At 36.3% G+C, this 72,089-nt stretch overlaps 1 protein-coding gene across 2 annotated transcripts; it reads right to left on the bottom strand.

Annotated features, from left to right (window-relative positions):
* Positions 1-20,187: 20,187 nt before the first annotated feature.
* Positions 20,188-50,695, bottom strand: PI15 (peptidase inhibitor 15). Of its 2 annotated transcripts, none has more exons than XM_055284827.1 (6): positions 50,554-50,695; positions 49,698-50,038; positions 31,169-31,287; positions 30,019-30,151; positions 29,783-29,898; positions 20,188-26,112 (listed from the first exon to the last, which is right to left on the bottom strand). In XM_055284827.1, the coding sequence occupies exons 2-6, from the start codon at positions 49,968-49,970 to the stop codon at positions 25,977-25,979; spliced, it is 777 nt and encodes a 258-aa protein (XP_055140802.1). In that variant the 5' UTR covers positions 49,971-50,038; positions 50,554-50,695; the 3' UTR covers positions 20,188-25,976. The 2 variants fall into 2 exon arrangements, with proteins under 2 accessions (XP_055140802.1, XP_055140803.1); XM_055284828.1 differs by having other exon boundaries at positions 49,698-50,010.
* Positions 50,696-72,089: the final 21,394 nt, after the last annotated feature.

Genomic DNA, 72,089 nt, shown 5'->3' with positions numbered 1-72,089 from the left:
CAGAAATGAAATATTTACAATGAAAAGATTAAAAATGCATTTTAGTGGGTTATTCAATATGAAAGACAAGACTGTTCTTCCAGGCTTCCAACAGTTTTGTTTATCAGCAGGATTTTTACTAAGAATCTTTTTACACAGAACGAGAATGAATAATCTTCAAAGTCTCAGAGTCAGAGTCAATCAAGATCTTTGGCTCCAGAGTGAATATCATTATGCTATTCTGCCTGTTCTATGTTCTGGAGGTTTTAGAAAGCTAGTATGAAGATACCACAATCAAGCTTGCTTGGACAGTACTGGGATGGAGCAGACGGGTTTAGGAGGGGGTAAGCTAAAAGTTCACAAAAGCCTCTCTCCTACCTACTCTTCTCCCTTCCTCACCCCTCTCCAGGACTGAGGATAAAGAAAATGAGAGCATCAGGATTATTTGTCCAGTAGATGTAAATCTGAAGTTGGTCTAAAGCCAGGATATCAATTAAAAGAGAAAAACTCATGTGTACACAGAAGCTGTTAGGCATTTCACATTCTGGTACCTAGAATTTCATTTATCCAGCAGTGGTGGCTTGAGCCAAAAAAAATGCAGTCAATCAACTTTAGAGTTTCAAGTTGAACTCTATATGTGTAGTTTCACAGGAGATTTTCCATGACAACATATACACAGTTACAAGATGGCTGGAGTTCAGAGGCGGAACTTCATTCGGTGGAAGGACTAAAGGAACCAGTTAGGAGCCTGGTGAATGGAGACCTAAGGGCAAAAAGGAAAAGCCAGCAGAAAAGGCAAACTCAAGTACTGGAGGGCTAGAATACCAAGGTCCTAGACTGACTGGTTGGAATGAATTCTTGTAATTTTATGTTGCCTCATTATCCTTTTTGAATAAGAGTTGTACTGTCTCATAGCAGAAGCAGGGCTTAGTCACTTTTGAACACAGTTTCCAGTTCTTCATCTCCTCCCAATTTTCAATAGGATCAATCCGGATATGTGCCTTAGACAATCACCTCCTGGTGAAACCACCTCCCTAAGGACAGCTGGATACAATTCTCTTGACTCAACCCACTGCTCCCCACACCTTGCATGGACTGTTCAGACAGGCCACAGTAATCCACAAAACTTGTGCCTGCTTGGTGTAAGCCAGCTAATTAGAACTCCCTGCCCGTAATCTGCTTGGGTAATGCCCTCGACCCCAGTCAAGGCTTTGCCCCACAGGTCCTTCTCTCTCTGTCACTTGCTTCTCACCTGCGGGTTGAGCCGTTGTCCGGGTTCTCCTCTTCAAATTGGCCCTGCAAAGTGTGCTGCCATCTTCTCTCTGGATCTGTTAAGTAATACACCACTTGTGTTATTTCATGTGTTTTGTTGTGTGGCCTTCTTTGCGTCTCACCTGATGGGCACAACCAAGCACAACTCTCCTCCTGCTCAGGGCCCTCCTAGAGGATGGCTATCTTGGTTGGAATAAACTGAACGCAGGCCAGCCAAGAGCTTCAAGGGCACCTGCTAGTATAAACAAGTTTCCTGTGAGAGAAACACCTGATCAGGGGTTAGACACTTAGGTATTAAGCCATCCACCAGGATAAAGAAGCATCCCATGAAAGGCATTCTGTAAACATCCACGACCACCTCCCCTGGAGCCATCAGGTCAGGGCTAGAATTATAGTCACTCTCCAGAGAGAGAGACCTCAAGACCATATTAGAGGAAAATTTGACACCAGCTGTGCATCAGTCCATTATCACATTGCTATAAAGAAATACCAGAAACTGGCATCTTTATAAAATAATAAAGAAAAGCGGTTTAATTCGCTCACAGCTCTGCAGGCTGTACAGGAAGCATGGTGCTGGCATCTGCTCAGCTTCCAGGGAGGCCTCAGGAAACTTACAATCATGGCAGAAGGTGAAGGGGGGTCAGGCTTCTTAGCTGATGGGAACAGAAGCAGGAGAGAGAGAAGGGGAAGCTGCCACACACTTAAACGAACAGATCTCATGAGAACTCACTATCACAGGGACAGTACCAAGAAGGAGGGTGCTAAATTATTCATGAGAAATCTGCCCCCATGAGCTAATCACCTCTTGCCAGGCCCCACCTCCAATACGGGGGATTACAATTTGATGGAGATTTAGTGGGGACACAGATCCAAACTATATCATGTAGTGCTATGGAAGTTCACCTAGCACAATCTAAGTTCTCTTATTGTCTCCTTGCTTAAGTAGAAGGCCCCAGACCTTTAGTGTTAGCCTAAGTCTTAAGTGACAGTATCTGAGAGTTATGGGACTTAAAGACTGAAAGAGTAGTTGATATTATAGAGCAACAAAGAAGAGGCAATTCAATCCACAGGCCTATTTTGCAGCCCACCATGTGGCAGAAACTGCTCTAGGATATGGGATCCTCCGTGGCCAACTCCTCAGACAAGCCTCATTGACTGTCTTTCTTCAAGCTGAATTCTTACAAATAGGAGAAGAAGTAAGTATCATAAATACTGTAGCCAAAAATAAACGAAAACAATCCGTGTATACAACATGTACTGCCAATTAGACATTCCTGAATGAATCCATGCCAAAATATTGGGAACATAGAACAGCAAAAGACTCAAGCATGAGAGATTGCCAGGACATCACAATGGCTCATACTCCTTTGTCTTCACTCACACCAACTCACTTTCCAGAAACCTTCAGTTCATTCTTTCATCACCTTGTCCTGCCAGTGGTGTTGAACCTCTGTGGAAGAAGGGCAAAGTATAAAAGAAAACTTTTCCCATCTGTTACGAAGAAGGTCAGAGTGGCAGATTCCACTGGAAAAACATCGCTGACTCTCTTATTCTTCCACAACACCCAAAGAAGGTTATATTTTTTTGTATTGGTGTGAGCTGAGACTGCAGAAGCCTCCATAAAAATGTCCCCAATATACCCATGTGTGCAAAAGGACAGAATATGAAGACAAGGGTATTATCTGTAATGTGTGAAAAACTCATGTACTCCTTAGAAAGACTGCGCCAACACTGAGGCCAACTCCACATAAGAATGAGAGAATGGGTTTATTACAGCCATACTCCCCTCAGTGCCTTAGCAAAGCCTCCTACCTCTTGTTTAAACTCTGAAACAGAGCAAATCTTTTAGGCACTGAAACACTTTTCCAACCGCTGTTCCAATAAAGTAAATGGCTCCTTAAAGGACACAAAGAGCGAGTGGAACTTTAGAGCAAAGAAGCTGTCCAGTTTTCCATTCGATGTGGTGGAGAGAGTGCAGAAGGGGGGCTAGTTATATTAAAATCAGGTGAGCCCATAGGCATATCTGCAGTGAAGCTGGGTGGGCTTCCCTTGTTTATTAAGGGCTCAAAGTATTAATGGACTCATATGCTGAATGCACAGATATGTTATAAATAGGCCAAACAGAATGTAAGCTTTGTTTTGTTTACTTGTTTGTTTGTTTATTTTCTTTTCCCTAAGTTCTCTCTAAGCCAGAAATTGGTTTCCTACCTTTTGAAAAATTATTGTGCACAAGCAGGCACTGAGACCTCTGCCCAAGAACCAGCCCAACTGCCAGCCGTGGTTAGTGGAAATGCTTATTTGTTCTGGGAAACGAAACCATCGGGGTGGTGTGGAGGGTCAACTTTTGAACAAAATACTAAAAAGAAACAGATCTGAGAATCTGGTGAAATTGAAACTTTTAATCCAAAGAAGATAATAATGACTGAATGGAAAATAATTTCATCCTCTCATATTTTGATTTCAAGCATTGGAAGTTCTTTTATGGTCTAGAATTGCTGCCATAGCAGTGGATAATTGTGCTTGATTGGCAGTAGTTTATTGGAGATATTTCTTCTTTTAACCTCAGTTTAACTGATGGCAGCAAAACAAATTAACTGAGGAAATTGCATTAAAGACAACTATTTTAAGTACAAACTTGTCAAGTAATTCTGGGTTCCTTTGGCTTCAGATGGCAGAATAATCACATTAAAAAATAAGGACTGGAATTAATTGTAGGCATGGCCGGTTTCTAAACTGAGCTGAGCTTGGCTCAAGAGGATCCCTTCCAGGGGCTGACATGGTCTTACTAATGAACGTACTTACATTTCAGGGGAAATATTAGTGTGGATATTTGTCCATTCGTAGTCCATGCCCAAAAGTGCCCTATTGTTTCCCATTTAGCAAATACAGGTGAAAAAGACAAAACACTATGAATTAGAACTGAAAAGACAGCCTTTCCTACTTATTGCTCATATTGAATGAAGTGTGTATTACTTTTCTAGTTTCATAGGCTCTTCTTCCCATAGCAATAACAACGTCTTGGTAACATATTATTTTTTACCAGAAATGTTTATTTTTTTCTAAAGTTCTCTCAGGATTCCATGAAAATTTCTTGGAAATTATTGTTTTCTTTTTTGTTCATGTGAAAGCCTTCAGTGGAAGTGTACTGAACATTTAATCCACTTTTAAAAAATGAGTTAATGTTTTATAACATGAAATGATAGCAATAAAGGTATCTTGTGTTCTCTCCTCACATTGTTTCTCAAATCACTTCTTCTATCCAAGTTTCTGCTGAATGATTCATCAATACAAAATCCGGTGCTTGTAAGGCAAATCTCAAATTAAGCTACTTTCTTTAAATACTTGTGAACCTTAGGTAACCAGTAGACAAATTCCATCTTGTGACAAAACAACAACAAAAGTATTCTAAAGAAAAAGTTAACCTAGTTGACAAAGCAAGAGTTAACATTGGCTAATGTTTGTTGTTATGAAAATGTTACCTTGCATATTCTTTGACTTCTATTTAGTGTTTCTCAACAGTCAGTCTGCCCTTTGCTCAACTCTGAACATCCCATTAGTGTTTTGGAGTAACAAAATAGCATTTATTCAAAAATCTGTACCCACCTACATTTTACTGCATTGTGCTTACATTACATATTACTTCTATTTTTAAATTCATATTGGAATTTAGTTAACTTCAGCATCTAAAATTGTGGATTAGAAAACTATTCCTACTTGCACAAAATTCTAGAATCAAAAAAGTTATCTAGGACAACTAAAACCAAGTTGTGTGTGTGTGTGTGTGTGTGTGTGTGTGTGTGTTACATATGGTAGGTGCCAGAGGTATTTTAGCTGTACATAAAAGCAAATGTACATTCACTGTTATATTTAAAATATATATTGGAATTCTTTGTCAACCATCTATCAATGAAAACTGGAGTTACTGAAGCATAGACTGTTTTAAACTTGAGGAAGGGAATCTCTGACAAGACTGTTATAAATTTGATAAAATCTCTAAAAGAGAAAAATTTAAGTAGGAAAATAACCTGCCAATATTTCAATGGAGAAGGTGGGAAAACTCTAGTGGTTTAATACATTTTTTTACAAAATTAAAATGGCAAAAATGAAAACTTTATTCTGACGTGGAAGAATAAAACTGTAAAAAAAGTCTTATTTAAAAAAATTTAAGAGTACATCAAAAATTAAATTATCTATAGCAAAATTCCTACCTTCAAGGGAGAATCTAGAACGTTAATGCAAAAGTGTTTGATGATTTAGTATCAAATGGTAGATCCAAAACCAGATCATTTCTCCTCATGTAATTATGAGTAAACATAGCAACATATGGAGAATTCACCTAAGACACGATTCCTTAATTTTCTTTACTCCAGCTACATTCACTTGAGTTTTAGTACATCTTTATGCAGTATTTTCAAGTAATTATTCAATATTTAACTAAGGGCAATGTCATTATTCAACATTTATCAAATTTCATTAATTCACTAGTCATCATGTGAAGAAATTTAGTATTGGTTAAGAACATATTCTAGAGTTTATTTACATGGGTTCAATTTCTGGCTTACTTACTAGCCGAAGATCTAGCTGAAGATCCCCTTCCTCATATTACACAACTATTCATCCAAGCCATATTTAGATTTAAAGTTAGTGCAAAGATGCGACCTTGCTTCTAGCCATGTAATAAAATAAATACCTACAAAAACCCTCATACTTAAAATCATTAAAATTCTCTATAAAATACTTACTTGCTTTAGTGCATCACTGGACTGACATAAAATGAAGGAATCTGAAGAACAATTTAATAAAAGGGGAAGCAACTGGATATTCTTATAGGAGACTTCAGGTAAATCTGGTAAGAGCAGATGAGAAATAAACCCACCGCACAGAAGTGAACAGCAGGAAATCTTAGCTGACTTGATCTTGGCAGTAAGTGGTAAGATAATAAAATCGTCCTTGAGACTTTGTAACCACAAGCTAGCCCTTACATGACCAATGTTTCAGTCTGAATCCACTCTATGTTTGCAGTCTGAAAAATTTGAATCCAGGAACTTAATTTAAACTGGTTCCAGATTGACAATGTCCCTATGGGACTAACTGAAGCAAAGACCTCTTAGAGAAACTCAGCTTCAGCCCAGGCCTCAAATAATCTGCAGGTAAAGTTCCTGGTGTGTGTGTGTGTGTGTGTGTGTGTGTGTGTGTGTGTGTGTGTGTGTGTTTGTGTGTGTGTAGGGAAGGGAGGGCTTTATGTAAAAAATCACAACAAAAACAAACTTGCAAGTAATGCAGATATTAGAATTAGCAAATGCGGACTATAAAATAACTACCTTTCATTTATTCAAAAAATTAAAAGAAGCTTATAAAAATATAAATAGAATAAGATACTATAAATAATAACCAAGCAAATTTGAGTAAAAACCAATTAAATCTTTGAAGATACAAATTTAAATGTTTTGTCAGATTTTTTAGAATTCTAGTATCTTTTTCTTTTTGATTTATTCAACAGTTCTAGATATAAGTACTTTTTTGGAAGTGCACTATAAATTATTTCTCCTAGTTTATACTTTACCTTTTTATTCTCTTGATGCCACCTTTTGATAAGCAAAGGTCTTAATTTTAATAAAATTCACTTATATTAATAAATAATTCTATTTTTTGAGTTAATGTTTATTGTGTCATGCTTAAGGAGTGTTTGTCTATCCCGAAGTTATAAAGATATTTTCTTAGGTTTTCTTCCAGAAACTTGGTTTTAATTTTTGCTTACAGTTCTGTAAATCAAATTAATTTATGGTGTGAGGTAAGCCTCAATATTATTGGTTTGTTTGTTTTCAAATGGATAGTCAAATTATAAGGAAGAATTTATAGAAAATATCAACCTTTCCCCAGTGAATTGCAGTAGTACTTATGTCTTAAATCAGGAAACACAGACACACACACACAAACACACATATACATATGAGTTTGTTTCTGGTCACTCTATTTGAATTTGTGTATTCTTATGCCAATACTACACTGACTTACCTACTCTACTTGTTAAAATCAGTTCTGAGATCTGGTAAAGTACTTTCAATTCTGTTGGTCCAGTTCAAGACTTTTGGCTATTCTAGTAGGTCTTTGCGTTTTTCTGTAAATGTTATATTCAGGTGGTCAATTTACACACACACACACACACACACACACAGGAACTTTAATAGGGACTACATTGAATTTATAGATCAACTAGGAGGGTACTGGAGTCTTAAGAATACTGGGCTTTTCAATGCATACACATGATTTATACATTTCAATTGATTAGCTTTAAAAATTTCAGAGTAAAAGTCTTACACATATTTTACTAAATTTATAACTATTTGCTACTTTGGTACTATTATAAACTTTTTTTAATTTAATGTTTAGCTTTTGTTGCTGATAAGCAGAAAGTCAAACTTACATTTGCATATTCAATGACCTTGTCAAACATGCTTATTAATTCTAATTATTTGTATATTCTTCTAGATTTTATATGTGCACAATCATGTCTTCCATTAATAGTGGCAACTCAAATATTCCCTTTCCTTTCTATATATATATATATATACATATTATATATATATATATATACATATTATATATATATATATACATATTATATATATATATATCTTTTTTCTTTGCCATGTTACACTGGATAAGACTTCAATACAATGTTGAATAAAAGTGATGATAGTATATATAGTTGTTTTATTCTTGGCTTCCATAGAAAATTGTTCAATATTTAAACAGATTAAATATGACGGTAGCACTTAAGACATTTGTTAATATCTTTTATCAGATTAAGGAAGGTTACTTAGTTTTCCAGACAACGAGAGCTTTTTGTTATTGTTTTATGATAGTTCATTAATTTTATCAAATGATCTTTCTGCTTCTATTTAAATGACATATTAATTTTCATCTTTATTGTGATAATTATTAGAATTATATTAATTGATTTCTGGATGGCAAACCAACTTCAAATTGGTTTTGGATTTATTGGTTTCAAATTTATTCAAATTACTGGAATAAATATATTTTGGTAATAAAATACATAATAAGCTGTTCATATATATATATAAAACGAATACAGAATCTGTGTGATTTCAGTCTTTTGAAATTTGCTTAGTCTTGCTTTCTGGCCTATTATAGGGTCCAATTTGATAAGTGGTCCATGGACACACATACAGAACATTGTTATGCAGTTGTTGGATAAAGTCTTCTATATGTACAAATAAGTCATATTGGTGGGTCCAATCTTCTAGGTCTCTCTTGAATTTTTTTGACCGCTGATTTTGTCAATTATTAAGACAAGTGCTCCAACTTCCCCCAATGATTGTTGAAATGTCCATTTTTTTCTTTTAGTTCTGCCATATCTTTACATTGAAAATATATGGCTTAGTGCCTAAAACGTTATAATTTTTATATTTTTCCATAAAATCAAGATAAAATAACTTTTTAATGTAATTACTGACATGCAAGTTGAATTGTATAATCTAGCCATTGGTTCTCTATGTCTCATCTTTGTTTATTAATTCTTTCTTTTTGACTTCTTTTGAGTAATCCATTTTTCTCATTTTCCTCCTCTATTAGATTTTTATTTTTACATTTTTCTATTATTCCTTCAATAATTGTTCTAGAGATTATATGGTTTCTTAAATTATTAGTTAAATTAATACAGCTACTGTTTCCTAATCAATGCAAGACACTCTATTTTCCTCCCCATTTTATATTATTGTTCCCATATGTATTATTGTATATACATTATAAACCCATAAGACATCATTATTGCTGTCATTTTAAACAGTTAATACTCATTTATATTCCCTTTATATTCACCTTTCTGGCATTACTTATTTATTCTTATAGTTTACTTTTTTCATCTAGTATCACCTTCGTTGTGTCTGAAGAACACCCATTAGTTTATTCAAGCAATAATTCTCTCAACTTTTTTCTTTCAATCTGCTAATACGTTATTTCATCTTTATGTTTGAATAGTAAGTTCTACAGGTTTGGAATTTCAGTTTGGAGATTTTCTGCTTTTACTACTTTAAGGATATTATTCTTTTGCCTTCCATCATTCAAACTTTCTATTGAAAATCACCCTTTGGTCTACTTCTTGCACCATTAATGACAATTGTCCTTTGTTTCAGCTGCTTTAAAATCTTTCATTGTCTTTGATTTTTAGTAATTTGACTATGATGTGCTCAGGTGCAGTTTTCTTTTAATATGTTGTGATTAGAGTTTTAAAACTTTAAATATATTGCCACTCACATCACTTTGGGAAAAAAATCTCATGATCACGGACAACAGGAAAAGGAAGAGAGGATTTGTTTCAGAGATCATCTTGGTCAGAAAGTCTAAGAGTCCATAACTACCCAAAACCCCAAGTCTTCCTAAGATATACTTGATATTCTCATTTAATATTGCATTATAGGCCAGACATAGTGACTCATGCCTGTAATCCCAGCACTTTTGGGAGGCTGAGGCTGGTGGATCAACAGAGGTCAGGAGTTCGAGACCAGCCCGGCCAACATGGTGAAACCCCATCTACTAAAAATACAAAAAATAGCTGGGTGTGGTGGTGCAAGTCTGTAATAGCAGCTACTTGGGAGGCTGAGGCATGAGAATCGCTTGAACTCATGAGGTAGAGGTTGCAGTGAGCTGAGATCATGCCACTGCACTCCAGCCTGGGTGACAGAGGGAGACTCCATCTCAAAAAAAAAAATTGCATTACAGTACATTTCATGCTGGAATGTAACTAGCTAGCTTTTCCACTAGAGAAATGAGTAGAATGCAAATAATGTGAACTGTTTTTTAATATGTAAAAATATGTATGTATATGTAAAAATATGTATGTATATGAAACATATAGAAGGTGATACCATTATACTTTTTATTTAATGTTTTGCTTGTGCATTGTGCTTATTAAAAAAAAACTAGGAAATAGAATAGGTGCTTTGAAATGACCTAAATAATTTTTATTTACTAGAGGGTATTATGAATTATTTAAATAATAAAGTTATATTTTGCCATAAATATTTACTTAACAAGCGGATCAGCTATTCTATTGTAATTGGTATTTAAATTTATACTAAGTAGAAATGATCTTTGAAAATACTTTTTGTTTGTTTATTTGTTTGTTTGTTTTGAGATGGAGTCTTGCTCTGTCACCCCGGCTGGAGTGCAATGGCGCCATCTCAGCTCACAGCAACCTCCGCCTTCCAGGTTCAAGCGAGTCTCCTGCCTCAACCTCCTGAGTAGCTGGGATTACAGGCATGTGCCACCACACCTGGCTAATCTTTTGTATTTGTAGTAGAGATTGGGTTTCACCATGTTGGCCTGGCTGGTCTCGAACTCCCGACCTCAGGTGATCCACCCGTCTTGGCCTCCCAAAGTGCTAAAATTACAGGCGTTAGCCACCGTGCCCAGCCTGAAAATACTTTTAATTAAAGTAGAGCCTTGACCATTTTTGAAAAAGTTTACAACCCTTATATCAGTTTCTCACTCTTATTTAGTCAGTGTTTCTCTTCAACTTTATTCTCACATATCTTTGAAAACATCACCACACACTCACTGGTCCACTGGAAGTATGAATTACGTTACTTTGTCAAAGATTGGAAAACTAAAAATCATTCACATGTTCTCTGCATACGTTTCTTTGACAAACATTGTCTATTTCTTCTATATTTGAGTATAAGTAATAGAAAAAATATATTTGGTATACCTATGATGTAACTACTCTAAGTTCCCATAAGTTTGCAACAGAAGTATGCCACTGCAGATAGCTACAAGAGTGGCATCTGTTAGTCACTCATGTACTTGCAGGCATATGACTATGGCACAAATAATATGACAGCTTGACCACAGTCCTGAACAAAACCATCAATTCTTTCAATGGTGAATGGCTATTCTGAGGTAAGAGTTTGTAATACAAAGATGACCCTAGCACAGACCTTGTTGTGTACTAAAGATATTTTTAGGATGTTTATGATTATGCAGTAAGGGAAACTAGAAGGTATTTGCAAGAATAGAGATATCTTTCAAGTGGTGTTGGGGCTCAAAGGAAATAAAGTATGCTCGTAAATGAGGAAACCAAAGACCCCCAGAAGAGGTAAAATTAAAGCCATGACAGATTTATGCTGTCCCACGCATGCCCAGGCGACGTAAATTGTGTGAGACTCGGCAGAGATGTTGAGAAGTATGGAAGAAGATATAAGTAATACCAGGTATCAGTTTATCTTTAGAAAAAAGTGTGAAGCATAGCAGAAATAAGCTGTAAATATAAACTTTGGCCTCAGCCTGAGGGTAGTTAAATGGAAATAAACGCTGTTTGCATTTATTCTATAAGGGGCAAGAAGCAAAGAAAAGAATTTGAACAGCAGAGTGACGTGTCAGGCTTGGCCTCGGGGATGTGGGTTCCTCATTAAACCACTCAAAGTCCCAGAGATAATAGAGGTCAAGTAGGAAAACACAGAACTGAAGGAGGAGAATTTCAAGAAAAATCAAATGAAAACTGTCTTAAATTCAACAGAGACAATGAAGAAAGACAATAAAAGTGCTAGTTATTTTCAGTGAAATCACACAATTCTTTCAAGGCACAGTTGCATTTCAGGAAGAGTGGACATCACTCAGTTGTTGGCTCAAATTTTACCTCTTCAGTGGGGCCCTTCTTGACCAGCTCAGGTACCTATGGTCCCATCATCCTCTCTGTCCTCCCCTGTTTCCTTTTTCCTCATAGCAATGATCTCCACTGGGCATTTTATTATACACTTAGTGACTTCTATATTTCTGCCACCTGCCACCACAACATAAGTTTCTGGCAGGTATGCACTTGCCTGATTTTTATTTTAAATAGTACCTAACATGTGAAACATGCTAAAAAATGTTTGTAGAATGAATGAATTGCAAGAGGCCAGGGATTAAGCAGGCAATTGGGATAACCTGCAGAATGGGATAAAATATTTTTGAACTACCCATTTGACCACGTTATATAACCAGAATATATAAGGAGCTCAAGCAACTCTATAGGAAAAATCTAATAATCTGATCAAAAAATGAAGTCAATGACTGTGTGAGGCACATTCATGAGTCTGAGTAGTCAGGGACTAAACAATGCATAAGACAGTGGCTGTTTTCTGTGTGCTCTTCTGGGCTTGGAAGAAGAGTAAAACTACCAGAGAAAGAAAAGATGATTGACAGAGCAAGATCCTAATGAAGGTGACCTCCCTGCCTCTTTACAGTCTATTTTGAGCACAGTGAAAATAGTGATCCCTCTGAAATGTGTCAAATCATGGCACTTTTCTGCTTAAAACTCTCAATGACTTTCTGTTTCACTCAGAATAAAAGTCAAAGTCCTTACAATAATCTGATCCACACAGTATTTTGTGACCTCACGGTCCTAATTTCTTTTTTTTTTATTGACTCATAAGTGTACATTTTATGGGGTATACAGTGAGGTTTTTTGATACATGTAATATATTGTTATCAGATCAGGATAATGATCTCAAATATCAGTTTTTGTGTTGGCAATATTCATTATCTTCCTTGTAGTTATTTGAAACTCTATATTATTGTTAACCATGATAATCCTATGGTGGTATAAAACTTATTCCTACTATCTAGCCATAATTCTGCATCCTTTAAGGAATCTCTGGCCCCTCTTCTTTTTTCCTCTTCTTTTAATTTTTTAATTTTTAATTTTTTTGTTTGTTTTTGGTTTTGTTTTTGAGATGGAGTTTCACTCTGTCGCCCAGGCTGTCATGCAATGGCACAATCTCAGTTCACTGCAACCTCTGCCTCCAGAGTTCAAGTGATTCTCCTGCCTTAGCCTCCTGAGTAGTTGAGATTACAGGCACCCGCCACCATTCCTGGCTAATTTTTTGTATTTCTCGTAGAGCCAGGGGTTTCACCATGTTGGCCGGGGTGGTCTCGAACTCTGGACCTCAGGTGATCCACACGACTCGGCCTCCCAAAGTGCTGGAATTACAGGCATGAACCACTACACCCGGCCGCCTTTTCTAATACTATTTTATTATCCCCCTCTGCTGCACATCTGTGGACCAGATAGGCATGGTCCTGTCACAGGGCCTTTGCCCTCCATCTTCTACCGCCTGGAAACTTCTTCCCCAGAGATCCACATGGTAGATGCCTAGGTGTAGTTGCCACATGGTTATCTCCAGCAAATCTTTCATATCTTTGCTGAAATGTTACTATCATTAGGACTTTCCTGACTCCTCAGGTAAAATTAAGCATCCTCTCTCCCTGTTCTTCCTCTGTCTCGTCCTGCCTTATTTTTTCTCCATAGTGTTGATTACCCTCTGACATATTCCATGTCTTACTTTGCATCTCTTGTCAACCTCTCCCCATCTAGAATAGATGTTCCGTGAAGGCATGGATTTTTACTTGGTTTGCTCACTGCATAGCTCCAAAACCTAGAATAGAGTCTGGCACATAGTTGGAGCTCAAGAAAATCATGAAAAAAATGAACAACCATGCACATAATTATAATAAAATACAGAAGTAAGCAGCACACAGAGAACTTTAATAAATTAATCAGACTAGTTTCATTCTGTTTACTCATGAGTGTCTCTATCAGTGATTCTCAGAGATTCACAGTATCCCTCCTCTTCCAGAAGGGCATTCAAAACTGTGTACAGGTAATTTTGTTTGTCACCACAATATTTTTTAAATATATGGATGTAGTGTTCAACCTCAGGGAAGACTGTAATTTATCTGAAAATTTGTTAATATAATTATAGTTTAGTAGAGTTGTTTCATTATATAGTATGGTTTAACATTTTATTTTCTAGCTCCAAAAAAATTTCACATACTTAGACTTTTTTTCTATGTGAAGTAGTCTCTTCTTCATATTCATTTAATGGCTCAAGCTGATGAATCAGTTAGATAAAATTCTCACTTTTTTAGTTTTCTGGGTAGAACTCATTAAGTGCTGTAGAAAAAAACACCCAAGTTTCAAAGATGCCAGTTGATTCGGTCATTTTCAGATTGCCCTATTTGATTCACACTGGAATTACTTAGCAAACTTACTTATTTTTCTGAGACAGCGTCTCACTCTGTTGCCCAGGCTGGAGTGCAATGGCATGATCACGGCCCACTGAAGCCTTGACCTCCCAGGCTCAGACGATCCTCCCACCTCAGCCTCACAGGCATACTTCTCTTCATATATTTCTTCCTTGTCTTTCTCTGTGGCCTATTTTCATTTTTAAATACAGACAGCATAGGAAAAAGCTAAAGGACTCAGTGCTGTTTTCCCAGAACTTGCATTCTTTGCCACGTTCTTATCAATGTAAAGGTGAAATCAGGGGCCAACATAAAAATGTCTATCTAGGCAACCTGTATCATGAGTTGACTGTTCAAACTATATGAACCTGTTCCCAAAAGATATTAATGTAATTATTTCCAGCTACAGATTTTTTTTAAAGTAACATAGCAGATGATAAATACTAGTTTTCTGAAAAAACAAGCTTGGTTTACTGCTTCTATGGCAAATTAACTCTGTTAGCACAAACATTCTAAGAATATAGATCTCATAGATCCCTAATTATTTTTCAGAACATTGTAAAAAATGATAGATATAAGTAATGATTTGTGTTATTTCCTCACAAGGAACCATGTTAAATGTTCTATGTGCATTACTTCATTTAATCCCTATGACTCAATTCATCCATTCGTCCCCTTAAAAAACATTTACTGGGCACCTGCAAAGTATTAAGTACATTTCTAGGATCTAGGAAAACGGCAAATAAATAAGGAAAAATCCCTCTTTCATTAGCTTGCATTCTAGTGGGAGAGATAGCCTTAAGTCAACATATGTAATGCAACTGAATGGCGCACATACGCTCACATAGGGATCTTAGCAGAGTAATCAGTGTCACTGCTATGGAGGTAATAACACTACGGCAAACGCAGAGAGTGCTGGAGGGGCAAGAGGGCTGTTTTAAATCTGGAGGTTGGAAAAGTATCTATTAGGAAGGACCAGAATAAAGTGAGAGATAAAAAGCCATGTAAATATCTGGGAGGCGGTAGAGGTAGAGGGAAGAACAATTGAAAAAACCCCACCAAGGAGATAAACCTGGAGGAAAGAGAGCAAGTAAGGTCGGGGCAGAGTGAGCAGCAGCAATGAAGCAGAGAAGGACGTTGAAGAAGGAGGCAGGAGCCACCCAGCAGAGCTCCCATGAACAGCGATGGAGCTCAGATTTCCTTATGAGTGCATTGGAGGCCAGTCGCGGTGGCTCACGCCTGTAATCCCAGCACTCTGGGAGGGCAAGGCAGGCGGATTGCCTGAGCTCAGGAGTTCGAGACCAGCCTGGGCAACATGGCAAAACCCCATCTCTACTAAAAGTACAAAAAAAAAAATTAGCCACAAGTGGTTGTGGGTGCCTTTAGTCCCAGCTATTCGGAAGACTGAGGCAGGAAAATCGTTTGAACCTGAGAGGTGGAGGTTGCAGTGCGCCGAGATCTCGCCATTGCACTCCAGTCTGGGTGACAGAGCAAGACTTTGTCTCAAAAAAAAAGAGTGCATTGGAATGTGGCTTGAAGGTCTTGGGCAGGAAAGTCATGGGATGTGTTTTACTTTGAAAATGATCAATCCTGGTGCTGTGGGGCTGGACAGTGAGAGAGCGAAAGTGGAAGCAGACAGACCTGTTAGGAAGCTGCCCCGTTCGCACCTATTGCTTATAAAATTTTTGGCTGTGCAATCTGATAGTAAAAAGTTTTGGATCTTCCCTGCCCCATTGTGTATGATATAAATTATAATGTGTGCTGATATATATTAGACATTAAACATTAGATCCCCTGGGTTCCATGAATTATAATACATTGTATACATTATAAAATATTCAAGTAACAAAATGTTTAGAGTAAAATTTCTAATAACTGTTAAAAATATTTTGTTATCAATGTTATAAAGTCATTTTGCTTTCCCCAAAACAGTACTGAGATATTTCTATTATAATTTCAAATTTAAATTTTGATAGTATTTACATTTTTAGTAGAGCAACGTGATCAAATATGCTTAATAATTTTGAAAAGTTTTCTTTAGTATATCACTTTAATCATCATTTTACATTTATTTTCATTTAGAAACAGTGCTAATCATGATGGCTTAACTCACCAGCTAATCTATCAAGGCAGATATGAATCATTAACTGCGCATTTATTACTCCTAGTAGTCTGGAAAATTTTGAATTCCTTGGCCAGTCTATCATAGTAGATTATCATTATTTTTACCTTATAATGTGGTTGACAGCTTGTTATTGCAAGCAAGGTAAGTACCAGCTCTTACATTTCCTAGTGTTACTTGTGTATTCATTATCGAATTATTTTTAATATTTGTTCTGTGGTAATTTTCTGAAACTTTTGGTCAATGTTCATTAAAAGCTGGGTTTCAAAATTAGTTCATTCTCTTATCCGGTTCACTAAAATACAGTATGTGGAAAAACCCTAAAAGCAAACACCCGCGTGAGGAGCACAGGCAACACGGCTGTCGTGGGCCACTCGCCATTCTTCAGACACCACACCCTTCTGGGGAAACATGTCCCTTACTAATGGACCAAGGGAGAGCCATCGCTGTCAATCCATTATCCTGCAGGGAATCTTCATTTTTTTCTTTCTTTTTCTTAGATAAAATTAAATATCAAAACAAGTTCGTGTGTTTCCTAAGCACGACTCTCAATTGTGCTTCTTGAGCACTAGGGACCACAAACCCCACTTTGGACTCCATTAATGTATGTGAGAGACAGTGGTGTCAAGGATTAGGTGGTAGCAGCTGAAGTAAGGCCAAGCCTTACCTTAAGCGATGAATGGTGTTAGGGACAACAATCTGTGCACTAACTGAACTTAGCACTATTGGATTCCGAGTTTCTAGGACTTTACACTGTGCAGAGGTTTTAAGACTACGTTAACTCAAACACCTTGAGTTAATATTGATGTTTCAAATTCATACTTCAGTGTTATTTTTTGAGATGGTACCTCTTTTCTCTTACATTGAAAACTTTGATTTCTAAAAAGAGCAGTCTAGTTACTTATGTGCATTAGTCTCCCACCCCTCACTAATAATACTACAAACAGGCTACTGAATAAAACGAAATCTTTCTTTGCAACTCTATCTTTAAAATATGTTCCACTAAGGATATACACCCAAAATACTAAGTGTTAGAGTCATTTGAAATATTTTTGTCCATTTATTAGGTTCCCTTCTTACCCCCTAGAGGTAATAATTTTTTTTTCTGATTCAGCATTCCACTTTTCTTTTTGCGAATAAAAACTGATAGTATCATAAATGAATGTTTGTTATGTGTAGTATTCCCCCAGAATCTTCTCACAAGGGTAGCATACCAGTTACACTCTTCTCTACCATACTTTTTTCACTTAGGGATGTATCCTGGGAGACCACTTTGTATGAGTTTATAAAGATTTTTTTCAACTGCATAATTTTTATGGACTGAGTGTATCCCCACAAATTCAGATATTGATATCCTGACCCCCCCAGTGTGATGACATTAGGGGGCTCACCTTTGAGAGGTGATTAGGTCGTGAAGGTGGAGCTCTTATAAATGGAATTAGCATCCTTATAAAAGAAACCTCAGAGAGCTGGCACACTCTCTTTCTGCCACATGAGGATACGAGGAGAAGCCAGCAGTCTGCAACCTGGAAAAGAACTCTCTGTAGCCTGATCAGGCTGGCATCTGATATCAGACTTCTAAGCTCCGGAACTATGATAAATAAATGTCTGTAGTTTATAAGCCAATCAGTCTGTGATACTTTATTATAGCAGCCCAAACAAAGGAAGGCAATGTATTATCTCATGTGAGCATACTACTCAGCCAACCCCTTTCTGATGGACTTTTGTTTCTGGCCTTTTGCTATTGAAACCGACCCAGTAGTCCCAAAGACAGTTTGTTGTTGTTGTTGTTGTTGTTGTTGCTGTTGTTGTTTTTGTTTTTGATAAACATAGAGATTGACCCTTCTGGTCTTAAAGTTTGAAACTCACCAGATTCAGACAATGAGAAGCCAGGCCCTTCATTCATTATGATTTCTTCTTTACCTCTCTAGAGTTCCTGTTTTTCCATACATGGTGATATTTCCTCCCTGCTGTATAAACCCCTAATTTTAGTCAGAGAGGGAGATGAATCTGAGACTGATCTCTCATCTCCTCCACTGCAAAGCCTTCTTCCTTGGCAATAATCATTGTCTCAGTGATTGGCATTCTATGCTGAGAGCAGCAGGAGCTGGACTGAGCCCCTGATGTTTCCCTAACAGTATTACAAATAGTTACAAATCATATTATAATGATTCACATTGTACACGTGTCATTTCATTTTTGCCAGTATATTTCTGCAGTGGATGTGTAGAAGAGGAATTGCTGAGTTAAAGGGTAAATGCATACACAATTTTGCAGGATACTGACAGATTCTAGAGCTTGTAGAATTTTCACATACCTTTTAGTTTTTAGAATAAAGTATAGTTATACCATTTTCATGTGCATTTTTTCAGAAAAAATCATTTTTGAGATAATCAACTACATTGTTCAATGTATTATGTAGAAAGTCATGGAATGAATTTCTGTCTGCACCTAAGTTTGGTAAAATCCATGTGTTCCTTCATAAGCTGGCATGTTCCCTTCGATTATTAGGCTGTCAATGAAGGAAACATGCCAGGATTTCATTTGTCCTTCATCAAAGGAGAGAGTTGTGGTCACAGACATTCAACTAAGGATGTGTGCCACCTCTCCACTTCGCTAAGACAGGACCAGACAGGACCAATCACTCCTGCAAAGTGTAAGGACGGTACAGGAGAGAGTCAGTGCTTCCTGGGACCACAGTGCCAAGGTTACTGTCTCAGAAGGACCTAGGGCAGAGTCAAGTGACAGCAGGAATAGGCTTTGCTCACAAGAGTATAGTATGCTGTATCTGGGAAAGCCAGTGTCTGCCTTGTCAGGGAGCATTGCCTCTCATAATTAGCATAGGCTAATTATTGCTCACTGGTGGGTAAGACTGAGCGGGGTCATCACCCCCCGCCCCATTTCTTCACCTTCAGAGGTGTCCAAGAATAGAAGGGTGAGATTTTACTAGCATCAGTCAGGCCTCTGTGGGGCTAGAAATTGCAACACACACACCTCACACACCTGCACACGCATGCATGCACATACACACGCACAGATCAGTGAATGGAACCCCACCTCCTCTGGAGATGACAGAACTTCCCAAAATTGTGAGTGGAAAACCAGAGGCTTCAAATAGGAGGAGGTGAAGTGAGCAAGGACATCTAGCAAGAGAAAGAGAAGCTGAGAGACAGCTACAGGTTTGTGGGGGAGATGCTCTTTGAAAAGGTTTCAGTTAGTGAGGCGCTTTCTATGGTAAGGAAAAATATAAATGAAGTCCTAGATTCTGGTCTTTCTCAACTGGCCGGTGAGATCAACCATCTCATTAGAGGTGAAGGAGTTACCCCTCTACAAGGAAGAGCCACCCTGGGAGTCTCCAGCCTTGGGCAGACTAGTGGCCTGAGATGGTGCCTCTCCTTTAGAAAGGCTTAGAAGCCCTCTAGGAAGAAACAAAAAATATTCATGGTCAACTGCAGCAATTTTCCTTAGTCAGAACTTCTTGATGTTGTTCTTTTGCTCTCCCTCCATGGAAATATCTTTTATAATGATACCTCAAAATATTTTGGGGGATTTAGTGGCGAAAGAAGGAAAGCAGGAGGGCAGAAAATAGAAAAGGGAAGGAAGAAAGAAAAATAAAGAAGTTGGTGTTCAGTGATGCATTAAAGATACAATCATTGTTGCTTTAGAAAAGTGATTTATCTCTCATCAAAACTGGTAGATGGTCCAACAGGCCAGTTCATCTAGTGTCTAATCTACTTTAAAACTATGAAGAAAAGGAAACAATTAGATATACTTCAAAAACAACACAATTAATTGTACATTTTTATTGAAAGAAAAAACAATACAATTGACTTTAAAAAGCTACGTTTGTTATAGTTCATAAGGACAGAGGTTTACACAGGTTTTATATATGTACACACTCACAACACTGTATCACAACATCAGAGGCACCTTTTTTGCCACAGCATTAGGTAATGAATAAAACTTCTCCAAATTAATCTGTTTAAAAAATATCTAAAATGATACAGTATATTTGAGGATTATATAAATATGTGAGACGTATTTAGATATTTTTAAAAAATAGTGTTTATATATATGCATCACAATCATCTCTAATTCTCAAAATACTATGGTACCAAAATTCTGTTTGTCAAATAAAATACAAGATGCTGCAATATGTATCCAAGCACCAGCTTAGCACAGTATTTAATTCTCCCCCAAACTAAAAGACTGCTAACAGGTACAAACTGAACTGAATATTTCAAACAACCATTGAAATAATTTAAGCCCTCCAATGTTGTTTTTTTTTTTCATTAGCTGATTGTTTTTAGAGAAAAAAGAGGGAGCTAAACCACTTAGATTAATGTTGCTCTGTGTGATAGAATCAATCCTAGGGCTCAGAGAAGAATATTCCTAGGCACTGGAGAAGGTGCGGGGAATAATTAAGTCCATTTTATATATACTACAGGTTGGGGTTTTGCATGTGATTTAGTACATAGAAAAGGTTCTACTGCTTTAAAATAAGTTTGAAAATATCAATTTGGAAAGTGCTTCAAGGTAAATCTTCCTTGATTATGCTAACATAATTTAAGAAATCTGCCAAAACAGATTACAAAAGAGATTACACCCAGTCAATTATATATCTAAACTGAAAGTTTAGAGTATTATCTATAATAGTTACACGTGATATAAACCTAAGCTTTTACATACATTTTTAAATCTAGAAGGACTTTGAATGGAATAATACATTAGTTCAATAATATGACCAAATAACATTGTCAAATGATAGCCCAATAATTAAAGGTGGAGAAATAATAATTTTATATATGAAATTGATTATTTTTCAATATATTTTTCTCTTATGAACTGTGCTAAATAAAAATAAATGATCACTTCTGAAAGTGAGACAATTATAACTCTGTTAATTAATTGTAATTCTAATTGTATTTATAAAACTAACTAAATTTAAAAATATATTTTACCAATACCTAATTCAGGAAAAAAAACGCACTTTAATAAGTGCCTCAGAACTGGAAAATCATGGAAAACATTATTAGGAAAGTGGGTGCCAGAATATATTAACTCTCTTTTCCTCTTAGATACATGTTAATATTATCAAACATTTTAGGAAATATATGATTTAGGAAATATATGAGAATTCTAATATTGCACAACAAATTTTTATGGAACAGAAATGGCTTTTGCTGTAGGTCAAGTAGCCATTAAGAATTTGTCTTCATAACCACCAGAGGGCGCCAGTGCCTGCAACATTATTAGCTGCAGAAGTAATCTAACCAGTTTAGGTGGTATTTGACTTTGGACATTGTCAAGCTATAAAAAGATTTTAAAAAGAAAATCAATAACTCCCAAAGAAATATATTTACACTCTGCAACATATAAATAATGTTGGACAGTTGAATTAAAACAACAGAGTTAACTTGCCTATTTTTGGTAAAGATTAATTTAACATAGGATTTTATTGATATTTCTGAATCAGGAATCGAATGGATAACACTAAATTTAACAATGAATAAAAGGAGCATTACTAAAGCCATCAACACTAACAGTTCATTTAGCACCATATATTTAGCACCAGAATAGATACTGACAGTTCACACTGAATAAAAAAACTTTAATTGCTAAGAAACTTCAAAACTTATAGCAAGGATATGTGGTAATTGTAATGTGTTTTCAGCACCATTAATCAGTGAAGTGTTAAACCTTCTAAGTTTTTGACTCATCTCCCATAAGTCAAATTTAAACAATAACATAATTTAAAAAATTATTTTGCATGGTTCAAATGATTGGATGTGATTATATGTTTCACCAGCATAAATAACCACAAATTTTTATGAAACATAAAAGCAAAGATAATGTTAGACATTAAGACAAATGTAACTTTATTCTCCCTAAACACTTTGGTAGGTAAGAGCTTCCATCTATGTCAACATTTGCATCCTTCGGTACTGCAGAGCCTGGGTATATGGCTACACAGGAAGAACCTACACCAAAGTCTAAGCATTATTTTTCCTTCATAGACCCTTTCAAATTATATGTTTAGCTTGTGCATGTATTCCATAAGCATGGCATCAACACAAAATACTTAAGCTGGCTTCAATATGTATTAGATTTAATTATGCAGATAAGTTGGTTTCACACAGGTACATATGAGAAAAATTTATATTGTTTCAATTCAAATATTCTGTGTAAATTGAACTTACCCTAGTGTTTGGTCAACTCTGTGCTAAAGCTGCATGGAACTTTCAAATGAATGTTTTCATAAACTTTTCAAATGAATGTTATGGCGCTGCCAAATGAAATTTGTAGGGCAACTCTGCTGGGTGATGGGCCACAGAAGGGATGATGCTTAGACAATGGAACAGAAGCAATAACAATAATAACAATAATGGCTTCATCCACATTTTTTGAGCAAACTTATCTATCATAACCAGAAACATTAAGACTGTGCCTACACAACTCACAGATAATTCCATAATGAAATCCATCAGTTTAATTCTAAAATTAGAATTTTTCAGTCTTTTGATCATATGGAAGCCCCAAAACCTGTACTGTGAGAATATTAAAATTTTTCTACTGGTCATATAAAAAAATCCACACCATAGAGAAGATCGATGCTGTGGAATATGTATGCCAATTACTTTTTTTTTGAATGACACCTTTCCACATGAAAACCTTAATACTGACAATTTAAAGCTGCTTTTATAAAATAGCTTATACCCAGACCCTTTCTGCCTCTGGCAATTACAGTAACAAATAGCTATCCTAGCACCATTGTTGCATGCTGTGAAAAATATGGCAGGCTGTGTTGATACTAGCAAACTTTCATTTGCTTTAGCCTGGAAAATAAAATATTTTACATGGCCAGTTTATATTATTAACTTTAAAAAATAGAATTAGAATAACAAATATACCCGTTATATTTTCAGCTGAGTTGTTAAATTATAAATAAACTTGTAGTTTTTTTCATGGTTTGGAAAGGACTATTGCCTAAGTGTGTAGACCCTAGTCTTAATCTGATATATTTGATGATTTATCTGGATTTTTGATATAATCAAAACTTTCTATTTAAGACGTTTTTGTCTTAAGCATGGAAAGATGAGATTTCTGTAAATTGTTGCCATTTTTGGCTTTTTAGTTAATTCTAAAAATCCATTCATATAAGCATTTATTAAACATTTACTATGTTACAGCCACCAGTTAAGAAGCTGGGATAAATACAAAGAATTAAACAGAGTTCCTGCCAAAGAGGGGCTCATGAAAAATTTGACTTAATCTCAAATAAGTGTTTTATATTATTAATGATAATTTTAATATTCATAAATTTTTATTAATCTGGTAAATTTACCTTCATAAGAACCCCTGTGAAATATGTAGCATATATTATTCTTCCTTAGAACTGAAAAGTGAACTCACAGAAGCAATTCAGCAACAAAATTGGAACTTAGTGTAGCCATCTTCTGTTTAATAGTACTTATTGCTGTTCCAGCAGAATGAATATAGTAAAATCGAAGAAGGAAAAACTTTCTAGATAAATCAAGCCAATATTCCATGAATAAGCTTCCCTTTCAGTTGTTTAGATATATTAGAAAAAAGTTGGATTAAGACCTAAATAATGTAATTACTTCTATTCTCCATTTTAATCTCCAAAAATATTCATTTTTTGTAGTGTCTACATATGTGCCCACAAAGGCAGAGCAGTATGATATCAAAGCATTTGGTCACCATATTCAATTAATAAGGATAATTGGGCTAGTCATTCATTAACAAGTAGACTCAATCTCCAGATGGTGAGTTTCTTTACCATTGAATGGATTTAAAGATCTGTCATCTTTCAAAGTATCCAAATGTGTATAAGAAATTGCAAACGTTTATGGAATTTTAAACAAGTAGCTTCCCTCTGTTATTTGCACTCTGGAACTAACCATATTTAATTGTTCTGTAATTCTATGGGAGCATTACACAACCTGAATAAAACACACACACACATACTTGAAATGCAATATGTTAAATGTCCGGACCAAGATGTTGTATTCCCCTCTCTGAAAGAGATTTCATGATAGGAAAATGTTGCATTTCCAAACTACATGAGTAAAATTTTCACAGTGACTTTGAATGGATTTCCATAATCAAACTCAATGAAGAACTGAAAATGTTTCTTCTACAGAAACACAGAAATAAAGTTGGTAACTAGCCCTTAGAAAAGCATCTGAAGAAGGCTACTTTAACAAAATCATGACTGTGTGTGGTGTGCACGAAGGATCTTTCGTACAATACTCAAAGACCCAAGATGATAAGTAGATTGATTCAAAGACAAGCTAAACCACAAAGAGATGGAGGTGTCCTCAGCACCTCCACATCTCTTTTTGGAATCCTTTGTCTCCTGCTGAGAGGCCTCAAGATGTTCTGGACCCTAAGGATAGCCCATTCTGAAGCTCTCCATCTGGTAGTTAGGTGCAATTACACTTTTCATACCTGTCCACTAAATTTTATTTCTCTTAGACTTCTTTAGTTTTCTAAGGGTCTTACTTTCTGTTTTCCAAAGTCACAGCTGTACGATCTGCTCCAGAAATCTTGGCATTTGTTAATTCTTCCCTTTCCCTTCTCATTCCAAGCACTGTAACTAAATTTCCATGAGAAGCAGAAGCCTTATGTATATATTGCACAGCATGTCTTATTACTTGCTCCACCTACAGGTAAATAGTGCTGTGTCTGCTTCCTTCAAAAATAATTTTATAGCAAAATCATTAGTCTGCATTATTTCCTGAATACTTTTGTGAGCTTCTTGAGGGCAGGAACCATGTCTAATTATCTCTGCATTATTGGAACATAACTAGCAGAGTGCCTTGCATGTAGTAAGCACTCAACTCATGATGACTGATTGAATAAAATGAGACTAAGCGGAAGGCATATTTGAGAACTTTTACAAGATATAAGTTGGCATTATCCTTTGGCGGACTCAAATAAGAAAAAATATCTCCAGGGTGAAATTCATGGTTGCTTAATGAATTATTATTTCCAGATATCATTAAGTGTTATTTTACAAATTATCATTTTGTGGGTATTATAGAAATGGGTGTTAAGAAGTCCCATCACCTCATATATAATTGAGAATAGTTTTTTAAAAATTTCCCTCAAGTTGACTACTGAATCATATTATCATCTACGTGTTACATCACATATTATAAGTTTGTGTGCATATATAAATCCATACACATACATATGTATATGTATACATACACACACTTACAGGTCAAATATATATTTATTCCTTAGGAACATAATGATATAATTCCTTTGGAATGTAAGTTTTAGGATTGGATGCATCAACTATGTCATCATTACATATACAATATCTTAATTTAGGCTTAGAGGTCAGAAAATAGAAATTGATGTTTCAAATATCTCAAAGGATTAAACAAACATGCTAGACAAACACTAACTTACACAAAGGAATACTAAGAGGAAAGCAAGATTAGCACAAAATATGTATAATATGTGCAAAATTCAATATATATATATATATATATACATGCCCATGTTCCCAGAAATCATTATATTTCCCGGAGGAAAGGTAAACTTATTTAAACCAGTACAGGTAGTTTGACGTAACTCCTGGAAAACACAGATTGTCAGTACAAGATCCCCCATAACTTGGAGGACAAGATGAACATGGTACCCCTACTTTATATGGTGCTTCTCCAATCCAATTGCCCCTAGAAGGGAAAACAAAAAAGATAGCATTAGTGCAACCCACCCATTTTTTAAAAGTAGATTGTCCTTAAGCCATATGTTCACATGTATTGACATGTGATGATCTGTTTGAGAAGTTGCTTTAGAAAGTCACTGAAAGTTATAATCATTTCTTATTTCAATAGTAACTTATTCTGTATATCTTGCTTTTAAAATCTATTCTGAGTATTATACAAAAAATTAGCCAGGCGTGGTGGCGGGCGCCCATAGTCCCAGCTGCTGGGGAGGCTGAGGCAGAAGAATGGCGTGAACCCAGGAGGTGAAGCTTGCAGTGAGCTGAGATGGCACCACTGCACTCCAGCCTGGGCGACAGAGTGAGACTCCGTCTCTCTCTCTCTCTCTCTCTGTCTCTCTCTCTCTCTCTATATATATATATATAATATATATATATATTTATGTGTATTTATATATTCTGAGTATTGTTGGTGCTATGTTAATTTACAGATAAGAAGTGAATGCCTACAACGCCTGATGACACAGAGCCCTGGGACACCAGGGTCATTCCACTCAAATCTCCCTCCTTCTACAGCAGATTTCTGGAGCACATACTCAGGCCATATTCCCTTAAACTTACCCCTTTTAAACTCATAGTAATGCTCATCTGAGGATGATTTAAAAAAACAAACTAGTATTTTCTGGGAGGCTTAAAAATAATGAAATGAGTAACAAGTTATCATATACACAAAATAAAAGGAGAGTTATTATGATAAACAAGTTACCATAAATAAAAGGAGATTTGCTTCTGTAAAGTATTTTAGTTTCCCAATCTTCATAAAATGAGATGTGAAAAACTTCATATATGGTATAATGGTATAAACCAATATACCATTATTCTCATAAGAGAATAATGTCTCTCAGGAACAATTAAAGGTGATTTCAAAAGTTTTATTTCATATGCAAATTCATAGCTACCAATTGTTTTAAATTAGTGCTATTAGATTTTTGATAATACTGAACCCATTTAATTGAATTACTTTGTGTTGTCAATATGTTTCCTTCACTGTGTTGATGGCGATTATCATAATAATAAACCAAAATCTCCACTTAACAGAGTTAAAAACTTCCATGATGCCATACTGTTATTTTGCTCTTTTAATTATAAAGGAGAAGTTAATAAATGTGTTTTCAGTAGCGTGGTGATAAGTAACTAGAATACTAAGAAATAGCAATATAGACGCAATGTGAAGACAGTTGAATGGTCGGGAGAAAATTTGGTTATCGGTGGTAAAAAGTCAGGGTTGAAGATAAGACAACAACAGGTAAGAGGTTAAAATGTGAAACAGGTGGTCCTCATCTTCCTGAAGACCCAACTAAGATCAAGCAGTGACTCATAAAGTATATCTATAAGATATGAAAATATCTTGATCAACCATTCAGTTAAAAATTCAGACTTTTAATTACAAAATATCTACACAGGAAAATCTATCTTTAAAATGAAAAACTTTTATTCATATTACAAAATGAGATGGGATTTTAAGACTGCCCACCTTTATTAAATTTATTCTACACTATACTCTAAGGATAAGCTTCCTCTTGCATAATTTTGATACCATCACAGGCTTGCTCAGAAAGGTTCAAGAGGGACCCATTATCTTATGAGTGTGGCTTGCTCTCTTATCTTAATCCTGTACCATTCATAATCTTATTTCCCTCTCTCTCTCTATATATATATATATTTTTTGAGACAGAGTTTCACTCTTGTTGCCCAGGCTGGAGTGCAATGGCGCGATCTCAGCTCACTGCAACATCCACCAGCCAGGCTCAAGCGATTCTCTTGCCTCAGCCCCCTGAGTAGCTGGGATTACAGATATGCACCACCACACCAAGCTAATTTTGTATTTTTAGTAGAAACAGGGTTTTGCCATGTTGGTCAGGCTGGTCTTGAACTCCTGACCTCAGGTGATCTACCCGCCTCAGCCTCCCAAGGTGCTGGGATTACAGGAGTGAGCCATCGCACCCGGCCCTCCATCTATGCATTTACCCAAAGTTATAAAAGCATATGGGCCAAGGTAATGCTATCTTAATTTAATCTTTTTGCCGATTTGTTTTACACACATTTTTGGAGCACATATTTTTAGAAACAGAAACTTGGAAATAAAATTGTATTGTAAGTAAAATTATTACATATTTTCTATTATAAACTTTTACATAAATCTCAGATTTTATTGAATAGAGGATAATTATATTCAAAACAGTGAATCAGCCAATTTATACACTTATACTCTTCATTCTTTTATTTTATGCTATTCAGACTAAATTATTTCTCTTTCTCTCTCTCTTTCACTTCTCTCTCTCCCTCCTTCCATTCCTCCTCCTCCTCTCTCTCTCTTTCTCTCTCTCCCTCTCTCTTTTTCCCACTGAATAACAGTTAGACTTGACATAATTTCATATTAGGTTTGGAAGAATTATATTCAGCTACCAATCAGGATTTTAAAACCTTCTTCATTACTTAGTTTTCAGAAAAATTGTTCTGTATTACAACTGAAATGTAGCATGTTAATGTAATATCTTAATCTCTTGGACCTATAAAGCAATAATATATCTCACTGACAATATTAGAAAATTATAACTATGGGCCAAAAATGAATAGTTACATAAATGAAACAAAAATCTCTTAGACTATTTGGTTACTAATTGGCCTATTTATGTCAGTGAGAAAGGGTAAAGGCTTCATAGGAAAACGCAATGTGTAAAACTAAAATTTTCATACAAATGTACAATTTTAATGCTTTTTTAAATAATGCAGACACAGTCTACTTTCCAAATCTTCCCATTCTAATAATTATGAAGAGGGGAGCATAGGGAGAATCACTATTTTTCTGACTTTGTAAAAACACTGCCACTGGCATACTACCACATAAATGAGTAATGCAGTTATTTGTGAAACATTTTCTCATTCCCTCCCCATGCTGGAATAGCTGGAGAAAATCTTTGTTTGAGACTTACTTTGGAAGACACCAAGAGTGTCATAAATCCTTTGCACATTTTGGTATTTATTCCAAATGGGAACAGAATTGTGTATAAATATTGGAACATTTTATCATCCAAAGAGTTATTGTAATCAAGAGGCATTTTACCAAATGCTGATAAATGTTTATCCTCATAAATAATGTTCACAAATATGGCTATATCTTACAATGTTTGATTAATTTCCATAATCCATTTTGTATGCCCTAGGATGAAATTATGAATTTTTAAAATCTAAAAAATAAGAGAAAGAAGAAGGAATTGACTTCCAATGCTTTGCTAAAAAGGTAAGCCAACATTTTTGTACTGATAGATGAGAACATCATGGAAGATTCTTTCTTGATTTATTTTATATAGCTATTTAAAACTTGTGTGGCACAGTGTTTATTTTACAATTGCCATAATTAAAACATATGGTAAGGAGAATTTAGTGAGCCCTACCATTTCAAATTGTTTTGCCTACAATTTTGGACTAGAATCCCTGTCTTTGTGAAAAGTAACCTTTCAGCTAATCTTTTTTCAGAAATATTGGAAGGTTGGTGGATTTGAGGATTAGAGGCCATTATAGCTAAGCTTTACTCACTTATCTGTCACAGATAACTATCAGCCTAGGGATATTTAATGTCTTTAAAGGATCCAGGAAATAGAATCCAACCTGGTACTTACTTTGGGGCATAGTTGCATACCAAGTAAACTGCACGTCGCCAGACAGAACCCCAAACATTCATGTTTTGGCAAGTATGAATTGCGCATCCTATCCGATTGGAAGTGGCCCAAACCATCTGTGAAAAAAACCAATATACTATTACAGAAGTCAGAGCTAAGACAATGCATGTCCACCAAAATAGCATTAGCATATTTTAAAAGTATGAATCAAAAATTAACAAGGTAATTGAAATAACCTGCGTATAATGTGTGCACATGGGACCAAAACATCTCATAGGACATCTGGGATTGCAATCCTGGGGATATGGAAAAGCATAATCTTTCACTTCATCATACCATGGCTTGACCAACTGGAGAATAGAGCGATATCTGCATATAAAGAAAAGAAAGAAATCAGAGTGCAGCAGTGGTAATATATAAAGGACTCATGTTACACTGTAAATTGATTGTTCTTTTTGCAGATTATTCGTGATGATCCAAGAGGACGTCCACCCCTCACAATCACCATCACCACCTAGTCAGGTCCTCTATTCCTCCGAGTACGGCCAAGCATGGAAATGGCCAGGGCTGGAGTAAGTGATTCTGCATTTGTCTAAACATGTGTCTGGTCATTCCACGAAGAAAATGCAAATAATTTCAGGATTCATCAGTGTCTTATTTAATCCATGTCGAAAACTTCCTCCATCAGAATTTTATAAACGACCCAGAATTAGATGTATAAAAGTAGTCACAATATTAGAACCCAGTGCATTTTTTTCACTTCAGTCTGAATTCCCTTAATTTTAATAATAACACAGTTGATTTTCCTTCCCTATTTGGGGGAAATGGGTATTTGGAGTGTTGGATAACGACATTGCACAGTGGCAGAAAAATTACCCTAGCAAATGGGAATAATTTTCCCATAGCTGCATACATATACCTGCATGTATATGTGTGTATAAACATATGTAAATGCCTGCATTTTTATTGTATATATTTATGTAAATGTGGGTATATGCAACTATGGGAAAGTTGCATGCATGTGCATATGCACACACACACACACACACACACACACAGCCTCTGCACAGTCGTGGGGCTTTTTCCTGAGATGGAGGGGGCAAGATACAGCACAGGCTTGACTCTTTCTGAGATTTTGTGAGCTCAAAGAAAAATCCAGGCTAAGGGAAGGTGTTCCAAGGGTGAAAAGGGGAACTGGCCTTTTAGCCTAATTAGGTAATTCTGGAAGACATCCAAAATATTCATAGGCCAAGCGTTAGTACCTGACACATAGGGAGCATTCAATAAGAATTTGTTGATATTACTTGAAATTGATGTAATTCCCTCCTAGAGTCCATAATTAATACAGCCATATGGATGAATTGCATCAGTGAAACTACTTCCTACCTTCCAGTGCGTACAGATAGATTTTGGCCCAAAAATCTCAGTAAGTAAGAAGGTCCATGGTCCCAAATGCAAGTAGCCGCCCAAGCCTCTGCCGATTTCGCAAGATTTTCATCCCAAACCTGTAGGGGCAACAAATCTTCAGCGTTAAGGGATTTGCTAATAACAAACAAAAAGTAAGATGAAATAAATGGTGCTACTATTTCCTAGAGTTTTTGTTTGTCTGTTTGTTTCTGTTTTTGTTTTTTCTGCCTGGGCTGGAGTGGAGTGCAATGGTGCAATCATGGCTCACTGAAACCTCCACCTCCCGAGCTCAAGCAATTCTCCTGTCTCAGCCTCCTGAATAGCTAGGATTACAGGCGCACACCACCACACCCAGCTAATTTTTGTATTTTTCGTAGTGATGGGGTTTCACCATGTTGGCCAGGCCGGTCTCGAACTCCTAGCCTCAAACGATTCACCCGCCTCTGCCTCCCAAATTGCTAGGATTGCAGGTGTGCACTACCACACCCAGCTAAATGTTGTGATTTTTAGTAGAGACAGGGTTTCACCAAATTGGTCAGGCTGGTCTGGAACTCCTGACCTCAAGTGATCCGCCCGCCTCGGACTCCCAAAGCATGGGGATTACAGGCATGAGCCACCACTCCAGGCCTCCTAGAGTTCTTTTAATTCTGGTTCCTGAGACTGCTATAACTAAAAGAAAGCAAATTCAGGCCACTGTTATTCAAAGTTCTGTAATGCAATATGGTTATACTACAAAAAATTACTGCCTTTTCAGTGTCATCTAGATCCAACATTCATACATCAGTTTTAGTAAAGAAAAGGTTAACAAAAGTACCATAGCTAGTCGTAACTTGGGGACAGCTCATCCTGACTACTGAAATTTGAATCCAACAAAGTCCATTGGTTTTCCTAGAGATAATTTTCACAGCCATCAGAAGCCATGATATTAATATATTTTAAGAAACAAAGATTATCTAATTTATTCAAACTGATTTTACCAAAATTAATAATGTCTAATTTTATATTGCAATGTATAAGGTCATACTCTATTATGGTATAATAAAATCCACAGAGTCTACATATATAATATAATTTGAATCATTAGTGGTAATAACAATAATACTATGAGAATTTACATTCTTGTTGGTATAAACTAGAAACAAACTAATAAAAGTAACACTGCTACATAGTGTTATAAAAACATAGTACTTCATGGTTCAATTAAATGAAGAAAAATAGCAACTGTTGCTTTCCTTTATAGAGGAAGCTAAGTTAACAAGGATGTTAGTGATGTATGGTAAACTTTCTTTCATTGAAAAATATCGTAGGACAAAATCTGAATGAGCCATGGATTTAACATACATTCATATTAGTTACCATATGGATTGACATACTCATTTCCATAGCTGCAAGATGAAATCAAGTCTAGCATTTGCAGACCTGCCAGTAATAAATCAGTTCTGAAATGGTAATCTATTTTCTAGCAAGTCATAAGGTACAAAAACACAGAATAGAGAATATTTATAATTCTTATACACATTATAGAAAAAGAAGTTTAAAAAAATTTCCCTAGTGGTAATATAATTTAGTGAAGTATTTACCTGTTGAAAATAATTATTTTAAAATTGGTTTCATAGTTCAATGTCATGGCATTATTTCCTAAACTATTTATAATATTTATGTATTATTCTACCTGGAAAAATAGTGTTCACATTGTGAGTAGAGAGTGGTTAGCAGCATATTTTAGAAATTGAGACCTTGTGTGAAGAAGGAAGCAACAGTTTTCTAATCACTTATATTTACATGGAGCTTATATGAGGAGGTACGTAAATGTCCTATTGATCTTTTTTGTTCTACTTTTCCTCCATCAGATTGTGTTCAGCTAAGTAAGGATTAGTAGCTATGCATTGGCAAGTTACAAGCTTTCAAGCAAACTCATGGGAATGCTTGACCATCTCACTGAAAAGGCTTCATTTCTCTCAAGGATAATGGATTGCATAGATTTATTTAATGTAACAACATATTTCATTGAAAGAAACTAATTTAGTGACTTTAAAATAAAATAAGAAAAAAAAGATAAACTCTTCACGAGACCCTCTTACCTCAGGAGGCCTACTTTCAAAAGACATTTGTTAGTTATTCAGAAATAGTTTTAAATTAGGAAAAACAAAGTCATCTTACATAAATTGACCTAGGATTGCATAAAATAAACTCACTCACAGAGTTCATATAAAAATCATAGTATTCTGGGGCTGAAATGAACTTTAAAAAACATTTTGTTTGGTTGAAAATTGATTTATCAAATATTTTTTCTTCTGACCAAATATTAACAGAATATGGATTCATAAAATATTGACTGCAGTTCACCACAATACAAAACATTACAATTAATTTATAAAGGAATTTCTGATGGAGTAGCTTCAACAAATTATGTCCCCTAAAAGGTTATTAACAAATTAGAGTTACTTTGGAAAAAGTACATGTAAGCATTCTGTACATATTGGGCTAGAGTGTGCACTCAGATCTATAACTGCTAAAAACACTTTCTTATGATCTTATGCTAAAGTATTAGCACAACACGCACACATAGCGCTGACCTGGATCAGTGACTAATCTAACCCTAATTCCACTGCTAAGGTCATCTGCGACTGAGGCCATGTCAATTATGATCTCCCAGTTAACTCATCTGTAAAATGAGATTGAATGAGGTCATCTCCAGGGTCCCTTTCATCTTTAACTTCTTGTGATTTAGATACACTTGAGTAGCCCTAGCATCAGAGCCAGGAAGATCTGTGTTCTACTGGCCTGGGACTTCCTCAGTTCTGGAGTTTTCCATATCATGGAGAAAGCAAATCTAGATTACTTTCGAAATAATTAAAAATATTCAAGACATTTCTCTTTCCTTATCTCACTCTCTGTATGTATGCCGAAACATCACACTGTGTATGTTAAATGTGTACAGTAAAAAATAAGTAATAAAAATTAAGGCATTTAACAATTTTAAAAGTAATTTACCATATGTAATCCTATCTTTATACTCATTCATATATTTAAAAGCTAAATATTGGGTATGTCAAAAAGATAAACTAAAATGCTCATGCCTGAAAAATACCTTACAAGACCATCCTTTGTTAACTATTATAAGGAATTTAGATATGACGAAAATGTGTTCACTGATGTCCGTGCTTTTTGGTATTTCTATGCACAAATATTATATATTGGAGAAGGTAGTTACAGGGAAGGAGGGATAATTGCTTTCTCTCACTATGTTTGCTTTTAGGAAACTAGGAGGGTTTCTACCTGTCTCCATGTACCTAAAGGAAGGTTCTGGAAAGTCTGACAGGTACTGTCAGACTCCCACATGGAGACAGGACTGACCTACCCTCTGATGCCCACTGCAGCAGAAGTCAGAGGGCTCCATGCTCTTTCTTGCCTCTCTGTCTCCAGGCAGAACTTGCATCTACTCAAGAGGGGGAAAGTCTGGCTTGAGTAGTGAGCTCTGAAATTTGGGAGTTACATCATATCCTCTGGTAAAGCTGAGACCCACATTTACTTTCTCTGTCTCTCTCCATTGGTTACAATTCCCAGAGAAAGATGGGTAAGTGATTTATCCCCTTAGTCTCCAGTTATTTAAATTTATTACTATGATGAGGTCTTTTAAGTTTGAAACTGACAAGCAATGATGATTTTATTTAATAACTATCAGAACTATATGAAGAGAAGTTGATTAATGGGTGCAAATATAGAGTGTGATAGAAAAAATAAGACCCAGTGCTTGATAGATAAGTAGACTATAGTTTACGATAATCTAATGTATATTTCAAAGTAACTAGAAGAGAGTTATTCAAATGTTTCTAGCATAAAGAAAAGACACAAATTTAAAGTGATGGCTATCCCAATTACACTGATTTGATCTTTGCAAATTATATGAATGTATTAAATTATCACATGTATCCTAAAATATTTCTATTATGTATTAATAAAAAATTTTAAAAATTATAAAACAAAAAATATAGAAATTTTCAACAAAAAAAGTGGGGTCTGTAAGTACTTATGATTAATTCTTTCCTATCTGGAAGCTCTAAGTTGTAATGAATGTTGCCATTGTAATTATGGGAAACATTTAACAACTTACAAAAGTTCAGAAAATGAGGATGTAAATTTTCTAAACATTTGACTTAATTTATTAATTTCCAGATGCTTAATAGGCAATCCATCTGATAAATTTCTCTGAGTGTCTGTAGCATTTATTTAAAATGACTTTAATATACTTTACAGATGTATCAATGGAAGAAAGAAGGGCACAGGTGTGTACTTATTTCTATGAAATGCCTAGTAAATATGCAACAAATTGTTATCTATTCGGAAAAACTAAACACCTAATATATACGGAGCTCTTATTAAACCATATTCAACATTCTGACTTCCTAGTTCTTCTCCCTCTAAATAGATAAGGTATTTTCACAGATAATTTGCTTGTAAGGTATTTTCACAGATAATTTGCTTGTAAATGCTTAAAATATTTCAACTTAAAAATGAGGAAAAATTAAGAATATTATGTGTAAATATGCACAAATATTTACAGGACCCACTAGAAGTTATACATTATGATTAAATTAGATAAATCAGATACATTTTAATTCATAAAATTAAAATGGTTCATAATGGTGTCAGAATATGCATAGGCTTGTAGGATGCCTTATTGCTTCCAAGCAGTTTTCTTCCATTCTTTTTTATTAACAGCCATTCAGTTGGTCAGCTCATATATTGGTTGATTTGGTTTGGGACTAAAATATTCACCATGAGCTATTGTCCTTATAAATAAAATTAGAGAGTTTGAGATAGACATACTACCTTGTCTGCGAAGCACAAGAAGTTGAAACCACCGAACTAAGACATGACACATATCCAGAATTCACACTGAAGTCATTTAAATATCTAAAAGAGTAGTGATGCCAAGAGATAGAAGGAATGTGGAAAGAATGCAGGATTATCATCAAGTTCAGAGATCTTTAGAACTTGAGCTGAATACAAAATTGAGTAAAAAATGTTGCTGCATGGGCAAAGGTTGTTGACTTCCATTAAGTAGACAGAAAAATTTGGTGATACTGATCCAAACCAGATATGAGGTTGTCTTATCAACTGTTTTTCTAAGTTTTGGGATCCTCAACATAGTGGCAGCCAGGACCATAAAGCACACTGACATCTGAAGATGTTGTCTTAAATCCCAGCCACTATCTCTGGCTAAAAAGAAATGCCATAAGAAATGGAAGGCAACCCCCAAAATTACCTGGGTCTCTACTCCTAAACTTGATTGAGATGACTTTTTTTCCTCTTTAATTGAGTAAGATCCTTTAACTCCAAATATAAAAATTAAATGTAGAAATGTTTAAAAAGATAAAATTTAAGGTAAAAATCCAAATAGTGTCCATTCCCACTTATAAGTGGGAGCTAAACATTGAGTGTACACACAGACACAAAGATGCAAAAAATAGACACTAGGGACTACTTGAGAGGGATGGGAGGGAGGTGGAAACAGTAGAAAAACTACTGGGCATTATGCTCACTACCTGGGTGATGGGATCAATTGTTCCCCAAACCTCAGCATCATGAAATATACCCAGGTAACAAACCTGCACGTATACCCCCTAAAATATGAAAGTTGATATTACTTTTTAAAAAGATTAAAAAGAATGGGCTTTTAGGGTAAGGAATCTGATCTTATTTGATATTACTAATAAATGTAATGGCTACAAAAATGCCCTATTACAGTAACATGTTAGTCTTACATTTTCAATTTAAAATATATACGCATATAAATACTTGAATTTATGATTTCTTATCATTGAAAATGATAAGAAAATCTGTTAACTTTTTTCAAACAGTTTTGCAAAATTTAGATGAAATGAATTGCTACATTTCTTAGAATTATATAACTTATTTAACTATATGGAAAGTATTATTATCAATAAATCAATTGAAATACTAAACAAAATCAAAACTATTAAACCTATACACACAGTTTAAGAAATTTAATTTGCAAGTGGTAACAAACATTAAATAAATGTGATTGTCAAAACTTGCTATACTTATGAAAAGAACAAAAATTTATAAAGTTAAAATTTTAAGGAAAAAAGAATATTAATTATGAAAATTAAAGTGAACTTTGAGAAGTCTATTCTACACATGAAAACCATTTTCAAATACACAAAATGCTAAAAATAAAAATATCAGACTTTGAATTTTGGGGGACAGAAATAAAGTTATTTTCACAGATGCCATATCAATGGCATTGGAGACTGTATGGCATGTCCTTTAGGACATTTATTTTCTCTTGGACGTTTATGTGTCATTTTACATACATAATATAAAAAGCAAAAGCATCTTACATAGACAAGTTTTTATTTTTAAAATAATTTAGCTAGGGCTATTTGATCTTTTTCTTAGATTGAGAAAAGAGTGCTAACCTATAGAAGTGAAAAAAAAAGCCATTAAAAAATTAAGCGATGCCAAAATTATTTTCCTTTAGGGCACTCAAAGGCTTAAAAACACTTCATAGGCATGATTGTGGTCCTGTTTTAAAATTGGCAGATGTATCCTTATTAGATAGAAATGCTTGTGAAATGGCCAATAAGGGAAACTGACAGCTGAATATACAAGAACTTGTGTTAAACCAGACAGGAGGGCAGCACTGAGCCTTGTTAGGCCAGGGAAGGGGAGGGTGGGGCAGAGGAAGAGAAAGGGCTTTCACAGGAGAATTTGAGAGTGGTGATTAGATTAATTAGATGATATTAAAATAGTTCTCTGTAAGAGTAGAAGGAGAGGATTAAAGAAACTTGATTTAAAAAGCGTTCCCTTCAACCTCAACAATAACTACAAAATATGACACTATGTTATGTATATCAAAAAATATAAAGGTGAGATCCAAAGGATTTTTGTAATGTTTGAAAAAAGATAACGCTTTCCTTAAATAAGATGAGTATTATCTTTCATGTAAATTTATTTATCTATAAAGAGATGGTGTAAGGTGCACCATTTTTAGGGACTCTGAACTGAATCATTGCCAGCAACATAAATATCTCAAAAGCACACAGATATTTGTAAAAATCCTCTCTTGAACCCTTTTCCTATTCCAACTGCTATGCCATTCTTCTTTCTTTTACAACAAAATTCCTTGAGAGAGTTGTCTTCACTGGGAATTTCCAGTTTTGCTTTTCCCATTCTCTCTTGAGCCTACCCCAGGCAGATTTTCCACCCCATCCCCACTCTACCCAAGCAGCTGTCTTCAAGGTCATCAAAGGTCATCTCCTGGTCATCACCTTCCTTGGTCTATCAGCAGCTTTTGGCATGCCTAACCACTTACTCTTTCTGAGCACACTTTCATTCTTTGGTTTCATGACCCTACACTTGCCTGTTTTTCTCTGGCTGCTTCTTCTCTATCCCTTTGCTGATTCCTCCTTATCTCCACAACTTTTGTGTCTGGAAAGTTCCCAGGGCTCAGCCCAAGTCCCTTCTCTTTTTTTTTCCATCCTTGTTTCATTTATATTCACTGCCCAGGTAAACTCATCCAGTCCCACGGATCGAAGCACCAATTATATGCTGATGGTATTATTCCAAATTGTATTTCTAGACCTCTCAGTTGAATTTCAGACTAATTTATTCAACTACCTACTTTTCCAAAATTGAGCTCCAAATATTCACAACCTTACCCCCATCCCTCCAAATCAGCTACTCCTGCAGTCTTCCTGGTATCCGTGAATGACAATGCCCTTTCTCTAGTCCAGGAATCAGCTAACTATGGTGGACAGGTCACATCACCTCCACTGCCTGTGACATGTTGTCTATGGTGTTTTCCTGCTACAGAGGCAGAGTTGAGTAGTTACAACATAAACCATAAGACCTGCAAAGCTGAACATATTTACTATCAGGCCCTTTACAGAAAAAGTTTACTGGTTGCTGTTCTTTATTGCTCAGGCCAAAAATCTAGTCATCTACTCTATTTTTTATAGTCTATATCTGCTCAGTGAACAAATCTCGTTGACTCTACTTTCAAAATAGTGTATATCTAGACTATAACCACTGATCACCACCACCACAGTTACCACCTTGGTGAAAGCCATCATCATTTGTTATCCGGATTATTGAGACTCTAAGAGTGTGCTCAATACAGCTTTAATAGATAAATTAATGAAGAAATAGATGAAAGAAAAATAGAATTTTGAGAGAGTATTTAAATAGCTTGTTGATTAAAAAAATCAAGGAATAAAATTTCCAGTGCTCTAAGTCTATGCATCATTAAATGTGCACTGTGAAACCATCTTTTGGTTAAGTGCTTTGAAAACAACAAATTTGCTTCTTTTGAAGTTTTCTTAGTCAATAAAGCACATTCCCAAGTAAGGTTCATTCCCTGTTGTAGGTATCTATAGCTCACCCATAGTGCTCACATGTTTTCTAGAAGTAGATGCTGAATGAATAGTCAAGTGAAATTATGTGATAATATGGAAATTATCCACAGAATAATTTTTGCTTTAACCTATTAATTCTTTCAATATATAGACAGATAAGTAGATATTTCAACCATATAATATTTTTCTCAACTTGGTCTGGAATCCTGAACCATGATCTTAAAGCACATTTTATGGTTCTCACCAGGGAAATAACTCTAGAATCTCCCAGAGAACTTTTGAGAAGGCAGATGTCTAGCTCAATCCTGAATCTATCAAATCAAAAATTCAAGGTTGGAGACCTTGAATGTGTACTTGCAAAGTGGTTCTATGTTTATGGAAACTCTAAATGGCTTTATTGGTTGAAATACCTAATGTAACACGTGAGAATTGTATGAAACTTTCTGATAATCCAAAATTTTAAAAAAGATAAAAAAAATTCTAACGTAAGATTTGAAGGGATGGGGGTAAGGTTGTGAATATCTGGAGCTCAATTTTGGAAAAGTAGGTGGGTGAATAAATTAGTCTAAAATTCAACTGAGAGGTCTATAAATATAATTTGAAATATCATCAGCATATAAGTGGTATTTCAACATAAGACTGGATGAGTTTACAGCAGCAGTGAATATAAATGAAACAAAGATGAAAAAAATGAATCCCTTTCCATTATAACAACATCGTCTGCATTTACAACACACATTTATGTGACCTACAAGCAGCTTAGTTCATGAGAATGTGAATCATCAGGAGAATGTGCCCACTGACTCTGCCAAGTTAACTTTAGGATACCTCCACAGAAGTAGAGCAATTGGAGAGTAATTTGTCACATAAATTCTAGGCATCTCACAGTCAGAAGAACACACACATGTTGTAACCCAACCAGAAAGCACAACCAGTGATGGGAATTCCTTGCTCAGGGCCGCACAGCTTCCAGGTCCCAAGATGATCTCACTGTCACTGTTTCATGCGTGCATATGTGGAGTAAAAGGCATGCGGGGAGTGCCTTGACTTTCCATTTCCTTAATAATAAACTTCTTACCTTTTCTAGGATCTTCAGAATTCAAATGTATTTGTGTAGCCTCCCCTGACAGCTTATGTTGGCATCATCTGGATGGGAGGGATTGTGTGTGTAGATGTTTAACACAAAGGGTCTTGAGGCTAAGAAGGGGTTTGGTGACTGGATCCACTGAGTCAAGGATCTATGACAGAGGTTGTCTTCCCTCTTAATATCCATTCTGAGACTGGATGCTCTAGCCTGTGAGTTTTTCTGTATGATTTCCAAGGGTATAAATAATACAAAGAGAAAGATTTGATTCTACATGAAGAAATTCTTTCTAATATACGGCAATATCCTCAGATGAAATGCATGTAGGGAAATTCTCTATCCAAACGGCTCAGAAAGAGGAGAGATGAACACAGGAAGAGGAACAGGTACTTTACATTGCCATTTAAAGCAGTGCTCCCCAGTGTTTTTGGCATCAGGAACCAGTTTTGTGGAAGAAAATTCTTCCAGGGAGTAATGTGGGGAGGGATGATTTTGAGATGAAACTGTTCCATCTCAGATCACCAGGCTTTAGAGCATTAGATTCTCATAAGGAGTGCACAACCTAGATCCTTCTCATGCACAGTTCACAGTAGGGTTCACACTCCTGTGAAAATCTAATCCTGCTACTGATCTGACAGGAGGTGGAGCTCAGGCAGTAATGCTCCCTCATCTGCTGCACAGCCCAGTTCCTAACAGGCCACAGATGGGCACTGGTCTGCAGCCTGGGAATTGGGGAGACCACTGATTTAAAGCATGGGCTTGTAGTCAGATAGAATTGTGTTCTTAACATTTTTATTTACTTGCTCTATGACCTTGGGGAAGTTACTTACGCTCTCCAAACTTAAGATTCTCTATCTCCAAATGAGGAAAATTATCTCATCTCTCAAGACTTGAGAGAGTTAGATGAGATAGTGACTGAAGTGTATTTAGCACAGCTCTAGCAGAGCAAAGGTGTATTTAATGGTGGCTATTATTATTGTTGGAGATTTGGGAATGGTGGTAGAGTCAGTCACCTAAAATGAAAAGTAGTGAGGTGCACTTTTGATCACATTATCTGGCAGCCTGAAGTTTAAGAGACATCAAGAATTAATCTCAACTAACCAGGCAATCAAGTAAAGTGAAAATGGATAAACCCTGAAGCAACTAGATAATCAGAAACAGAATTATAAGGAGATTCTAAGGAGCTTGCTCACAGGAAAAAGAAGCTGAAAATTAGAGAACATTTTAGATGTTTTAAAACATATTAATTCATCTCTGTAGATCCCTTTTTAATACATGTTTTGTCATTAAATTTTAAGACCACTTGTTGATAGAGTCTAACAATCATCCCACTTTCCAGGGAACTATAGGACCCACCAGCTATCATTTAATATTAAAATTATAAGCCAGGAAGAGATTTCTACCTGTGTTTAATTGTTTTCACCAACTCAATGGTAAATTTTAATAACTAATTTTTAGATTGTTGAACTCTCCTGTGATACTCCTGCAAACCTCATATCTTGCCATTGCCCACTTGGTCAAAAGGATTCAAATGCCTTCCCGCCTACCTATGGCCTGCTGAAAACATGATCTCTGTGGAATACAGAGAGACAGATTTGGTAGAATGTTCATATTTAACTAAATTATGAAAAGTGAATTTGATGCACTTTTTACTAGAAAACATTATTATGTCTTTGAGTAACATTTTTGGACTGCTTCAGTTTGGAGTATGTGGTGTGAAATTTTAAGAGATTTTATGAAAAGTTTAGTCTTGTTGGGCAACGTGTTGGCCATTCTTCCATATTTGTGTTAAGAAAAATGCTTGGTACCTGATTTCAGATACTATGGAGAACATAGACTGGAAGAATTCATATCCTATCCCTCCAAGCCTCACTCTAGGTTGCATTTTATGCCAAACATCTTTCTTGACCATTTTAAACTGTTGGTTTATATCTTCTGTGCCCACTTCATACTATTCTTCAGAAATTCTTATAGACAAGCAAATACCTCAAGTTCAGAGCTATTTAATGGTAAATGGTTTTCATAAATACTAAACTCATGACACCATTAAAAAAATAGAGGGGGGTATTTTCATGCATATTTGTTGAGTAGATTCCCAGGTATAAAATAATGCATCTATGCTGTCTCCATGACACTACCCAACCTCTATGATGCAAAGTGGTTCATTTTGACTACTGAAGGATATACCCATCCAAACTTCTTTGTAGTAGAAGAATGTTCCTTCCCCCCCACCAGCTACTTTTTTCAACCTCCAGAGGTGCGTGTCCTGGGTGATAAACCTGCAGCCACTAATGGCTTCCAGAATTCTGCTCTTTATTTTGTGTTCTCTCAGAGAAACTTAACTGTCCTTGTCAAAAACGGAGGCATCCTCCTTGGCTGCCTCATCATATAAATCCTTATTCTACTTCATCATGTAAACCACTTACTCCTATGGATTTGCACCTTACATATTTCACGACTCTAATTTATGGTTTTTTTATGTTCTTATTGCCTTAAACATAGCTGAGGATACCTAGACTATCCTAACAGCCTCTTGACTGCATCTTTTCTTCACTTCTTTGATTATATAACTTCCCTGCTTAAAACCTTCAATGATTACCCTGGATCTTAAAATGAAATTCGAACAAATTTCTGGGTGCCTTCCTCAACTTCATCAAACATCACTCTTTCTTCTCTACACTAATCCAAGCCTCAATGAATTTTTATCCATGTCTCGAGTGTACTACATACCTCTTAGAACATCCTCCTATACCCACTACAGATCCCTCTTTCCTTAACTCACGCCTGTATAACTTTATTTATTTTGCATATTTTCTATTTAAAATCATTCCTTCTGGAAGCCTTCCCTACCTTCTTAGCCCCACTCTACATCTGAGCTAGGTCTTCCCACAGGATTCCAAAGAACCCTGTATCTATCCTAGTTCAGCATTTAGCACACTGCCTTGCACCTGACTTGTCTGTTCACAGTACTTCCTACTGAAGAGAGTCCCTTTGCTCCCCACTGACTCCCTCAGTACACAGTGCCAGGCATACGAGTAAAAATTATGGAGTGAGTGCTTGAACATTGTACAACTCTTGCCCCCCAGAGCACCACAGTCACACACTAACCAGAAAAAGTTAAAGGATCTCATTTAATTATTCCACAAATAGTTACTGAGTAGTCACAGGATATTCTCTGTGGAGCAGACATGATGCTAGGCTCTATTAATATTCAACAGAAACACAATAAAATTATTTTTCTACAATGTTGCATTTGGTCAAATATCATTTTCCACCAAAAAAACTGTGTCCAATACTCGGAAGTACCGTCACCACCTATGTGGCCTACCTGTGATTCACAGCTTTTCTGCCTGCCACCTGATGCTGAGGTTTCAAATCACATCCTGTTACTGCTTTTACATTTGCACTTTTCCAGAGCCTATATTGAAAATGGTGACAAACAAAATGTTCTTACCTTTGGCTGGCTCCCTATGGGGAGAGCAGAACAAAAGGCAAGAACCTTTAAGGTTACTACCTTCTTCAGGCGTCTCAAAGTGATACTAAGCAATGCGCACCTTGGAAGAAAATTCCTACAAAATGTGCCCAGTCTCTTCCTGAAGCCAAGACATTGAAAAGATTTTACATCCAGGAGAGCAGGAATGCAGAGTTCTGAATGTACTGGAGAAAACGCCTCCTGCCAGCAATTGTTCTCAGTACACTGCCTTCTGGCAGAGGCCCTCAGGAGGCCTTCTAGTGGTCACGAAAGCATGCGTTGGAGAGCTTTACATTACACACATTAAAATTCTCACGTTTATAGCAAGAACATTGAGTTATCCTTCCCAAATGAGAGGAAATGCGCCATGTGGGACGGTATATGGCTTTGTTAAAAAAAAAAAGATATATACATGTATATATAAAGACAGACACTACAAGTGTTTAATCAACTACTGAAGAAAGAAAAACAAAAAGTAGTTTACCTTTTCCACATTCTCTTCCACATGAAGCCCAAATAAACAAAATCAGCATTTTTGTTTATTCCCAAGTCATAAATTATCATCCTTGGCAAATAGTTCATGGGCTCTTTTCAAGCATGGATTAATCTGTTCTCCATTCATTCATTTAAGTCATGCTTTCTGTAACTTTACTACCTGCTGTGATTTGGTATCCAGTATTTTTCTTTTTTCCAAAAAACTATAGGAAACCTTATATCTGTAGCTCTGCAAATGATATTTGCAGGCATCAAACAAATAAAATAGATACTGTATTATCAATATAGTTATTTTGGCTTCTTAAAATTACATTATACATTTTTTTTCAGTTTTAAGGTGATCAGTTCATTTCCTTCATTATATTCACATTGTCCCTCATCTGCCTTTCCACCACTCCACACCATCTGTGAAGGCTGCCATCTCACCCATGACACTTCAGGGAGTTGTCCTGCCTGCCACTTTATGTTGGAGCAGCTGTGCAGTTCTTCCTTATCTTTGGCTGAAGGATTGGCATTGCTTACTCGGGAGTTACCACCTCTCTGGTCACTTTCACTGCCAATATCAGCTCCATCAACTGCCAGGATCATCTTTCTAAAACACATCCCTAATCCTTCTCTAAAATCTTCACAGTCTTCCTAATTGCCTTTGGAGTAAGGAATCCTCAACCTTTTCTCAAACTCTTCAAAAATACAGCTCAAGTGTCATGGTTTTTCTCTGCTGGAGATTTTGTTCATGCATTGCTTTACCTGCTGTAACAGCCAACCTTGACCCTTCCTGGGCATCTATTTCACATGCTCCTCCTCCAAGGAGCCTTTCATGATCTGCCAACTAGAGATTATCGCTCCCTTCTTCAACTCCTCCATGGTATTTGTCTGTACCTCTTTTATTACATCAATCTTATACAGCAGTATATTATACTGAATTGTATCCTTAGCGGAATTTTTTTCCATTTGTTTTGTTTTTACTGCATTGTTTAGACTTTAAAGACAAAAATGTTTGTTTTCTTTGGATCTCTTTCTCTCATGGAAGGACCTCAAAGTTTTTCAAATTAATTTATTCAATTGACTTAAATTCAGAGAACATCCTACAAATTTTACTCTATGTGTGGGTCTTGCAGTTTTATTCTTTTGGAGATAATTCTTATTCTAAGAAACTAGTGTGGTTTGTGGTTTAGAGTCATGGTTTAAGCTACCCTCAGGAAGAATAAAAAACAGCTGGTGTCCAAGAAGCTCTGGAAATTAGTCAATAAACTAATTGTAGAACAGAAGCCAAGAGTAAAAAGTTTTACTTGCAAATTTTAAGTTCTATCTATATGGGTTTTTTTTTGGAATTTAAGAAAAACTTTTTAATTCAGGTGTGGAATCCCATTTATAATATCAAAATTAATGCTAATTTTAAACACATAACAATTGACAAGGATTTCATCTAAATTCAACAAGTAATGGTTGATCACTTTCTATACACAAGAAATTGCCCAAGGAAACAGAGATACAAAAATGAATAAGTATAGACACAGCACCCAGAAAGCTCAAAATTAAAAAGTTTGCAAGAAATGCACAAAGTAACTGTAAATCACTTCATGAGAGCAAGACATGTTGAGAGTAGACAAGAAGAGCTACCCCAGCTCAAAACTGGGATAAATCATCTGTGGTCATGGATATTAGAAGCATTCTGGTATCAAAAGCTTGAAGGATAGTATTATAAATAAATGAATAAACTAAGGAAGAGACTTTACAGGGAGAGAAAATGGAGTGGTAAAAGGCTCAGAGAGTTGTAGGTGAAAGGAATTACAAACCAGGTTGATGCAATTAGAAGCCCTGAGCCAAAGACCATCTCCTGTTAAGTTCCCTTGGGTGATATCACTCACTGAGGAAAAGTTGAACACACAGCTGGTGATCAGAGCACATATATTTGTGAGGTATCAAGTGAGGGGTGTCTTAAGTTTCTGAGCTTCATAGAACAGGTTAGGAATTCTACTGTCTTTCACATGCTCACAATCCAAATCAATGTTGAACAAGTTTAACTAAAGGTAATAGTATCAAACTAAGATCTGCATTTTCCATCTAGCCTAGAGAATTAAAGTCACTTATAGTCCCTGCTTCAATCTCCAAGCCACCTACTATACTGTACTTCCCTCCAAGTTCCTCTGGGTCTTCATGAGGGATTTAGATGAACTCTTTCCAGTGGCCAGTTTACTCAAAGAGTCCTTCTGATCTCACTCAATTGAGCACATTTTTCTAACTGAACTGATAGATATTCTCCTACCTCCAGGCCTTTGTCTAGACTCCTCACTCTTCCTTCACCTTTGAGAGTGACTCACTCCTTCGCCTGCCTCCAGGCTCTTTCAGTGACTCTTCCTTGACCACTTATTAAAAATCAAACCCTCACCACAAGCTACTTTGTTTTTCTTCATAACCTTATCATCTTACATCCTATGTAACTTATTTATTTACCTGGCTTATTGTCTGATTCCCCACCCAGGGAGCCAAAGATGTCTATTTTATTCATGAATGTATCCCCAATTATGTAGCCTAACATATAGTCAATGCTCAACAAATATTAAATACTTAATAAATATTAAATTAGCAAATACAGGTGTGAATGAAGTGTATGCACAGTACTTACATGAGTATTTGAAACAAGCCCTATTTTACTTTCTAGCACTTACTGTTCTCATTACTTTTACTGAATTAAGGAGCATTTACAAAGCATCTACTATGTAATCAGCATTGCAGCTAGTTCTTACAAAATAAATCATATATAATGGTTCTGATATTCAAAAAATAATAAGAATGGAATAATAAATAGAGCATGAATATTATAGGACTTCAGCTGGCATTTTAAAGAAGGAAAGAAAGATACCTTGACATCTTCAGGGGTCCTGCCATGGGGCATTTCCTTAATGCAGCAAATGAGAAGATGCTCCCCAATAGAAGCATGGGCTTTGAAATTACACAGACCTAAATTCTAATTCCAGCAGTGCCATTCATTATGCTTACCACTTTGGCCTAGTCGTTAACATCTCTGGGTCTCAGTGATTTCATTTGTAAAATGAAGATCACAATGGTAACCTCACACAGAGAATGTGAGCTATCAAATGAGATCATCTATGGAAACAATTAGTCAAGTCCTTGGCATACAGAAGCAATTAAATAAATTCATGTGGAATGAATTAATTCTTGATAAGTAAGGGAAAATAGAGCTAGAAAAAATGTGGCTTTTTTCAGCCTACGTATACTGCGTTTACCTAACTATGCCTTTCCTCGTGGTGAACGCTCTGACCTCAATAGGATAAAAATAGTGAATTGCATTCTTTGATTGGTTATTACATGTATTGTTATTCTCATTTTACAGATAAGTAAATTAGGTCTTAGACACATTAAATAACTTGTGCAAGGCCACAAAGTAAGCAGCAGAGTTAGGATTTGAACCCAGATGAGCTCACCATCAGAGCTGGCTCGGCAGTCTTGGCTCTTTCTCAGAGTCATGTGATTGCTACAAATTCTCTAAACTCATAGTTGGGATATTATGCCTTTCTGAGCTTGCATGGTATCTTAGGCATATTTATTTAATCATTTTAGTAATTTTAAAAATGTATTTGCTCATCTAATTTTTACATATTTACATCGCCTTCTAAAATCATCTCTTCTGTATGGGCAACTTTTTGTCTTTAGATCTTGAATGAGTTTTCACTGGGCGCCTTTCACAAGAAGTTCAAAGAAACCCATCAAAACTAATGTTTGTTGAACATCTAGTTAGCGACAGGCTCTGGTCTGATTACTCCTCAACTCATACATTTCTCACAACAATGCTATGTGGCAGATACCACCTTTATCTTCATATTAGAGATGATGAAAATGAAACCGTGTGGTAATGAGTTCATTCAGCATATACTTCAGGACTAGGATTCAAACCCAAGCATTTAGATTACATAGCCCATATTCTTAATCATGAGACTACAGTGCTCCTCACACACCAGGACTGATTACATCTTCTCTTTCTTTATAAATTCTAGGAAAATGCATTTTCATAGAGTCTAAATTGTACTTCTATGAAATATGACTCTGTTACATCATTTAGCAAGTCTTTAGTTTTCCTGTGACATTGGCATCTGCAACTAGCCAAACTTTTTAATATAAAACTTATTTATATAAAACAAGTGAATCTAGAATATGATAAAAATCTCAAATTTTAATTCAGCACATATAAAACTGTTAGTGGTACCCCCTCCCCTCACCCCAATTTGGAAATACCATATTGATGGTCTTCATTGCCTTAAACAGGCTCCAAGCTGTGCTCTCGTAAGACGCTGGACTGTAAATCATAACCTTGCATAAATTCAAAACCAAATAAAAATTTTAACAAGACTTTTTCCTTTCAATACTTTTTTTTTTACTTTCTAAGTAAAATGATTTAAACATTGTCTATTTTTAAGAAAGAGCAAAAAATGTGTTCACGGCAAGTTGGAACAGTGTGCAAATGCACTGGCTTCACTGTTATCTGGACAGCAAAGCATTAAATCACAAGGAGAAAAAAGTCAGCATGTTCTCTTAGAATACAAATAGATTAGCGTCAGTAAGAGCTTTGTCCAAAAAAGGGAAAAGACACCTACCCAGAGAATAAATCATGCATATGAAACCTATAATTTTAAGAAGTATTTTCAAGAAACGTTATAGCTGATAAATATGACTATGAGATAAAGAAAGCACAGAAAAATTTCATGTGACTTTTTTTTAAGTGGACCTTCCAAATGCCATCAGTCAACATACCCCACTTTTTATCTATGATTCTTACATAAGATACAGTTCACCAGTAGCTATGGAACTCACAGAAGAAAGTCTACATAGATTCTCTCCATCTGTCTGTTTCTGTCTCTCTGGACCTCTCTGTCTCTCTGATTCTATGATGCAACAGTACTCAACATTATTAGGCACATAAGAACCTTAGTTTAAAATATGCAAAAAGTCCATATACCCAGACATATAAACACTCGTGGTCATTTGATATTCTGCTAATGTACGATATAAAGCTTTCTCACTCAGAACTTAAAAAAAAAAAAGAATTCTTCTTACCATATATTCCATATTTGCTGCCGGTGGGAACACTTTGCCCCGAACTTGATTATGATAATCAAGAATGGCGATCATGTCATTCTGCGAAATGTAGCGCTTCCGCCTGGCTTTGGGGATATCCGCTGAATCTAATTGTGCTTTCAGAGCTGCTTCAATATCAGTGAAATTATTGGTTGGCGGGGATGAGTCAGTGGAATTGAGTAGGACGACGGTACTTGCTTCACAGAGAAGGGAGAGCAGGAGTGCACTGCTGATGGCAGAGATTGCTATCATTTTGAGGGGTGGAGAAGAAGAGGCCACCGAGTTTACTTTGCTTTAAAGCAGAAAGGTAGAGTTAGGGTCTATGAAAAAAAATAGGGCCAGAGGGTATGAATTTACAAAGTCATCATTTGGGAGCATTGCTTGATTTGACTTTCTCCAAAAATCCAAACAAATGTTGAACTCAAGCCTAGGAGATAACCTACAGTAAAATCTCTATTCATTTTTTTAGTGTCATGAGGCAGACCCCTAAGAGGAACTTTGCACAGCAGAGAAAAATAAACAGCATGACCACTAACCCTAAAATGAATGTGAACCACTTGCCCCAAATGTCTGAACCACAAAATACATTACTGAATATTTATTTTCAGTGGGAAATTTTCAGAAATTGAAATTCACCTTGAGAGTGAAGAAAAAATGAATCACAGGTTACCTCAACAGAGAATGTGCTGATAATGTCTGCCAGACATATAGACACACCAAGTGATAGAACACATACAAAAGAGTCATAGTAATCCAATCTCATTTCTTTAAAAAAAATGTGAGCTACTTTAAAATCAATGCATGCAATATAAACTTGTTGAGCTAAATAGCTTACCTCTGCACAATGCCAAAATGAATATATTGTTCTTCCAAAAATTTAAGATTCTTTGCTATGTGGTAGCATGAACTCTTGTAAGAGGAGTGTGTCTTATTACAAACTCTCTGAGAGCAAAGCTCTGCAAGGTTTGAAGGCAGCTGGCTACAGGAGCAGCTAACAGCTTTTATATGTCACAGTTTGCAACGTCCAGAAAGGGCAGTCTTTCTAAGGGTCTCTCTTAGCCAAAATCAAAGGGGAGGGGTTTGGGGTAGAAAAAAACAGTGATTGGGTGGCAACCTTTTTATGTGGGTGGTGAGGAAATTGAGTCACACCCACAGCTTACAAAGTACAAGCCATAAAAGACAAACCCCTTTTTCTCTGGGCTTCCACCTTTTCTGTGAGTAATTTCTCTCATTTTATGCTTTCTAGTTCCTGGTTCCCATACAAAAAAGAAGAAACAAAGAAGAAAAAAAAGACTGTGGGTTCATGAAAACACAGACGGTTGAGTAACAAGCAGTACATTTTTTCAAGACAGTAAATGACATGGGAGCTAAAAAGAACAAGCTGATATTAAATCAAGAGATCAGCTAACATAGTTAATCTGGGTGGCCACAAATATGATTAGAGAGGGATGCCAGGCAAATCGGTAGCAACCAAACTATAGCATATGATATTAGGATAATAGATGCTCAAGTGGCTGTGTTCTCTGCTTCCAAGTGGCTGCATTCCTGAACTTTATATATTTCTTCTTCTCTCTCTTATTTTACCTTCTCTCCCTTTTTTCTTTCTCTACAGAGTGAGGTCAGAAATTACTTGCTTTTTACCTGCCTTGTATAAAATGTGAATAGAGAAGCTCATGGCAAATGACAGCAGCCAAGATAACATCTGTTTTAGGTTTAGAGCATATAGTTGAAATTTTAAGCAAAGAATAGCTCGGCCTCTCAGGAAACGTTTTAGAGGGCACAACACAGAGGCCATGAAGAATTTTTACAGGAGCAGCAGCTGCCAACAATTAGAAGTGCCTTGTTAGGAGGATGTCATAGGGGCAAAATCTACGTCAGGCAAAGCAAGAAGAAGAATGTGAACATTGGTGCTCTATAATGAAAGAACCCTCCCCAAAATGCGTTATGATCTCATTAACAAAATGTGGACCATTTACAGTCAGTAGCAATAGGAATCCTGGAAAATACACACTCTTCAGTTTAGAAACTTACTTAACTTACACTGATTTTTTCCGGCTTGCTAATGTGATTGTCTCCCACACGTTTCAGCAGAAGAAATACTATGTGAATTTACAGTCATCAGAAATGATGGTCATGTGGCACACTGGACAGGGAGCCAAGTTTCCTAGGATATATTCCCAGTTGGATCACGAGTAGCATGTGTGGTCAAATGCATACTGTTTAACTCTTCATTGGTGCACCTAAAAATGGGGGAGAAAGGATTCACGTTCTATGGTGAGACAGATGTCATCAAGTTCTTTAAGAGGGTAGTGAGGTGTACCAGAAGTGTCACTAAAATTCAAACTACAGTGATGAGATACAGACTTTATAATAATATGTACCAAAGTTCAGGTTTTGACACATTTTGATGACTATTCAACTTCTAACTAAAGTGAAATCATTTTAGGAGAGCCATAGCTGAAACATTGAGAGCTTTAAACAAGGAATTAATACTAAAATTGAAAAGACATAAACAGGTAATATAAACTCAAGAGATGAGCAAGGATATTATGAAACATTGGAGCAGCTAGAGGAAATTCACATGGTTGTTCACAGCTGCAGATCTTAACCAGTGGAGCTGTCCAACTAGGGTTGCACCACTTCGGAAAGTATTCATGGCACCTTCAATGAATCTCAAATATGCTATATTAGGGATTCCTGAATTAAATCAGAGGTTAGATGAGAAACTCTCTGTAGGCCATCCAGCTCTAAGATCTGTGGACTTTTTAAGAAATTAGTGGCAGCACACATTAGCCTTTACTCTCTACATATCTCATACAGCTTCCCAGCTATCTGAGGAACTAAAGGACTTTTAATACCTGAACAGCAGTCATGAGCCTTTCATTCTCCAGGGTAAATGAGTTCTTGCTTAGAACCTCATAAGAATCGAAAGTTATATTTAAGACTACACCCTTTGTCATATACACAAAGAGGTATTGTCCACCTCTTGGAGTTTGACTTGAAAGATTTCCATAGGGATAAAAATGTGATGCTTGAGAAACTTGTCTAAACCAAAAATGGATTTCCTCTAAGTGCAGGAAGTGGCGGGATGGAGGATGGGGAGAAGGAATTTCTGAGATGCATCTAAACAGCAGATCACCTCTGAGTCCAATTACATAAGGGCAGAGCCAATGCTTGCTTAATCCGGAGACCCTGAGGCATGTCAATGATTTCAGATGTCTTTCAGCACACATGGATTATATTGTGGAATTTCAGACTATTAAGGAAACCCACAAGGCTATGGAATCAAAAAAGAAAAGACCTGTGGCAGGAGAGTTAAGAATTCTGCTTCCAAGCAGACATTATTGCTAGAAGAAGTATTTGAAATGCTTTGGAAGTAATTTTAATTTTAAAATACTTGCAAAATTAAGAGGCATACATCCAAGTTGTCAGTAAGAGGACTACTAATGAACAACTAACAATGAGGTGGTTTTTTTTTTATGAGGACTCTTCTTGAAAAAGACCATTGACATGTTTTGAAACCTTTAGGTCCTGCTTGCCAACAGAGACAGAAATGGAATGTAATTATATTACTGAGAAGAAATACATATATATTTGGCAGCATCTTGAAACCTGTGAGAAAATGGTTGTTATTTTAAAATGGAAATCAGATGTAAGCATTCCAGAATGGTACACCTGCTTAAGCAAAGCTACTTTGATGTGTGTGTGTGTGTGTGTGTGTGTATGTGCCACATATACATTTGACTTTAGTCTAATTCTTTTCTAATTGAAATATGTTCTGTGGACTAGTACCCTTGAGATCACCTGGAAGCTTGTTAGAAATGCAGAATTTCAGGTCCAGCCAAGACCCACTAAATCAGAATCTTCATTTCATCAGGAACCTCGGATGATTCATATGCACATTAAGGTTTGAGAAGTACTATCTAAATCACTTTGCTTTCAGAGACACAGAGACACAATCTACTGCACACATGCCTGAATCAGCCATTGGAAAAGTCGATCTATCTAATAACATGGAGAGAATTAAAGACAATAGAGGTATGCCCAAGTGTCTTTGAAGTGGAGAACACAAGTCAACCTCTATTTTATATGAAAAAAATGGACTGGGCACTGTGGCTCACTCCTGTAATCCAAATACTTTGGGAGGACGAGGTGGGTGGATTCACCTGAGGTCAGGAGTTCAAGACCAGCCTGACCAACAAGGTGAAACCCCGTCTCTACTAAAAATACAAAAATTAGCCAGGTATGGTGGCAGTGCCTGTAGTCCCAGCTACTCAGGAGGCCGAGGAAGGAGAATTGCTTGAACCTGGAAGGCGGAGGTTGCAATAAGCCAAGATCACACCACTGCACTCCAGCCTGGGTGACAGAGGGAGACTCAGTCTCAAAAACAAAACAAAACAAAACAAAACAAAAACACTGGGAAAAGAACACACAGCATCTTACAAAGAAGTTTTTAGCAGTGGTGAGAACCTTTGCAAGATTACTATGTAAAGCATATTTTTAATTTAATACATATTAATTCATCACAAGATTGCTGAAACAACAAAATGCAGTATATGTGAAAGGGCTCATAAACTGTGATGTGGCATATAAATAAAAAGCTATTATTTTATTTTGTCTCCCTAAGACAGAGGCCCAAATCATCCTTTGTTCCTCACTCTCTCACCTTGTTTCATGTAATCAATAACTCTGGAAAATGTGTATTTTTATCTCTGACCTGTTTTGCCAATCTACCCTTTTTATCATCATCATTATTATTGTGACTGCTTAAAGTTAATGCCATTATCTTTTTCTAGAATTAGAATAATCACCTTCTAGCTGATATTTCTTACTCTAGTGACTCTCCTCCTATCCATTATTCACACCACTTTCCGCTACCTTCCTATAAAAGAAACTGAATCATTTAATTCATCCACATATAACTCTCTACTGGCTCTCCATTGTCCACAGGGCCAAGTTCAACTGCCTTGACCTGCCTTACAAGAGCCTTGACTATTAACACACAAAGCATATTCTTAAATTTGAGTGCTCTGTGTAATTCACATTATATATTTTAGGATATAAATATATTATATATCATTACATATTTGCATATTATATATAATACATTTATATAATAAATATATAATTATAAAATGCCAAAATACTGTATTACCAAAATATTTGAGAAATTTTAGAAAATATATATTTATTACAATCTATTCCTATGCATGCAGCTTAAACAGGGCTGGAGGATTAACTTCCAGGATGGCTCATCCACACGACTGGCAACTGAGTGCTTCTGGCAGGAGGCCAGCATACACGGACCCCACCACGTAGACCTCTCCATTGAGCTGTCTGATCGTCCTCACCGCATTGAAGCTGGCTTCCTCCAGAGTGAATGATCCAAGCAGGAGCAAGATAGAAGATACAACATGTTGTATGGCCTATCTGTAGAAGTCACACACCAGCATTTTCACAACATCTTATTGTTAACATGGGTCACTCGAACCTATTCAGTGTGAGAGAGGACTACACAAAGCCATGAACCAGTAATTGAGAATTATTGAGGGTCATCTTGAAGGCTGGCTACAACAGGGAAATTTTGGAAAATAGCTGAAACAGAACTACAATTAAACCCAGCAATCCCATTACTGGATATATACCCAAAAGAAAAAAAAAAAACATTCTACAGAAAAGACACATGTACTCATATGTTCATTGCAGCACTATTACAATAGCAAAGACATGGAATCAATCTAGATGCCCAACAGTGGTGGATTGGATAAAGAAAATGTGGTCCATATACTCCATGAAATACTACCCAGGCATAAGAAGAATGAAATCATGTCCTTTACAGCAACACGGATGCAGCTACAGGTCATTATCCTAAGCCAATTAACACAGGAACAGAAGACCAAATACCACATGGTCTCACTTATAAGTGGGAGCTAAACACTGAGTTCACATGAACATGAAGACAGGAATAATAGATACTGGAGTCCACAGAGGAAGAAAGAGAGCCATGGATTGAAAAATTACCTACCTGGGTAATGGGATCATCCATACCCCAAACCTCAACATCACTTAATAGACCCGTGTAAAAAACCCTCACATGTACCCCCAAATCTAAATAAAATTTGAAAGTATTTTTAATGAAAATAGCTATCTAAAAAAATAAAGAAATATCTATATTACTTGGAAATATGGAGTTAACTACCAATAAGAAATTTTTTAAAGAGGTAAAAGTGGTTGCTTCCTGAAAGCAGAAATATAGATGGGAGTGAGCAACATGGGATTATTGTATTTTTTATTTTAACTTTATAGAACTATTTGACTTTGAATATTATATGCATTTGCAACTTTAACATAAAAGGTAATTACTAATTAATAGAAATTAATTTGGTAAACTGCAGATTAAAGTATGTTCAATGAACTAATAAACAAATAACAGAACTAGAGATGTAGATAAAACTGAAACCACATTTGAGTTTGCCTGGTATCTCTCTCATTGGGTTTGGTTATGTTACAGAAGTTTCTAACTGGCCGGAGCTTTAATCTTAATTCAGTCGCCTTACTCTGAAAATAACCCTTCAATGTGTTAAATGATCCTTGTCTAACTTTCTTGTTCTACTGAGTTTGAGACTACCCTTTTATCTTCCAGTTCAATGAAGGAAATGAGGCCCTGAATTAGTATGTATATGGCTGTTCCTCAGTACAGTAGCATGGCCCCAGATAAAGAGGGGGTAACCTTCACACTTCAGTTTTCTAATCAATACTTAAAATGCACACACCTTTTTCTCTCTGTTTGCTAGGTATCCTTCAGAAAGACTGGGCAATAAGCCGAAGGCTCCTAAAAAGAGCAAAGTGTCTGGTGGTCAAGTAGAATCTCAAAGCTGAACTAAATTTGATGAATCTGGACTTTGCCAGCCCTGAAGAAGAATAAGCATGAAGGAACTCTTCAAGTAGCTAGTGCATTTGTGTTGCTGTCAGCAAAATAGACTGTTGGAGAGCTATGCTGTTCTCCACTAAAAGAACTGTAGAACCACTGGGCTTTAAAAGGTTTGAAAGACTGTATAATTGAATTTATAATCATCTGGCTTAGAAAATATGCAAAATCACATTCATAGTGAGTAGATGAGTTATGGTATCCGTGGACAATTCTGATAGGAAATATTGGTTATATCTGGTGAAACCCATGATAAACCAAAGGCAAGTTAAGGGCAGATGGTTGGAGTTGAGGTATGAGTGTTGGTCATATGGTGGAGGGGAAAAGACTAGGATGTTAGGATCATGCAGAAATTATGTGGTTGCCCTACAGAAATGATAAGCCATAAAGTTCTACTCTGGCCGGTGTTTTAAGTTGATGCTAGAAAAGAAAAACAATAGTGACACAGGGGTTGGTTATTTGTTTTCCACAGGCCAAGAATACGTCAAAATAAAGCCCAATAGGATGTATATTCAATGGTCAAGTAGACTGAGAGATGTTAACGCACTTATTCATGGCATCATTTCAGATTTTGCCTATAGTAGGCATTCAAAAGATGTTTGTTAAATTTTATAAATAAACAAAAGCTATATCAGCATGGCCTTTTTCTAATCCAAGACCTGGGCACACAGCCAGGATAAACTTAGGCTGTCCAAAAGCCATGTGCACTCTCGCCAGAATCATCAATTCTATCCAGTCGTTTCACTATGAAGAAGGCCTGGATGAACTTAGTGGGAAAGTCCCATTAGCTGCCACTCTTGGATTGCATATCTACTTATCCTTCAGATTTTATGTCCCTGATCTATTTGTGTTCTTGCTGGTCCTGATTTTAAATTATTGCTTTTCCTTTTAATATTGCTCTGATTTATTTTTATATGTTACTCAATATTCTTTAATGACAGCAAATAATGATAAAAATAATAGCTGCCATGGCATATTGAGGCTTCCTATGACAGAAAATCTTCTAAGATAAAATTTCATCCTCATGACAACTCATAACCTTTGAGAAAGTTTCTATAGGTTTCTATTTTACTACTAAAAATACTGTGGTTTAGTGAGATTATGCAATTTACTCAAATTCACAAAGCTAGAAAATGCTTCAGCTGGGATGCAAACCTCTATCTAAGAGAAAAACCCAATTTCCTCGTTGCTATATATACCATTAATTTGGAGCAAAGCAGAATCACTTAAAAATCCTTTTAAGTGATGATTAAATAAATCATCAATTGTTAAACAATGATTAGATTCTTAATTATTTTCAGTCATTCGTTTAGCACTAAATATAACAACAATAGTAGTAATAATAATAATGATAACCCATCTGCCTGTGTTCTTAAGTGTCTTATATATTAGTTATGGAAATAAGACATATATGATGAACTGTTAAAGACCATAGAAGAGAATTTATACCTAAATATGTTCATGTATTAAGTAGTACAAGAAAGTCATCTGGAAATTTTAAAATAAAAGGAAATCTGCAAATATTAAGTCAACTGGGCATTTCTTTTCAGGAAATGAAAATTAAGCTGAATCTGAAGGGTGCTAAGAACAAAATTGATGGTGAAGACAGAGACTTCTACATAAAGGAAATAGTTACAAATTAAGCACAGAGACAAAAATGAAAGGCAGTGTTTTGTGGGGGCAGAGTGATTGGGCATATCCAAGAAACAGGATATATTAAGTAGATTGATAATAAGGTTTAAATGCTTCAAAAGTTCTAAGCCTAGATGCTTGGAAACAAAATTTGACCAAGAATTTGGGTAATAAATTTGAAGAATAAAATGAGAAGCTTAATTTGCATGTGTTCAGTTTAAAATGATATCGGGCTGGAAATACCAAATTGTAGAGCTGGAGACATTGTACTGGGAATTGAGTAATGGTCAGGATTTATTACACTGGGACAGAAGAGACGAACACATAGATACACTGAAGGCCAGGTTCTGTCCAGAAACCACTCAACACCAGAGCGTTAATGAATATGTGAATAAGTAAGTACATCTTCTTAGCTCAGGCAAGGAAACTGATTTAAAATGTAAGAAGTCTGTATGGATGGGAGAAAGAAGTGGAAATCAATTTAAGGGAAAAAAAAGCAAAATCAGAATATACAATCTCTCTTCTGAGGCCCTAGTCATATGTTGCTAACGATAGAGGAGTCATTAGATAAAAGTGTGTACATTTGGAAGCAAACAAAGACTGCATCCCATGAGATTTCGGAAGCTATGATTATTATAAAGAGCATTAGACTCTCAAAAGTACTCTTAAAATACTATACATAAAATAGCTAATATTTAAAGGCTCATAAAATTCTTGAACAGTTACTAGCCATTTAAGAAGTGATGGTAGAGTGAGAAATGTATAGGTCAGAGAACAGTCCTTGGAAAATGAAAGGAGTTAGGAAGTAAAAGAAAGAAAATCAAGGGAAATAAATGAAAGAATGACAGAGAAGAAGAAGGAACTATGTTGGCATTTTTGTAACTATGATCATACTTATTATGTTTCACTCTACCTTATCTGCATTTAAAGATATATAAAAATAAATAAATATAGCATAATAAGCTATATAATATAATATCCTAGAAATAATGGCCTTGAATATTGTGAAGATGTCACTGTGTTAGGCTGGTGATCCGTGGATATATAGTGACTATTTGTAATGTGTTTTGAAGAAATTTCAAGATTCTACTTACTACCTAATCTCCCCACTATTCACCCCCTCCCTCCCTGCCCTTTCACCAATGAAAATGCCCAAATTTAGAGTCCCTCATGACACAGTCAAGAAATGCAAAGCAAATGTGTACAAAAGGCAATATTAAAATGCATTTACAATACTTTCCACCTCCTTTTCCCATCCATACACAGATACTGTAAGTTAATTCTTCCAACATACACCTTGAAAGTCATAGATGATTTGCCCCCCGAGGACCTCTCAATCCCCACTCCACCCGCACCTTGTAATTGGCCTTACCTTCTCAATTCTCTTAGAGCAGAGGCTCTCAAACTTGAGCATTTATCAGCATTACCTGGAGGGCTTGTTAACACACCATTAACTGGTTTAGAGTTTCTGATTTAGTAGGACTGGGGTGGGCTCAAAAATTTGTTCTTCTAATTTATTCTCAGTTGTTGGTGACACTGCTGGTCTGGGGACCACAAGAACAACTGGCTTAGAAGAATTTTGTTGTTACATACAGTTATAGTCGCCAGTTACTTTCACACTTACCTCCTTCACCAGGTAATATGATAAGGAGAAGACTGTCTCATTTATCTCTGGACTCCCCCTGGGCTGACACATACCTAGCACAATAATAAGCATGGGCTGAATTAATCAATAAACGAACAAATTTACTCCCATTTCTATCTCACAGCATTGTGTGTGTGTGTGCACTTACGTCTAATTTAGTATCCCTCATCCCCATTCTTAGAGAAATACATCTTTTTTTCTCTTAAAATTAAATCTTCAAACTTGCAACCTTGATTTCCTGCATTTCTGGAAGAAATAAATGTGGAAGGGAGGCATGTCACTCACAATGAAGCATATCACATCTACAAGTATTCCTTCCCTTTCCAGGCTTTTCAGTATACATTCTCTACAATTTTTACTTTTCTATGACTCAAATTTTTCACAAGTTCTACTATTTCAGAACAGTTTTTGAATAAGTTTAATTTTCTCCTCCTCACTTTTACCTTGTAACTTTTGGTATCCCTTAAATCAGGGCTCCCCTACTGGTTCCAGTCCATGGCCCATTAGGAACTGGGCCGCACAGCAGGAGGTGAGTGGCAGGCAAGCCAGCAAAGCTTTGTGTGTATTTACAGTGGCTCCCCATCTCTTATATTACCGCCTGAGCCCTGCCTCCTGTCAGATCAACAGCAGCATTAGATCCTCATAGGAGCGTGAACCCTATTGTTAACTGTGCGTGCGAGGGATCTAGGTTGTGCACTCCTTATGAGAATCCAATGCCTGATGAGCTGTCACTGGGCTTTCCCATCAACCCCAGATGGGACCATCTAGCTGTAAGAAAACAAGCTCAGGGCTCCCACTGATCCTACATTACAGTAAATTGTATAATTATTTCATTGCATATTACAATGCAATAATAATAGAAATAAAGTGTACAATATGTACTTGAATCAACCCCCTCCCTGGTCTGTGGAAAAATTGTCTTCCATGAAACCAGTCTCTGGTGCCAAAAAGGTTGGGGACCACTGCCTTAGATCTCAGGCCTTGGGTCCCTGATCTCTCAATAGTACTTCTCTAAGAAAGTTGTCTAAAGGTCTTTATCTTCAGACTAAACTTTTCACTCAAATTCCAACCTCATACTCCACACTACCTTCTAAGAGATAACTTCAAACTCAATAATATCAGAATAGACTACAGGTATACTATACCTCTGAGATATTGTAGATTCGGTTTCAGATCACCACAATAAAGTGGATATCAATGAGTCACATGAGTCACATGAATTTTTTGTTTTCCCAGTGAATATAAAAAGTTATGTTTACACTATACTATATTATATTAAATGTTCAATAGCATTATGCCTAAAAATGTGCATACCTTAATTTAAAAATACTTTACTGCTAAAAAAATGCTCCCTATCATGGGAGCATTTAGCAACATGGTAATCTTTTTGCTGATGGAGGGTCTTATCTCAATGTTGACAGTTGCTGATTGATCAGGGTGGTGGTTGCTGAAGTTTGGGGTTGCTGCGGCAATTTCTTAAAATAAGACAACAATAAAGCTTGTCCCCTCAGCTGACTCTTCCTTTCACAAAAGATTTCTCTGTAGCATGCAATACTGTTTGATAGCATTTTACTCATGGTAGAAATTCTTTTATAATTGATGTCAATTATCTCAAATCCTGATGCTGCTTTATAAACTACGTTTATGAAATATTATAAATTATTTGTTTCCATTTCAACAATATTCACAACATCTTTACCATGAGTAGAGATTTCATCTTAAGAAATCAGTTTCTTTGCTTATCCATAAGAAGCAACTCATCTGTTCAAATTTGATCATGAGATTGAAGAAGTTCAGTTACATCTTCTGGCTTCACTTCCAATTCTAGTTCTCTTGCTTTTTCTACCACATCTGCAGCTACTTCCTCTACTGAAATCCTGATTCCCTCAAAGTCACCCATAAGGGTTAGAATCAACTCATTCCAGTTCCTGTTAATGTGACTGTTTTGACCTCATCCCATGAATCATAAGTGTTCTTAATGGCATCTGGAATGATAAATCCTTTCCAGACGGTTTTTAATTACTTTGCCCAGATCCATCAGAGGATTCACTATCTACAGCAGCTATAGCCTTACAAAATGTATTTCTTGAATAATAAGATGTGAAAGTAAAAATTACTTCTTAACCTATGGGCTGCAGAATGGATGCTGTGTTAGCAGGCATGAAAGCAACATGAATCCCCTTGTGCATCTCCATCAGAGCTCTTGGGTAACTAGGTGCATTGTCAATAAGCAGTAATACTTTGAAGGAAATCTTTTCCTCTGAGCAGTAGGTCCCAATCGTGGGCTTAAAATATTCAGTCAGCCATGCTGTACACTGATGTGCTGTCATCCAGCCTTCACAGTATGTCTCCCCAGTGGTGTAAACTCATTCTCTCTTCACCTCTGCAGATCTTTTCTACAAGCTATCTAAACACTTCCACAAGTTGTCTCATGTCTTTTGTTTCAAAACCTTTTTAGAAACAACATGAAGTAGTGCAAACCAATGTTTATCTCGCTTCTCTGAATTATCCTATAGATGACACCACTCTATTTTGTATTTGACTAAATACTTTATTATTCCTTCTCTGTTTTATGTGGATCAATCTGCTAACTACCACACAACCAAAATGTTTTTTTCTTCTTGGTGGACAAAGACTATAATCGTCTCTGCCCCCATAGTATCTAGAAAAGTAATCTGTACATAATATAGACTCAATAAATACTTTTTGGTTGTTCAGTTATTTACACACCTAAAAGTTAAAGACAATAATGACCTTAGTATGAGTGAAAGAAAATGATACAAAAATCTTTGCATTCTGATTAAACTAAACTCTTAAAAACTCGAATGACAGGTACCTTTTGTGTGTGCCCCTTTAACATCTCAAGTCAAATTGTCCTCCACAAACCACAATATCTATCTCTGATTAACAGTAACTAAAACAAAGAGTACAGTTTCCCAATATTGTGGTGGAAAAGTCATCCCATATTACCCACTTTTCTTGTAATTTTCAGTCATTTATTAAACAGAGGGTTTTTTAAGTGTACATACTCCCACTACAATGTAACGTCAGCAGTGTAATCTCTTAACTCCCCCAAACTTGTATACTTGGCCAAAGACCACATCCTCAAGCCAACTTTTCAAGGATCTGAAAAGTAACAAGTGGTACCCAAAAGCTGAAAAAACCTATAACATAGAAAAATATATTTTTCTTTTCCAGGAGATGGTGGCAATTAAGCCATAAGAATTCTTTCTTCTTTTTTACTAGCTCTAGGATATATCCAGCTTATTCAAGTGTCAGCCTCACATTTACCACAGTCTTTTCCTATACTGGGGGAGGGAAGTGAAAGGCAGCCCAGCAGGGCAGTTGAGAGCACATCCTCTGAAAACACACAGCCACCTCCAGCATATGTCCAGCCCCACTGTTTCCCAGCTGTAGGCTTGTCAGCAAGTCACCTAACCTTCTTAAACCTAATTTTGTTCTCCTCTTTAAAAAAGGGATAATAATCTACCTCCCTGGGTTGTTGTGAGAATTAAAAAAGAAGTAACCTACAAACAGCACTTGGCACACAATTATACACACATGTACATATGATATAGCACATCTAGGGCATTTCTGCTGGTGTCCAAGAACCCTGAGGGTGTAGGGGGAAATTGTGAGAGTGAGGAGGTGGGAGGGCAAGGGATGAAAGGAAGGAGAATGTCCAGATTTTTGAAGGAAGAGGAGAAGAAACATGTTCTGACAATTTTCTAACTTTAAAAATTGTACATAGTTGAGAAGGTCATCATAAAGGGAGTAATAGAATTACATTTTTGAGAAAAGTGAACTTAGTGTAGTGAAAGAGAGAATAAAAATGGGTTGAAAGGAAAGAACTCTATACCTAAGGGTCACAGTCTCCCACACCGTTCATATGCCATTGTCAGCCTCGGTGTGAGGTGGTCAGACCAGCTGCCAGAGGACCCCATGCCAATTCCTGAAGAAGGTGGATACTTGGAAAAGTGGAGGAAGAAACTGATAAGGAGAAGGGAAGAAGGCATCATAGGGTTAATAGGCAGTCAAGAGATTCAGTGGGAACATCTGTGAAATCCCAGATGTCTAGACACATCAGTGAGGTCTGAGTGTCACACTGTCCCAGCACACTGCGTAACATTTAGAACTGGACAAACACAAGTGTCCTTTGGTCTTTCTCCTTGCTTCATTTTCCCACCAATAGTGATTGCCTCTGTGCTCACAGAATATCTGTGCATCATCTGAGCTACATTAGTCCATCGAATGATGCACTTGTTCAGAAAGAGGTCCGTGTGATTGTCCAAATGTTCGGGCCAACTTCAGAGAACGCCAAGCAAGATCCACTTCAACAGATCATAATTTATACTGGCAGCTGGACAAACAAAAGCAGAGTGACGCATGAACCAGTTTAAGAAAATTGCCAATCCTCCACCAACTGCTTGTTATATTACTCTTAAATGTTTCTAAATAGGTCAGTTAGAATAACATCATGTGGGCCATAGTAAGTCAGAAGAAAATAAATGTCACTTTTAGCAAGTTGAATTCTTCTAAATACCTTTGGTCCTTTTATTTAACTATCATCTGGCTGAGGGTAAAAAACAAAATTGTCATGGTTTTGTAGTGCTCAGCAGTTTCAATGATTCACATTTCAATGTGGCCCTGTGACAGCTATGGGTCTTTTCCAGGTGGTTTTTGGCACTACCTACATCGCTGGTCACACAATGTATTTTGCCTTGGAGACTGGAATAATAATAACAATGACCCCATCTCTCAGAGAACCACAACTTCACTCTGGCACAGGTTCTGAGCCAAAAGCTCTGAGATCCTGAGCTCTAGGATGGAAAGGAGGTCCAGAGTCTTGGGTCACCCAACCTCTCCTTCCTCGATATTCAAATGACAAGATAATCCCTGGAAGTGTCCCAAATCAGTTCTCTGGCTGAAGTTGGACCTCATGTCAGAAGTGATCTCTAATGAGATTTTAGCCAAATGGAGTTGTGTTAATGGCTTTGCACATTTGGAAATGCAACCAAAATAAATTTGTCAGCACTGAAAAGTATAAAGGGCAGCTGCCTTTTTTTTTTCCTTGGCTTGTATATACTGTTCAATCTGTGATGCTACCAAAGGGAAGAAATTAGTAGGATCCGTTTTTGAGGTAAGAAAATAGCAAAATTATAAACGGGGAAAGAGGAGCTGAAGTGGCATATTTTTCTCTTGATATTGTAATAGTGTATGATAATCATGCCCTCTTTCAATATAGAAAACAGTGGTCTCTAACCACTCCTAAACACCACTAATATTTGCGCAAAGACTAAATATGAACCCATAGAACTGGTTCAAAACCCACATCATGGGCCTGCCCTTGTCTTATCTACAGTAAAAAGGGCACTATATGTTAGTCGGTTTGTTAGTGGTGGCAGGTATCTGAGTTACCAGCCGTTAATCTGTATGGGTCTACAGCAACCTCAATTCTTGCCTCTTCAGAAAAAAGAATACAACTGAGGGGCATAAGGTAGGAGAAGAGACCAAGGCAAGTTTTAGAGCAAGAGTAAAAGTTTATTAAAAAGCTTTAGAGCAGGAATGAAAAGAAAGTAAAGTATACTTCAAAGAGGGCCAAGTGGGCATCTTGGAGGACAAGTTCAGGATTTGACCTTTTGACTTGGGTTTTATATGGTGGCATACTTCTGGGGTCTTGCATCTCTTCTCCCTGATTCTTCCCTTGGCGGGGGTTGTGTGCATGTGCAATGGCCTTCCAGCACTTGGGAAGGGAGCATGTACAGTGTGTTTATTGGAGTTGTATGCATGCTCACTTGAGGTGTTCTTCCATTTACCAGTGGAATGTCCCCAGAAGGTCACATACCAGTTAAACCTCACCATTTTGCCTCTTAGTGAACAAGCTTCAGCCTACAGGCCCAGCTCCTGAGATCTTACTGGGAAGTTGCTGGTCACCAGTTACAGGTGTTTCTATCTATTATAAAAGCAGGCTGGAGCAGGCTGCAACCAGTTATTATTTTAGAGAGCCACTGTGAAAATTGCCTGACCATCACCTGATGGTTGCCTCACATTCCTAGTGGGGTGGGAGGCAGCCCTCTCCTGCCCTCCTCATGCCCACTAGCTACCTACTCTAACATGTTCTTCACACATCATTTAGGTAAAATCAAGATCATCAGTACAGCTGTTTTTCAATAGATAGCTATCTTTAATATATTTCTAGCCAAATATATTTTATATGTATTTCAGAATATGATACCTTTGAAAAGTATAATTTAAATAGCAGTATAAAACCTTTGGCAAACATTTATTGAATTATAAATATGAATGAATTATAAATAAATGCTGGCCACTGAAGATTCGCACATGGATAGACCCAGTCCCTTCCTTCAAGCAACTCATGCTTGAGTAAGGCAAAAGATATACACAGTAGTCATAGCTCAAGAAAAGGTTAATCAGCAAAATTTTAAAAGTAAAAACATAGCATTATCAAGTATGTGAGTGATCATTTCTAACTACCACAATAGGGCAAACTTCATAGAAAAAATGCATTTTATCAGAATCATGAGAGAAAAATAGAATTTCAACAGAGAGGGGTATGGATCTGTAGGTTCTTCTTGCCCACTGCATAAAGAAAAACCACAGCATTGTGGTAGAGAAAGAGTAATTTGTAACCACCCAAGGGGTTCTCCTTGCCTGTTACATAAAGACACCACGATATTGCAGTAGAGAAAGAATATAATGGATATGAGGCTGACCATGCCATATGGAAAATGGAGTTTGTACTCAAATCATCTCCTCCAAAACTGTTAGGTTAGGGATTTTCCCAAAGGCAGTTTAGGAGAAGGGGTTGGGGTGGCCAGGTACTTGCTGCTGATTGGTTGGGCAGAGATGAAATCATGGGGAGTGGAAGTTGTCCTCCTGTGGGCTGAATTGTTTCTAAATGGGGCCACAGGAATGAGGTTGGTGGGTCCAGGTAGAGCCATGGGTGTCAGGCATGCAAAAAACCTGAGAAGGTATCTCAAAAGACCAATCTACAATAGTGGGTGTTATTTGCAGGAATAACTGGGGAAGTTGCATATCTTATAACCTCTGCAATAATGGCTGACGATCATTTATGTCTGCACCCCAGCAACACTCAGGCTCCTCTCCTCTCCCCAGCCTGATGGCCTCCCATTAGCTTTATAAAAGCAGTTGAGTTTTGGGCAAGGCCTATTATCATTGAAACTATATCCTAAATGTCTTCCAAAGTTAGCTTGGCACTATAGCCCAGGAATGATTAGGGGAAAGGCAAGACGCCTGGTGGGTGCGTTAGCTCAGATCTCTTTCACTGTCATTATTTTCTCACTGATATAATTTTTGCAAAGGCAGTTTTTTCAGTTGTTACAGGAAAGGGGTCTGGATCCAGACCCCCAGAGAGGATTCTTGGATCTTACGCAAGAAAGAGTTCAGGGCTAGTCTGTAAACTGAAAGCAAGTTTATTAGGAAAGTAAAGGAACAAAAGAATATCTACTCCATAGACAGAGTAGCTCTGAGGGCTGCTGGTTGCCCACTTTTATGGTTATTTCTGAATTATTTGCTAAACAATGGGTGGATTATTCATGACTCCCCTTTTTAGATCATGTAGGGTAACTTCCTGACATTGCCATGGCATTTGCAAACTGTCATGGTACTGGTGGGAATGTAGCAATGAGTACAACCAGAGGTCACTCTCGTCGCCGTCTTGATTTTGGTGGGTTTTAGCTGGCTTCTTTATTGCAGCCTGTTTTCTCAGCAAGGTCTTTATGACCTGTATCTTGTGCCAACTTCCTATCTCATCCTGTGACTTAGAATGCCTTAACCATCTGGGAACGCAGCCCAGTAGGTCTCAGCCTCGTTTTACCTAGCTCCTCCTATTCAAGATGGAATTGCTCTCACTCACATGCCTCTGACAAGATCAACAGCAGAAATAAAGGCAAGAGGCTTTACAGGAGCTGAAGTGTTCATGGCACAGAAAGTAGAATAATCAGATTAGAAGCTGAACTGTATAGAGGAGGAGAGGATGGGGAGTTGAGGCTGGAAAATAATATTAGGTCCAAATTACAGAAACCCCTTAATATTATGCTAAGAAATTTGAATTTTATTTTTTCTATGTGAGGAGGCATTGAAGGTTTTGATCAAGTAAATGGCATGAAAATAATTCAAGGAAGATGCCTCGTGACAACATAAATGATGGGCCTAGAGAGAAGGAAACAAGCAAGAAGGCATTTTAAAGAATTATTATAATAGTACAGGTGACAGACCATGAATGACTTAGACAGTAAGAGTATGCTGTTCAGAAAGACAAACTCTAAAAATCTTGGCTTAAGGTAACTAATTTAATAAAAAATATCTGAATAAAGGAAATAAAGGCAGGGGACTATCTCAAGCAACAGCTGAGTGAAAAGACTTCTTACATGAAATGCAGGAAGAAAAGCTGATTGGGGAAGGAGGGTCAAAATTTAGTTTTGGTCATGTTGGGTCAAGTTTGAAAAGGGACAATTGTACTTAGAAATAGCAAATTCTTTTATAATATTTTGGAAATAGCAACAATAAATTATAGAGACAAAAACTAGATTTCAGTGAGTTAACTCAAGGAATGAAGAGATCACAAAGACGGTAGATGTAGGCTTCTTTTGAGATAAGTACAGCTGACTGGGTTGGTAATACATTGTTAGACCTGCCTGTCAAATATATATTTTTTATGTTAAAGAGCACTTTGAGTATGACTGTTAATGTCCAAAAAGTATTAGAAGAAGTTATGGGGTTACACAAAAAGAAGGTAACACACAAAATTAGTCTGAACGATGAGTTTAGGCGGACAGTGATAGCAGAACAATAACTGATTAGCTAAAGCTATTAGTTTGTTTGCATGCTATTAAAGATGGAAAATTATGGTACTTTTAGAGAAAGACAGGAGATCTCTTTTGCATTCATCTTAAACAATTATATGTGGCAGGTGGAAATTATCTTAGGAATTACTTCATCTCATTTTACTTGAGGAAATGAAGGCAAGCAAACATCTCTACACAATTCAATTTAAACTTCTCTTCATATTAAAAAACTACATATAATGCATGCTTAATAATGTTAGTAAATGGAAAAAGTAAACAACATAGAAGCTTCTGAAGGTTTCTTCCATTTTTATCTGTAGATAGGCTATGAATGATAAGAAGGCAGTCAGATACATGCAATATGATAAGAGACTAGGAGAAAATCTAAGATACAATCTCAAGCCATGCACTCCAAAGAAACAACAACCTCAAAGAAAACAATGTGATACAAAGAAAATGGCAAATCAAGGTGCTGAGAGGCTAATTTGGGCAACCAGAATTTGTTTGATATCATATGACATTGAAGTTTAATCTAGAAATGTTTCACAAAGGGTGTTAACTTACATAGAGTTGGGATTAATGAATTAGGGAAGATTTAGTGATAGGTTAAAGGGACACTCTCATAGAAAAGATAACATGTTTATAACCCAGATGGGTGGAAAACAAATGATAAATAGTGAAAAATAAGTTACTAGTCTTTGTTCTAGTTTCGAGTGTGGAATGGGATAAGATCAGATGAAAAAAGATTATTGCTACATAGTATCAATAAACAGAAAGTTACAAAGCAGATTATTGGGTTAAAATTAGATTTGAAAGTTACCCCTAAATTTTCAGCAGAACCACACTATTCAATATAAAACCCAACTGATGGGGCAACTCTGCTAAGTTAGAAGATGTCAAGGGAAATCATCACAGTTAAAAAGGAAATTGTCTAGAGAAAGAGCCCAAAGCAGAAAAGCAGACCGCTCTCAAAGGATTCCCAATAAATACTTTGGATAAAAAAAAAAGCTATTTAAAACTATTAATAAAAGAGTATTGGATTTAAAAACCAAAGAACATTTTGCTTCTCCCTTCTTCATTACTGTCATGTTCTGACCTTTTCACAACTCACCCTTAGTCACTGAGAAAGTAGTATTTGATTTATTGTCTTTCTTTCCATTCAGATTTCTGGCACCATAATAGGAGAGTCTTTCATCTTCATAGAAAACATCCTAATAATTTGGTATATTTATTCCTTGATCTTAGCAGCTTTCACTTTTATTTCGCATTCTACAACTTCCTATTTGTGGCGTCACATTTTGGGTGTTGCCAATGAAAGGACATCCTTAAAGTGCTTTAAATAAACCTTATCAATCCAAAATTCTGTATCTATTAAAATCACTCTTCAAAAATAAGGTGGAAATGAGGACACTTTCAGAAAAAAAAACTTGAGAAAAATCTACTCCTGGCAGACCTGCTCTGTAAGTAATAATTAAGGAAGTTCTTCAAGATAAAAGGAAATGATACCTGATGGAACCTCAAATTCACAGGAAGGGATAAAAAGTACTGGAAATGTTTAATTTGGTTCTTGTCACTTTGTGACAAGCAATTGTTTTTTTAAAAAAATTTTAAAGTAATTTTTCTCAGAGTTAGTGAAGTTGTGAAGAGTTCTTTTATGAATAAATATGTAATTAATACAATTGATATATGCAGGTGTTTCACCCAGTAAGTACAAATTTTTGAAATAAAAATTGAAAAGTAGACGAGCAACTTTTTCCCAGGCACACTGGGACAAAGCTGAGCAAATTAATTCAGAAGTCCAAGAACCTGTGTTACAGAAGATCTGACTGCAGCCTTCTTAATTTTACTGTGGATGATACCCAAAGCTTCCAGAATTCAAGCAACCATATGAAAGAATTCACACATTATGCAGTTCTCAAAAACCTGAGACATTTTCTTTTGTGATTTTGGGTAGCAAGATTAACTTGAGTGACTGTCAAGAGTCTATGGGAAAAGCCCAGACCTCGTGCAAGGACAACAGAAGCTATCCCTACTTTGAAGTAAGTGCAAAAAATGTCAGGAATGTTATAATGGCCTTTGAGGAAGCAACTTGGAGATTTCTTGATACAGAGGATAGACTAGCCACTTATTCCTGGCAGACTGTTAATTCCACTAAAGCCTAAATCTAGCTCCTCCTGTTGTTGACTGTTAGGGAGTGCCAATCTGTTCTAACTCACACACACAGCATAAATACAAAGATGGATTTATAATATATATTTGTGGAAATGTGCCATCTACTAATGCAATTGAACTAATCAAGATTGCCGCTTCATTTGCGTATAGGAAAAGAAAAATCTTCTCACCCAATTATCTATTTCCTGAATCATAGAAGCTTATTCTTACATATTTTAAAGGGTGTCTAATAACAATATTTCTTCTGTTTAATTATTTAACTAGATAATAATAGTAGAGGTAACTAAAACTTTAATTATAATTAAAACACGAACATCCTAAAAAAACAAAAAACATAAAACCATGGCACATACACATTTAATACAGAAATGAAGGTTATGTTTGAATTTTGCTAAATGGTGTAGTAGATTATTGCTGGGGTGTAAAGGCTCAGTTTGGTTTTCAGCAAGCCTATCCGGAAAGGTGGTTTTCATGTTGTGATAATTATCTGAGCAACTCACAGCACACTTGTTAATGATCTCCTTCAATTTAAGTGGGAATTCCTCTGCCTTGGCCCACAAGTCTAATCAGTAGTGGTGTTTCATGATCTTTTTTTCTAGGTTGCTTACATTTTTAATTCATCTCATTAACTGTTCATTTAGAAAATTTTTAGCATATAAAGCATACTATAAATACTTTAGATGTGTCCTGCTGGTTAGTAATATGTAGGTCACATACCATTCAATTTCATCCAGAGAATCTGGAGAAAAAACACAGTATGTAAAGGTATTTTTCTCACCTTCATTCTCTCTTTCATTTACTAACTAAATCCCAGATGTTGGTATTTAGTCTTGTTCTCTCTCCATTGGGAAATTACCTCATATCTTCCTGACTCATGAGCTATATACACAGATACTGTAGGTCATTTCCCGCTCGAGTATTATATTTTGGGAGCAGAATACTAAGAGGTTTAAAATAACACAAGTACCACAGTCCAAATATATGAAATTATCTTTGGAAAAGTTCTGTGATATTTTGCTTTGAGAAAGTAAAAGCACATTTACCAGTTAATCAACACTTTTATTAAATATTCACATCTACTATTAAGTATAATACATCGACATTGTATTCTGGAGGAGCAAAGCAAACAAATATGAAATATTAATGTAGTAATACATAGAAATATA

The sequence above is a fragment of the Symphalangus syndactylus genome, chromosome 7 (assembly GCF_028878055.3).
Source record: "Symphalangus syndactylus isolate Jambi chromosome 7, NHGRI_mSymSyn1-v2.1_pri, whole genome shotgun sequence".
Lineage (NCBI taxonomy): Eukaryota > Metazoa > Chordata > Mammalia > Primates > Hylobatidae > Symphalangus > Symphalangus syndactylus.
Note: the sequence above shows the minus strand (reverse complement) of the source record. Positions and strands in the feature narration are given on the sequence as shown.

Excerpts from the sequence above, each read along its gene's own strand:
- PI15 (XM_055284827.1), bottom strand. The coding sequence starts at position 49,970 with ATGATAGCAATCTCTGCCATCAGCAGTGCACTCCTGCTCTCCCTTCTC. Across the intron at positions 31,288-49,697 it reads CAGCAAATATGGAATATATG|GTTTGGGATGAAAATCTTGC; the intron begins GTAAGAAGAATT and ends TTGCCCCTACAG. Across the intron at positions 29,899-30,018 it reads TGTGCACACATTATACGCAG|ATGGTTTGGGCCACTTCCAA; the intron begins GTTATTTCAATT and ends TTTTTTTCACAG.